This window comes from Uloborus diversus, chromosome 2 (assembly GCF_026930045.1).
Source record: "Uloborus diversus isolate 005 chromosome 2, Udiv.v.3.1, whole genome shotgun sequence".
Lineage (NCBI taxonomy): Eukaryota > Metazoa > Arthropoda > Arachnida > Araneae > Uloboridae > Uloborus > Uloborus diversus.
This window is the reverse complement of record NC_072732.1, coordinates 112,168,721-112,240,809: the sequence shown is the minus strand read 5'-3', so window position 1 is coordinate 112,240,809 and position 72,089 is coordinate 112,168,721. Positions and strand designations below refer to the sequence as shown.

Genomic DNA, 72,089 nt, shown 5'->3' with positions numbered 1-72,089 from the left:
TCAGAAATGGAAGGTACGGCGCGAATTCAACATCTGCATCTGACAAGACATTTCACTTCCATATTTGGTCACCACCAAAGCGCGTGAGAAATATCGCATTAATTCTTTACTTGGGGTGACTACCCTGGCGCGGGGTCTCGTGGCACAGACTGCGGCATTGAAATTTTTAGGGGCTTGTGCTCCGGGATATTAACGTTCAACTGTATAGGTTAAAACGCCACCGCCCGAAGTATTTGTTTTATTTTATTGTAAAAACAATGGAAATATAATGTATATTGACTTCAAATCATATTTTCTTTTGGCGAATCCCCTAGACCCCAAGGGGAGTTCCTTCAAACATTTGTTTCCAACTACAGAAATGTGAATGTGGGTGTGTCTTTTGTCGGTTTTCGAATAACTATAAAAGTTATTTTCTCGAATATTTAATTTGAACCTCCCCTCTGTAAAATGTTATGGAGAAAGTCAAGATAAAAATGTCTTTTAGCATTTTAGGTAGTAGTAGTAGATTTTACTTCACTACACTGTAACAAATTTCGGAAACGTTTCTGGGTATATCGGAAACGTTTCCGAAATAATAAGAATCCTTCATCCAATAGCGAACTCCTTATTATTCAGAAAGCTTTCTGTTATTTCAAAAAATCTAGAAGCGGAAGTGAGGCGCAATGCTTCGAAACGTATTTTATCCTTCCACACTGGCGTCAGTGAGTCGGAAATAACGAGAGCTTATTTTTTTCCTTATCTATGGTTGCTGCAGTCAGCAACTGTTTAGCATTGGATTACTTGTTATTTCATGTCTAGAGAGTAGCAAATTGTGTCGAAACTAATTTTACGCCTTTGCATTTTCGGCTGCCCTTGATTTTTTAGACGATGTACGCAGCTTTTAAGTTAGTTAATAACGATTTGCTTCTTTACAATTTCGGTGCGACCATGATTACATATATATTGTGTGTTCAAGCGTGAATAGTTTCAACACCCGTTTTTATACTTAATGAAACGAAACCCTTTGGATTACTTATCCAGTTGTAATGGAGGTACTTAGATTTTCTTCCGCTCATGTTCACTTGTAAGTATTAATGAATATTTTAAAACATGTTGTTATGTACATTTATATTTTCGTTGATATGCATTTGATGAGGCTCCAATTGTAACTGTTTTTGGGTTTATCGAATTAATTTAAAGTTATTCCACATACCTATGTGCGCAGTGTACTATTTGTTGTAACCAATTGAAACTGATTAATTACGCAAAAGAAATAAGATTTATATTTGAAAAGCAATCACAGAAAAGTCATTTCGAAATACTTGGATATACATACATTGGTTCAAAAAAAAAAAAAAATCAATTGTTTAATTCATTAAAAATATGGTAATGCAAATGTTTTCTAGTATTGTAATATGCTTCACAAAAAATGTGCCAGTATTATTTATCTTTTTTTATTATAATTTATTCATTTATTAAAAAATATTTGTACCATTAGAAAATGGCCCAGTTATCTATTAGTAAGCTACATAGTTATGCAATTAATTCATGTGCTTATTCATTTTGTTAAATGTGGTTGACAATAAAAAATTCCTTGACATTAGTTTGTTCGCTAAATAACATTTCCTTCGTGGATATACTAGTTTAATATAGGATAGTCAGGAGGAATGAGTCAGTGGCAAAAATGGAACAGCTGCATTTACAAGCCGAAAGAAAAAGAAATATTATTTCATGTCATTGTTTTAAAAGTGATCATTTTTTAAGTACTATGTTATTAATATACAAAGTACATATGGGGAGAAGACGAGGGGCGTTCACCACGCAGACTGCCATTGACATTTTCAGGGATTGCTTTTTTTTTAAAAGGGGGCCGCTTTATAGCATTTTATGGGTTCACCATCACTCTTATGGTGTGGGGGGGGGGGAATCTCGTATATATGAAATGGAGTAATCATGCAATAGAATTCAATGTTTTAATAAATAAAATATATAATGCATTTTGCGCACATTGTAAAAATAAAATCAGTAACCTATTTTGATTAAGTATTTATATTTGTGATGAACTGGAAAAGGGCAAGAACAGAAGAATCAACCCGAATGGTTCCAACAGGAGGACTTGGTGTCATATTTAAATTCACCAATTTCTCTGTTGCACTTTTCGGTTCACTTTGTTCTTCAGAGAAATAGACTTGACGCGAAGGGAAGGTAAGTTCTGTCAAATATTATCCGAAAATAAAAGCTATCAAGTTTGATATAAGATACGTTTTTAAGTTTTGCATTAAAAATACAATATGTTGATAATTTTGTCTTGAAAATATTGAGAGAAAAACTGAAGTTTAAGATTGTTTAGCAAACAATCCCACTTTTGAGAAAGAACCCCCCCCCCCTCCCCTCCCCTGACGATTTTTTGATTAGGAATGAAACTACTATATTATTTCATCAATTTTCAAAAAATTATAAATGTGCATATGTTATGCTGTTAACCATGCTATTTGTCATCAGAAATTCAGAAAAAAAAAATCCACGAATGATTCTAAAATTGCTTGTTTCATTGCTGTTAGATATGAAAGAACTGAAACTGATATGGTATGCAATACTATAGTAAAGAATTATATTTTAGAAAAAATCACGGAAAAAGGATTCTGAAATTCTCGGAAACGTTTTTGAAAATTGTTTAGAGAGTTCTGAAATACTGGGAAACGTTTTCGAAACTTTCATGAACCACAGCTGCACAGAATACTCCAAAACATTTCTGGAAATTACGGAAAGAGGATTCCGAAATACTCAGAAACGTTTCTGAAAATTACAGAAAGAGTATTCCAAAACACTCAGACACGTTTCTGGACTTTACAGAAAGAGGATTCCGAAATACTCAGACACGTTTCTGGACATTACAGAAAGATAATTCCGAAATACTCAGAAACGTTTTTGAAAATTTCATGAACCGCAGCTGCACGATATACTCAGAAACGTTTCCGGATATTTTTTACAGTGTAGTTTTCGTGGTTATTATTATTGGTGAAATATATTTTATTTCTAAACAAGGTTCTCATAAGTATTAATTATTTTTCTTTTAGGTTCTGTGCAAAGCTAATTTGTTTACTTTAGATGATATAAACTATTAAAAAACATTGAAATTCAGAAATTTTATTAAGCAAATTAATATCAAATACAGATCCGACACATACAAAATAAAAACGAAAGACGTTTATGGAAAGGAAAAAAAAAACATGCTACTGACAAATATGATACTGAACAAAAAAATGATTCAAACATATAAAATCGTGGCACCAGGAACATTTTATGAACTTAAATTTCGTGCAGGAAACGCAACGGTCAACTTCTTGTGGAAAACAAAATTGCAGAGGTGTTTCAAATGGAAGTGGTCGAGTTTGTAGTAGCCCAGACTTGTACCACGCATATTTTATCATGTCCGAGTATTGTGGTGCACTAAACTGGAAATGAATTAGCGACTGCAGTTTTAGGATGTTGTCACGTTGAAAAATATCTATTCCTCCCTCCATCATTGCTTTGTCGGATATTCTCCGCGCCAACTGCTTCCAGGATCTGAAGACTCCAGCATCTAAAGGTTGAACTTTTGTAGTAGCACCTGGTGGAATTTGTTTTAATTCAAAAGTCGCAGCGTCAGGAACCGCTTCACTCACGATGGAGTCGTCACAATACTGGGTTAGAGAATCTACCACAAGGTGAGACTCATCACCAAAATAGGGGAAATAAACGTCTTGAAGCCATCTCTTTAGCAGCACTTTCGTGACTTTCCCTAATGAAAAAAATTTAGTTAAAGTCAACTTTTTGCTTTTCAATACCAGAAGCTAATCTGCTTCACATACACGGAGGACCGCGAACAAAGCGCATTTGCCTCCGAACAAACACACGAATGATTTACAACACAATGAGAAGTAAAAAACATTCAGGGCACAGATGGGAATCGAGCCCATGACCTCCGGTATGCGAAGCTAGACTCCTTCTTGAGAGCCACCGGGGCCCCAAGGAAACATTTATTAAAGCTTTTGAACAACTAAATTAAGAATTTTCCACTCACCAGACTTCGTAGCTTGGATGCTCAAATTATTAGGCTTGAACATTGTGTGTCTTACACGCGGTCCCAATTCACCTTTGGCTTCTTGAAGAATGATTAGCATTGGTGACAGCAATCGCCCATCGGCACTAATAACTGGCTGAATAGTATAGCTATGAGTCATACTGTGCTTTGATTGAGCAGCAGCTTCTACTTCCTTCACTCCTCGTGTATCTAGACTTCTGCCACTGTGCATCTCCTTGTGGAATCCACTTTGGTCTGAGTTGTACCAGTTGGATGGACTACTTGTTGTACTTGGACATATTTCAGCGGTGAAATTGGAGATGGCTTGTTGCCGTTCAGCTGCATTCTGTGCAGTGATTCTCTCGACAAAACCCGTGATTTTTCGTGACACAATGTTGTACCAAGTTTTAAATTTATGCACCCAAGAGCGACATGCTTTGAAACCCGTAACTTGTTGCATAGAACTATGTTCCAATGCCCAAATACGTATATCTTCGTCATGGATGGGATATCGTTTCTCACGAGCTTCAAGGAACTTCTGATAATCGTGATGAGAAATCTGTTAGTACTTTAAACGCTTCGATATACCAGAAAGAGTGCTTTGTAGTTGTTTCTCCCAATCGTACAACTGGGAAAGGGATGTTACGAATCTGAAGGACTTTTTTACTGTAGCTAAACTCAATCTTTTAGATTTTCCTGACTTCCAGTACTCTACTGCCCGTTTCTTGTCTTCTGTCGTAATAACACGCAGTTTATTTCTGTCAGAACTTGAATGATAGCTAGATGCTGATGATTTTTGAGATGCTTCTTCTTCGCAGTCTTCTAAATCACCACTTTCATCGCTTAACACATCATTCTCACCAAATTCGTCAATAATAAGATCTTCCTGCACCTCAAAACTAATGCTTCCTGATGCAACCGTCGTATTAATTAATCCTAAATTGTGTGTTAAATATACTCGTTAAAATAATTTAAATATGTATAAGGGTATACATAAGATCATAAATACAGAGTTGCGTCAAAAATCAGAACGTTTTCCCAGAAAGTTTAAATAAACTTTTTGACAGTTGCTAAGTTATGCATACATTTCGTGAAATAAATTACACACAATGATTAAAGCAATGAATTTAAGTGATGATGTAATAGAGGTGGAGTACAGTGGCGGATTGGTTGAAAAAATCGGCCCTGGCATTAGGAGGTGTAGCGGCCTCATAGCTCTTATGGATATTAAATTTTACCTAACGATTGGGATATTACTTAAACATGAGGAAATTATTCTTAACAACTAAATATGTTTTATTTAAACAAAATTTAACAGATAACAGATAGGAACACTTCTGCGCTTTAATGGTGGACAAATGGATACAGTATTAGCTAAAAATTTTTTTTGGGGGGAAATTGTGATTGTAATTGTCCATTTAAGTAGTTTTATAATGCCAGGAACTTGATTGAATATTTCCTTAATGATAACACTGCTTGACTTATGTCCTTTTCTGCAGTCATAACAGAAGTAACTTGATTGCCCTGTTAATTACTGGGCCTGTCATAAACATTCCCTGTTTTATACTGCCATATCCTGACGACACCCAGACTCGATGCGAGGTCAAAAACCTGGTGGAAGGCGTCGGCCCTTAATATTTTTTCAAACGCATGTACCGACATAAAGAGAGAGAGAGAGAGTGGACTTAGTTTTGTGGCTTCTGGTAGTCATTAAAGTATTAGCAATATAAACTTAATGAAAAGATTAACAATGAGCCTGAAATAGGGGGGTCCGGGAGCCTCTCCCCCGGAAAATTTTCGAAATTGTAGTCTTAAAAAATCAATATTAGACAATATTTGGTGATGTTAGGGGAGTGTAGGTTCAGAGTTTCTCCTGCTGCAGTTTTTCAGAAGTGGAAATCCAAAAACAGAATTTTAAATTATTTTCGAGTATATGGTACGACGAGCGGTTCCGAGGGCTCTCTGAAATTTTTTAAAATATATTAGCGCTGAAAACGCAGTTTTAGACGATCCTTGGTGATTTTAAGTCGAGATAGATTCCAAGGCCATCCACCAGAAAATTTTCAAATTGAAGTCTTAAAAGCCTTTTTTGGTAAAGATTAGGACACCGGCAGTTACTCGAAAATTAAGTTCCAAAAACGAAATTTTTGCTGACCTTCAGTGATGTTAGGAAAAGGAGTTTTCAGGAGGCTCAACCCGGAAAATTTTCAAAATTGAAGCACTAAAAACGAGATTTAAAACGTTATTCATTGATGATTTCGAGAGAGAGGAGGAGACGGGGCACTTTCCCAGAAAATTTTTGATACTGTTAATTTAAAAACACAGTTTTAAACCATCTTTAAGAACATTAAAAAAACGAGAGAGACTCGAGTACTTTCTTCCAGCAAATTTTCGAAACTGGATGCTCCTCAATTTTATTTTAAAACTGCATATTTTTAAATAATTTTACGGAAAATATATTTTGTCACTTTTATTCCAATTGTTAAAAAGAGGGTCGCCGAGAGCAAAAGCGGCTCTGGGGAAAAAATGACAAAGGTCAATTTTTTCACAAGCCTCCTTCTACACCTTTCACTATTAGGATATTTTACCCTCTGCACGAGTTCAATTCCGAGCCGGGCCCATATTCTCCAACAAAGCTGACATGACCTCACGTCGGCCCATGTTGTAAGTTGCATTTTATAGCAATTGTGAATTGTCATTTATAAATAAAAGCGTCAAAGAAACCAAAGGTATTTTAACTTTTTACGACCGCTAAGGTTTCCCTGTTTTTAATTTATTCATTTATTTTTATTACACCGCTAAAAATATATTGGCATCCCCAGAGCTCGACCTTTGGAGACCTCTTTGTCTAATCACACAACTATGTATAAATCACTTATGTGCATTTATGAATCCCCTTTGGGCCCCCTCATAATCGTGATCAAGTAAATTCGTTACTGGCAGAATGATTAAAAATTTCCTTTTAAAGAAGTTTTTTCCAATTAATAAGTCATATTTTTTTATCTTTTTAAAAATATATGTGATTTTCATATCGTTGCAATGCTATGCATAATTCTTTAAAAAATTTGGAGCCCCTTAGGAACATGAGGCCCCAGGCCTAGGCCTAATCAGCCTGTGTGGTAATCAGGCCCTGGGCAGCCCCATTTCAGAAATTCCCCCTCCCTCCCCCTCTTATGGGGACGGCCCTACCTCCCTCCACCCGCCAGCTTTAGCCCATACGTAAAGAGGAGCAGAGACTGTTTTGCGAATTTGCGTTATTCTAAACACATGCGCGCAAAATTTACATTTTGCTGTTAGTAGACAGGCCCGAAATACTTTGCTGATAGTTGATAGGCCCCAAGCAATCCAAGCATGACCGGCCCACCGGGCAAATGCCCGGTTGCCCGCCGGCTGTATCCGCCACTGGTGGAGTATTATAGTTGCCCCGCAAAATGGCAAGGAAATCCATTGGAAATTTTAATAAACAAAGAATAAATAAAGTTTGGCATCAGTGCAAATTTTTCGAGTCACAAAAGAAAGTTCTTTCCAGATGGAAATGTTGGAAACTATCAGTCTCTCAATAAATAATGTATCGAGAAGTGTGTTTTGCAGAAACAAAGTGTCGTCGAGGCGCTAGCGATAAGCAACTAATAGATTTGTCAGCACATAGTGGCGGGCTATGTGCTGTATTGTACGTTATGTACACACATATTTAACTTTATTTGATCGATTGACATCCTGTTTTTTAAAAGGTATTTTTTTTTTTTGGTTATTTCCAAAAATTCAAACTACCAATGGTACCAATTAGTTCTGATTTTTGACACTTTACTGTAGTAATAAAGCAAATTAAAATATACTGCAGTGAGAGGTTCCCCGAGCTTAAACTTTTGGAAAAGCAAAAACTCTCAATTTACCGAAAGAAAATTTAAATTTTGCCGAGCGATAAAATACGAGTATGCGCAAATAATAATGTATGAAAAGTGACTTTCGGGAGTTAAAAAAACTGTAATTATGTCCTCTAATTTGCCAAACTGTCAGACGAACTTCGTCAAATAAGGAAAATTTTTGGGAGGTCACAGTGACCTCCCATCAGTGCGCTCCTAACTGCAGTCAGCAAGAACGACCTCCTATTACAGTGACCGATCTGTCATAGGGTTCGAGCACAAAATCTCGTTTAAAATTCCACAGATGTAATGATATATTAGCATCCAATAGAACGTATTAACTGAATACATTTGAATATACCGTTCAAAGTTTAAACTTTTTTGCTATTCTTAAGACTGTCTGTTAAAAAACTTATGTTTAAAACTTTTATGCTTCTGCGGGTGAAATATTTCCACTGAAAGAGTTTATTCGATGATGAAACTGTTTTGAAAAAAATATGATAACCGTAGAGAAACGGTAAACACACTTTAAAGTCTTTTTTTTTTTTTTTGAAAAGTCGTAAGTCTGAAGTCTTCAACAGTGTCTAAATACGAAGAAAACGACATTTTTAAAGATTTCAAACCATGTTCTCAAATTAAAAAAAACGTTTTCTGTCAGTTATTTCCAGTGTGTTTTGTGTATCGTTTTCAAGTTATGTGTAAACCCTCTAACAAGTCAAATAATAATAAAAAAAAACTGTATTAATTTTTATTTTGCTCGTATTTGAATTCCCTTTTAACGTGAAACATAATTCGTAAAAGTGACTTCAGAATTTTTAAAAATGACTATAAAACATGCAATATGATGTGCATTTACGTTATAGCGACTTTCAGTTGCAGTGACAGATTTTTTCGAACTACAGGGGTTGTTGTAATGAACGTCGACTATAAAATTTTTGATAAGAATCTGTTATGAAGTAATTTCCGACATCGTTAATTTTGCTGTGCAAATTTTTGACATTTATCATCCGTTGTTTTCTTTTTTTTTTAAATTATTATCTTTTTCGATTTTAAATTAAAAATTAAACATTTTCGCTAGCAGTGGTCAGACAATAAAACTTCATGAATGATAATAACTTTTGAAAAAAAAAAAAATAAGAGCTGGGATACTACAATCCATGATCATTTTCTTTCAACATCAAAAACTATCCATTTTATTTTTAATATATAAGCTTTAATAAGCATGTTTTTTTTACTTATTCATATTAATTCTCGTACATAATTATTAATTACTTACAACACATTTCATAACAAGAGTACAAACTTAAATTAGTTAAGTAAAACACACTTGAAATGCACTTAAATTCTGAAATGCATTATTATCACGATTACAAAGTTAAATCCTACGTTCAATTTCGTTATAAAGTTGTAACTCCTCTGGATAAAGCTCTCTAGTTTCCATTTCACAGGCTTCATAGTTACTTTTTAATTTTACACACACAATTAAAGGGTTAATTCGAAACATCGTTTACGCGCTTCGCAGATGACCAGAAATGGGAATGAGAGTCTTGCTAGACGCAGGCGATGAAATCACGTGGTATTTTCCATTTCTTGCCAAGTCTTTAAATTTGGCGAATTTTCGTAAGATTTCGACAGACTTTGACCCCCCATATCTCAAAAACAAAAGGACGAGGGCACACAATATTTGGGTCAAATTTTTTTCTAAAGATACTCTTTCGAATTCGACCATTTTCAACTTCTTTCATGATTACTGAAATCGTGATGTTTCCTGGTAAGCTCTAAATATTTTGTTAATATAGTGAGTTTTTCGTTTAAATAGTATTGTGCATTTTCTTTAGTCAATTTCAATAACTCTCTAAGCAATTAAAGATGCAAGCGCCCAAATAGAATCGGAAAACGGTAAGATTTTTACCTACAATTTCAATTTAAGATTCCGATTTTTGCGTTAACGCTAAACGTTTACTCCATTACATTCACGCCAACGCTGACGTAGCAGTTCCAAATGAGATAAAAGTTACTGAAAACTGTGATCAAAAACTAATTACTAATGTCAAAATAATTCATAACTAAAATAAAAACAGTTCAATCTCTGCACCTGGAAAAAAATTATAATGAAAACACATTACACATGATGTATCCATGAACCAATTTTTTCATTAGCAAGTCTGGGAAAGCTCGGTCTACTCTTATTATTAGTCTATGTGTTTTACTTCTTTGGTTAATTTCTTAAATCTCCGCACGGTGGCGTATTTCAGCTCTAGAATTGTGAAGATTAAAGTTTATAAGTTAAAGGGTAGCAGACGATTACTATTTTAAAAAAATTGAAACTGTTTTAATGGCTCTATGCTATTTACTTTTTTATTTGAAAAAATATTTTTAAAATGTCATTAAAAAAGTTGCAAGACTTTTAGTAGTTGGATTGAAATGGCCATGTTTAATCACAGGGAAACAATATTAATAGCTCAGTTATCATTTAGATATTATAATTTTAAGCAATTATAGCCTCGACTGAAACAGAAGTTTTTAATATTACTTTCTTAAAAACAAACTTTTAATACGAGTCAATTTTCAAACTTCTAGGTAAGTAGAGAGAGTACTATATTCTTTTCGACTGAACATTTTTTTTCTTATTCTCTTTTCATTATAATTACTTTCTTTTAACGGTATTAAAACTATTTTTCTAAAATTATTTTCTGAGCATTACTTTATCTTATTTAATTTAAAAGTTCGGATTCTGATTATATTTTGCTTCGTATTTTGTGTGTATGTTAATTACCTCTTGTTCTGTCTTTTTAACATTTTAAAAATTAATTATTAATTATTTTTATTTCCGTATCATGTAATTGTATGCCGTTCTTTTTTTGATTATGCGATCAATAATTGCTTTGAAAGTACAAGTTTGTTAAGAATTTAAGGGAGAGTTCTGCTGAGAATTCGGGTTTTTGCTTAAATTTTAAATTTCTTATTATTATTTTAAAGTTTATCCTAAGTATTATTTAACCTATTTTATGAGTTTCCGTTCCTGTGAAATTAAAAATTGTTTTGGAGAAAATATGTCTTCTCGTTAAAAACGGACAAAGCAGATTCAAAATGTTATTTACTGAAATCTACCGGTAATTATTTTTCAAAAATTACGAGAAATTTGAAGTGAGAGGAACAGGAGTGAAATAACATGAAAGTATATTTAAAAAAAAAAAACTAATTTGAATTCTTAAAATTTTGAATTCAAATTATGTTTTTCGCAATCACGAGTTTCGGCAGGACCCTACTCATTGGAGTTATTGTTTCTAGAAACGGCTTCTGTCCCCTCAAGCCTGTCCCTCCTCCTGGGTGGTTACGTGTGCACAGTTGTGTGTGTGTGTATGTGCAGGCGTGTGTGTGTGTGTAGGCCTGCGAGCGTGCGTGTGTGCGGATATGTGTAGGCTAGGCTTGTTTGTGTGCGTAGACCTGCGTGTATACACGTAGGCGTGAGTGTATCTGTGTATAGGCGTGTGTGTGTGTGTGTGTGTGTGTGTGTGTAAAGACGCGCGGGTGTGTGTAGAACCACCGGATTCCGGGGGATAGTGGTCAGGACCAGAGGAGACGCGCCTGCGGAGGCCGATGGGCGGTGGTGTGCAGAGGCCCCTGGTCCAAGTTGAAATAGGAACCACAACATCAAGGATGGTCAAATGAAAACAATTACCAACATGTGATTGCTCAAAAATATAGGACAGAATGATTTGCTAACAATACCTATTCACACGCAAACAATACTGTTTTTTATTGAAAGTGTACATTTTGTACTCATTTGATTTTAATGCAATTTTGTTTTAAGTATCACTAGAATAAAAGCATTACATTACCAAATAGTGTTCAATTCATCATGTATTGAGGAAACGTGTTACCTGTATGGCCTATTGAAAGTTATTGGTTATATATATATATATATATATATATATATATATATATATATATATATATATATATATATATATATATATATATATATATATATATATATATATATATATATATATATATATATATATATATATATATATATATATATATATATATATATATAATAGTTTTCTCAAAAGTTATCTTTGTTAACAACAACGTTGTCTGTTGTCTAGTTGCGCTTTAGATTTCTGTATTTTTTCATTCCATTTTGATAAGCTTTTTTTTACGCTCTTCAAGTGATTAATGAATTTTCTATCAAACAAAGCTGTTTTATTTTGAACTCTGTAGTTACTGTTTTATATGTATAAAATATTAATAGAGAGAATTTATGGGTAAAGAGTACCTTATTTTATAAGCATTACCAAATTTCCTATTTCGCTGATCTTCTATAGTACTTGTAGACGTCGTAATGGCGTTAGATTTATTTGACAGAAGGCGATATTTCTGATGGCCCACTCGTGTGGATAAGAAATGTTCTCAAACACAGATGAGTACGACATTTGATGGTCTTCTTTTCTGTGAATACGACCACCTGTCGAGACGCCCAAGGAATAAATTGCCAGAATCATTCAGAAAAGATGTTGGATGTGTATCTTTCTATTGAAATGGTAGCTGTTAAAGACATGTTTCATAAAACAAGAAATTTCGTTTTTGAAACATAGAATTTGTTTTTTAAATACTTTTGAAGTTAGTGAATCTCTGACTAAATGAAATATCAGCGAAAACGAACACATTTTTTTTTTTTTAAGGAAATTCACGATCAGATTTTTTTTGTTTGACTTAGATACTTGGATAGAACTGAACATCACCAAAAAAATATTTATTCTCATTAATTTTAAAGAGAGAAAGTTTAAGCTATATGTGAGTTCGAAAGGTCTACACACTCAACACTCAACAACTAACTTTGTTGTTGCGTGCTCAGCTTTTCTTGCACTGATGAATAGGCTCAATTGTAGCCTTGATATAGCTATTTGTTGTATTTTCCGGATAATTTGGGCTCTAGTTACGTTGGTTTTTCACTTCACAAATAATTCAGCACAATGCATGGCCCCACTAGATGGCGCTGACGCTTTCGGGCCTTGACAATTTATGACTTTTATGTGTTAAACCGATGCAACTATGATCCGCTCTGGGCATCCACCAATCAATGACAAGTTTCAAAGTTGGTTTATTTTTAATATGACATCACCCATTTTAACCGCAAGAGGCGCTGAATGAAACCTTTGCATTCACCAATCAATAGCAACGTAATAGAAATCAGGGGTTTATTGTAGCGCCCTTTTGTTGCCATGAGTTTCAGAGATTGTCTTGGCCTGTAAGCGTGAGCGAAATTTGGTGGGGCCATGCATAAAACTTATTTGATCATTTTTTATTTATATATGAGTTTATATCATAGACATGGGAACAGGTTCGCTAGCGCTCACTTAATTAGATGGATCATCCTGTGGTAGAAAAGTGATTCCTTTTCAACCAACGATCGTCCGCCATTTTGTGGGCAAGAACTTTCCACCGCACATCCTATAAGCTTACTATCGGTTCGTTTTCCGCAATTTTTGCGAGGATTTTTCAGTTTTGACGTACTACCTTCAATCTTATTTTTTGGAAAAAAATTGCCTCAAAATCATTTTTTCTTGGAGATTAACTATTGTAGGTAATTCCAAAACAGAAAATAGATTTCGCATCTTCCTAATTTGTAACTCATTTGTAATACGGCATTATGTGAAACATTAAAGTATATACCTTTGTCGTCGAAAAAACTAATTTATGGTTTTATTGAGTCCGGATAAGTCTTTGAATCACTACGAGGAATTTTCAAGCTGCATCTCGCATTTTATATGAGTTCTAGAATCTTTTTAAATCTCATCAAAAACAACCCTGTTGTAAAAATTTCCCCGTCAAGAAAACCTTTAACTTTTCCGCACAAAAAAGAAAACCTGCATCCTAAACCCAAAAACCCTCAGCCGTAAAAAGTTATGATATCTAGTTTGCCCGCCAAGTATCTGCCAAACTATCATCCTCCCTCTTCTCCTTTTTCATCACAGCTACTTCCATTAGAACCTCCTCTCACCTTCAGCTCCTCAGAAATATGGATAGATCTTTTAAATTGCTTATCTTGTTTGGAGGGAAGCTTTTTGCTCACCAAGCAACCACTTCACTTTCAAAAGCTTCCCACCAAACAAGATAAACAATTTAAAAGATCTATCCATATTTCTGAGGAGTTGAAGGTGGGAGGAGGTTCTAATGGAAGTCAAATGGCACAAAAGGCACATCAGTAGGGCACAAGGAATGTGTGTGCGAAATTTCAGCTTGATTCCTTTTTTCGTCTGGGCCTGTCAAAGAAAGCGAAAACTTTTTTGAACAGCGATTTTATAACTTTAATACCTCCTCCCCCTGATGGTCCAGGGGATTGTATTTTGGCTTACGGCGTCAGGGGCCACTAGAGATTGAGTGTACCAAAAATCAACTCCGGGGGTCTTCATGGGGCTGAGATACCGAGGGGTGAAAAACCCAAAAAACCCCAACTTGTTCTGTCGTGTAATCTTGGTCTTGGTCGCTTTTATTTCCTTTCGTCTTTGGCGGTGGATTTGCTTCTGTTGGCCGCTGACGTTTGGTTTCCTTGGCGGGGCGGGACGCTCCCGCGTCCCGTTATAAAGGGACTTTATAAATTAGTAAAGTAATTTAGTAAAAAAAAATATAAATAAGTACAAAAGGTGACGAAAATGAAGAAAGAAAAATAAAGAAAGAAAGAAATGCATATACTGTGCTCAATTGTCCCACGAAGTAAGTGTAAATCGTGATTTTTACTTTGATTTTCTGTGACACTTATTGTCGAAAATTACGATTTTCACAAGTATGGAATCAGAAAATTTGTTTATTTTCCAATATGTCTCTCTTAATTATTTTTCAGAAATTCTTATTTCATATATCAAACTCGGGATTTAAGGGGCGGTGGGGCACGTTGGTCCGCTTTTTTATTTAGTATTAGTGGTACCCGCACGGCTTTGCCTGTAATAGAAAAATTAAAAGATCTTTTGGTTCGCTTGTATATTTACAAATAATGTGTGGTGAATTTTCTCGCCAATTGGCTTGTACCCATGTTACGGTTCCACGTTATGATAATTTCGTATCTCGCCAATTCGCTTGTGCCCATGTTACGGTTCCACGTTATGATAATTTCGTAATTTACCCGTCCATCTTATGATAATTTTGTTCTTAAAATTGGAATAGAAAAAGAACCACATTGAATTTTTGAAAAATCGCTTCGAGGTGCACACCCCCATGCTACAAACTAACTTTTTGCCAAACTTCATGAAAATCGGCCGAATGATCTAGACGCTATGCGCGGCACAGAGATCCTGCAGACATCCAGACATCTTCTGGACATCCAGACAGAGAGACTTTCAGCTTTGTTATTAGTAAATTTTTTTATCTCATCAAAAAATTTAATGAGCGGTTCGATTTTCTACAATAAGTTTCACTAAACACTTTTCACCACCACAGATTTTTTTTGGAAGTGTTGAATTGACAACTTTTTTTATGTTATTTTTTTAACGGAACCTTGTAAAAGGGACCAACGTGCCCCACCGGTGGGGTACGTTGGTCTACCTGGTGTGGTACGTTGGACCGCATAACTCAAACAACATTTGTTATAATTTTAGTGATAAATACTATCAAATTTTGTAACTACCTTATTCTCTTTCGCGTGTAGAGTGAAAAACATACAGTTTAAAGATCAATATAACGTATTAAATGGATTTTAATTGATAAATCATCTTTATTTAAAAACGGCAATAGATATTCACCATTAGTACACAATTATTTTTTAAAAATCAAAAGAAAAATCAATTACTGAAAATTCATGAGAGAATTAATGCAGATTAAAGTTAACTAAAGATGCGTTAAATGATATCTGGGAATGCAAAAGTGCTACTTGTTGAGCTTTGCAAGTAGCACTTTTATTGAACTGTGTTTCGGAAGAATGATAGTCATATGTTACTTTTATGCAAAGTGACATCGATATTTGCTTGGGGGAAAAAGCTCTTTTTTCTTCATTGCACTGCATGAAACAACTCCAAAAAGAAAAGAAACCTGTTATACTAATACCATATATTTCAAAGAAAAAGTAGAATAAAATTGACAGCTTTAAGTTAGCAAATCTTTGTGTTCTAAAATCAAAATTAGATAATCTGAAGTAAAAGTATATTTTTGTATTCCTTTAATCAATTATTTTTTTTATTTTTTTTTCTATGTAAAATGCTTGCTTAGCCAAAAAAAAAAAAAAAAGTTTAATACAGGAATTTTATTGCAGCATGTTTTGCATATTTTACTCTAAGAAAACAATTGAAACAATTGTCTGCAAAAATGTAAAAGTATTTAGGTAATATAAACTAAAAAAGTGCAGATATGAAATAAATATTTTGGTAAAATTAATTTAGGGTAATTTTTGTTAAATAATTATAAAATATATATTTGCTTTTTTTACCCAAAGTTTTTATTATTATTATTTCGAAACATGTGCAACATGAATGAAATCAATGTATAATATACTAACACTTAGAATATTGTTATAATTATTGAGATTTAAGAGAATTTTTTTAAAAAAATTATGTGGGGTAGATTGGTCCGGTCCAACGTGCCCCACAAATAGTGACCAACTTACCCCACCTTCTTGTCTGAAAAAGTGCCGTCATAATTTTTTTCTTTTTGAAAAAAAATGGAAAAATTGCAAAGTATTATGAACTAAAGGATCTCATTTTAAGAAAGGAGTTCAATTTTTTCCCCGCAATCTTGATGAAAACCATTTAAAAAAAAAGTTACAGTTTTCTGAAAATTACTCAGGACTGCTGAAATAACACTTTCTGGAATAAAATTTGTTCAATAAAACTGTATCATGTGATTTCATTATAGAATTTGTAGATCCATAGGTGCTATTTGCTGGTCATAAAAAAAAATCAATAGTATTAAAATAATTGAAACCGGTCCAACGTACCCCACCTCCCCCTACTCTGGAAACTTGCAAATTCTAATTTTCTATTATGCTTTTCAGTCATGCTGTAAAAATAGAAACCAGATTTTATCCGCAAGTGACAATGATTTTAATAACGTGCACGCTGTAGCGTAAATTTCTAAATTTTCTTGCGAAAAAAAAAAAAAAAAAAAAAAAAAAAACTAATTTTGTTGAATGCCGTGGAGTTGTTGTTGCTAAGATATTTCAATTGTTCGGTTAAGTGAAGACATTTGGGTGTTCTTCTTATAAGCTTTCATTCGAGCGTAAAAAGGACTTAAGTAAAGCTCAAATTTGCGGAAAGGCTATCAAATGCTGTTCAAAAAAGGTCTATAAATAGGAATACACAATTTATGCATTAACAAAATAGATACGAACAAATTCAAATATTTCCTACATATATGAAGGTAGGATATATGCACAATATATATATATATATACTTAAGTACCTTTTCTTAAAATTTCGGTAACTCATTTTTTAGCCATCATAGTAATACGTTGTAGACAGCGTCACAGAATAATTCTCATAGCTTATCTGTGTATAGATCCTTATATACCACCAAAATATAACGGAAGAAAAGTAATGACAAAGAATGGCATATGTACTAACTTTAGAGAGTAACAAAAATCAACTGCAAAAAAAAAAAGTTAGGCTTATGTCCGCTTCTTCTCATCAGATCTCCGAATTTCCTTCCAGTAGGGTAACGGCAACATTAATAGACAAGAGCCCAGTAACAGACACTCATAAGTTTGGATTTAAATTATAAGAATTTTTGACTGGTAAAACTGATGGTTGCTGCGACCCATAAAAACGTTGCAACCATCTAGTGTTATCAGAGTGAATTTTATGAACCAGTTGATATTTACGAGGGCTGTTCAATCTTTACTAATAATACTAATAATAAAGCTAAAAGTCAGGATGTCTGGATGTTTGGATCTCTGTGACGCGCATAGCGCATAGACCGTTCGGCCGATTTTCAGGAAATTTGGCACAAAGTTAGTTTGTAGCATGGGGGTGTGCACCTCGAAGCGATTTTTCAAAAATTCGATTTTGCTCTTTTTCTATTTCAATTTTAAGAACATTTTCCGGAGCAAAATTATCATAAGATGGACGAGTAAATTACGAAATTATCATGACGTGGAATGGGAGAGTGAATGAACATAGCCAATTGGCGGGAAATTCATCGTCCATTATTTGTAAATATACAAGCGAACCAAATGACCTTTTAATTTTCTATTACGGGCAAAGCCGTGTGGGTACCACTAGTAAGCAATAAGACTAAACTTATAAAAAAAAAACACAGAGCAACTTTAATCGTCATAATTTACATGGTTTTTTTTAAAGAATAACTTCTGCGGGACTAAATGCATTTATTCCAACGTTCTATTAAACTTCTTAAAAACTTGTGAACGTTACGTTTGTGAGAACTATTTCAAAGCCGCCTCCGCAGAGTTTAGACATGCTTTGTTGCTTTAAATGTGTTTGCATCGTAATTGTTTCTTAAGTTGAGGAAACAGCCAGAACTCACTGATGTAAAATAATTCTGAGATTCCATTTGATAATAATAGTAGCAGTGTTAATCATTGTCTTTGTGATGGACGTTGTAGGTTGTCCCTCACGTTGAATATCTTCCATATTTTGCTTGCCTTCCTTAAAAGCTTTATGTCAGTAAAAAACATATGTCAGTAGGCACCCGCCAACAGGCTTCAATTCAATCATGTGATACTCAGGAGAAAGAGTCTGTACCTGCCAACTATCGGTAGCTTTTGTTAATACAGACCACAGACATTTATCATGCCACAGGAATTAACATTCCGATGAGTGGTTTCAAGGCAGTAAAATTAGTCTTATTACTTATTGAACAGCCCACGTAGAAGGCGGAGGTGAAAGGTTATGAACAGCCACCACGAGGTCTGCCGGTGTTTCATGCTCATTTCATTCGAATAAGATTTTAGGTCTAAAAATAAAGAACTTCTATACATTTTGCAGGTAAAAAGAGTATTCTGTTAATTACTCATCCTTTCCTTATCTTATCTGTTACTGGATATCATCAGAGGTTTCGGTGTTTGTTACTGGGGGGTCGGACCTTTTCCGAAATTGAGCAAATAAAAATAGAAAGAAGTAATGCAGAGGATCCAGAAGCAGCCAAACGTCAGATCAGCTGTAGTTGTATGAGATAAAAATAGTTTGAAAAGTCTAAATACATTAAAAGGCCCAGAAAATAGAGTTAACCTGAGAGCGATGTCTGTTACTGGTGCAGTCACCCTACCTGCTTGCAACACAGTTTCGAGACGATACGGGACACAGCAGTAGGGACTGTGCAACAGTTTAGTACAAACAATGCTATGCCTGTAATTTTAAAACTCTTGAATTGGCCAGCTGACCCAAATGCATCGATCCTTATTTTTTCCTCCATCCAACGCATGTGAACAAATTTCGTTCCTCAGAAGTCCTGAATTCACGTTTAGATGTTTTTAATCCTTTCTCCCTCTTCAAAAAATGTCAAGAAGATCGTGTTTTGAAATGAAACAGTAATTAAAACTTTAAAAACAAGCTATAAAAGAGTTTTTACAGTGAATAGCTTTTCAGTTTTCTCAGATTTTACGTTTGTGACATTAATTTTGGACATGAGTGTAGTGCGAGTAACAGCCCGGTTGTCACATCCAGCCTAGATGTGTCCAGTGGTATATCGCATGTAGCGCTGGCTTAAGGGCGATAACCTTACTGCTTAGTTATAATTTAGTCAATTTTGAGGTTACGCGCAAATGCTTTTGATATTATCACCATTTTATCTACTTGCGCTTGTGAATCTGCATTTACTGCATTAGCAGGAAAATAGTTAAAATATCGAAAAAGGAGGTTAACTAGAAGTGACTTGAGGTGCGCTATTGCACAAGTTACTGCACCTAATATTCAAAAACATGCCAAGAACAAACAGCGATAATCCTTCTGTTGATTTTGTGAAAGCGACTGCTATAACATACCAACCTCACCTTCATCCTGGATTATTTCAAAATTATGTGTATCTAGTTCTTTGATTTCATGTGCTCTGATAAGAATGTCTTCAAAATAAAGTTAATATTAAATTATGTTTACTAAGTTATCCTTATTTTTGTTTAATAGCCAGTTTTAGCTATCCCAATTAGCTTCGTTTCAATTTTTGATTGATATATACTATTATACGCTTTGTTTTAATCACGTATATCTCGAAAAAGGGAAAGTGGCAAATAATTATATCCCACCATCGGATCCCTCAAATATTTTAAGAATCATATTTCAAATTTATTTCTCGAAAAGCAAATTCATTCCTTACCCTTTTTAGTATTAAAAAAACGTCTATAACTATATCATAAAACACGAGCGTATTCTCCTGGTAAAAGACCAACTTATTCTATTTTCTGATTTAGATAAATGATACGAAAAACCTACGTACTTCTTTTCCCCATGGCACTGAACTTTATGGACGTTCTTCAAATGGAAACATTATTTTTTCATAATTAAGAAACATGGGATTTAGAACCATCTTACTGCACTTATAGCTGGCATTAGGTTCAGAGGTGTAAAAGACCGAAATACGTACCCATTTATCTTCAAATATCAGTATCACTACGATGTTACTAATGTAACTAGTGGGTGGTGGTGCATGAAATTTTGTCTGACGTTCAGCAAACTGAATGTAACATTAGACAATATAAATCATTTATTTGTGTGTATCACATAGAGATGGGCAATGTCGTTCATCAGAGGGATCTTTCTTTTTTTTTTTTAACTCGTACATTGAACTCGTTTATTTCAACGACTTTGTTCATAAAAAAAGAGCAGGTGACATTTTTGCGAGAGTTACTCATGTGCATCAAACATTTCATTAGATCAGTAGTATTCTTTTTTAGAAAAGAAAGTAAAATAACCTAATAGTAAGAAAATGTGTACCAAAAAAAAAGTAAGAAAAATATATTGCATTCCTAAAGCCATAAAAGTTTATTTTATAAGATACGTATGACTAAGTGGTGGCAAGGTAAGATATGACTCATGTTTTCCATTCCAAAGTAGCTGGTTTGATTACAACGTGACGCAAAGCTGGATAATTAAGTTTTATTTAGTTAAAAAATCAAGTTGACGTGACGTAAGAAAATTTCCTTAAAAAATACTGTCCCATAAAGTATTTTCAGTATTAAAGAAAAAAAAAGAAAAGAAGGGGAAAAAACAAGATACGAACTTGCGTGAAACATTGGAATATTTCTCAGTAGAAATTTCTTATCTCCAAGTATACTATGGTCAAAATGAGACGTACACAAAGATACCTTTGAAAGTGTTTAAAATGAAAGTTTCACCAAAAGACATTTTAAGAATTAAATTAGTAAATTTAAACAACAGAGAGAACTATTAAATAAAAATATCATCGTTCAAAAGAATAACTGTTCATTTCTTAGGGGTCGTTCTGCACCGTTCATTTCAAGGAGTCAGTCTTTCCCACCCGTTCATTCATGAACGGCAGATCCCTAGTATGATACTTCGATGATTCTTATGATTTTAAGCTGCATTTTTTAAAAATCAGCTAACATTGTATGAATTACTGATATTTGTGGTTCATTTTTGAAATATTTTAACCGTTTTAACTGTTCTTTAAAGAAAGTACAGTATTATAGAGAATCAAACACTCAAAGAAGAGATTTATTGATTGAGATTAAGTAGTAATTTAGAACTGTGTCAGAAATTCCATGATCAACGTATACCGTAAAACGTATACTTTGTACTTGCATCATATAATTTAACGTTCACCGTCATTTAATTTTCGTATAAATTCGCGTACGTTTATAGCGAACCCATAAATGGTGAATTTAGGGTTACTACGTAATACCTTTTGCTTTTATCCACTTTCAGGTCTCACAGTGTATTATCTAATTTTTTAGAATGAAATTAGGCTGTATCGAAATTTTTATTTTTCAACTTCGCTATTAACATGCGCGACTATATGAAGCAATAATTTTTCCAAATCGTCTTAAATCTCCAAGAAGTAAAACTTTCGTAAGACGACACATAAAGATGGCTTACAATACCTTAAGTTCCGCGAGCGTACTCCCACTCAACAAAAAAAGAATGAGAAGGAAGAAATGCGTTTTCAACAATAGAGCTATTCAACAAGTCCCTGGAGTTTTCCATGATCTTAATTTCACGTGCATAATTGGGGGCGCTACAACAGGGAGAATAATTAACTGTTCTCCTAAAAAAAGGCATTAGAAGGTGCTATTAGACCGGATCCTAGCGTACTCCACCCCTGCTTTCGTGACTTCCGTTGGTAAATGTTCCGTCTTGGGGGAAATCATTCACAGAGCAGTTTTTCGCTTTTTTTTTCACTCGATCTTGTCGCGTGCTTTGGAGAGTTAATAAGCCTAGAGGTATGAAACAAACGAGAGGTTCACTTTACGCTTTTTCCCCCTCCCCCTCTTTAAAAATGATATTGATAATTATGTTGTTATTTTGAAAGTGATAATGCAGTGCAATGTACTACAGTTAGTTGTCCTAATTACATAAGCCGAGGAACGTTCTTCGCTTGTTTTAACACAATGTCAAGAGGTTCTTACGTAAAGGTAGCAGTAAAGAGATAGAACTGATCGATAAATATAAAAGTAGCAGTAGCGCTCTAAGGTGAATATTTGGTGAGTCAAAATGTGTATTTGGATTGAATCAAGAGAGTGAAAGTAGTCGAGGAAGTATTAAGCGTCAGTGATTGCGAGCAAACAATGACATTTAGAAAACAATGTACTATTGACTATATGCTAATAATTTGAATTGTGCTGAACCACAGATTTGCTCCTGCTTTCGAGATGAATATAGTCAATTCTTGAAGAATTCAATGAGCTGAACATAAATATTCCAGGGAAACAGTTGAATTGGCTTTCTCTCTTTCTTTTTTCTTTTTCTTTTTACGTGCAAGCAATATTTCGAGAGTCCACAAAGTTGACTTTTAAGAACGTTTAACAGCAAAAAGCATGAAATGAGACCAACATTCCTCAATTAGATGTTTGTGTAGTCTGACACTGGTAAAGAGATTTTTGGTCTTTTGCGAACTCATTTTTGTGTGTGTTGGAAAAGGGGAAATTCTTAGATTGGTACAACGCCAACGATTATTGTTGGCAACTCATCATTTCTATAACAATATAATCGTTTAAGCCTTAACCGACCAGAGGTCTACTTTTAATAGGGCCAAACTATAGTTTTATCCTTGGCCTTCCCCAGGAAATTTGTTGACACTTACAGTTCAAACCTGGTTTTTTTTTTTTTTTTTTTTTTTTTTTTTTTTTTTTTTTTTTTTTTGTAGTTCTTCAGTCTTAAGAGTTTTTGGAAAGGTGTTTAAGCTGACTACCAAACGGAACGAAATGGAGGGTCAAGGATTTGGATGAAATTCTGGATTTAGCTCAATTTGCACTAAACACGATCTCAGGTAAAGCAGTCTACCTAAGTTCGGTTGCAACCAGGGTTCAAAGTTGCTAGTTTAGCTTCAGAACTGCGATTGTTTTCTTCTTTGAAGTCAAACATGTTTTACAATGTTTCTGTTTTTGCACTGTAGTATGAGCCAAACAAATGCATTTACAACATAAAATCGTGACACAAATACGTAATAGACGCCAAATTCCCTAGAAAATGCTAATGCTGCTCTGGAGTCAAGTTAGAGGATTCTTTTTAATAAAATGATAGGATTTATGCACAAAGTGACAGGAAATGTCACGCATTTTCATTCTTACTTGACATTGCGCAATCTATTTCCTGTCCTTGCCGTAGATATGGAACGGAAATAAATTTTTAGAGGTGGTGCAATGTGACAAAAGCCATTCTTAAGCATGTATTCATGTTTTCGATACAGCACTTTTAGTACAGTAAAATTAGGCCAAAAATTGGCCAAACCTAAACGTCAAAAAAAAGGGTTGAAACCTGTTGCAAATTACTTCTTACCAACCAGAAAGAAGGGGTAAAAAATCTCAGTATTTTGCGCTTCTGGTTTAAGGGAGAAATGGGGGGGGGGGGCTGTAAAATAATCCTCATTAAAAAAATTCTACTACTTAAAAAAAATGCTCAAAAATCGCAGAATTTACTCTTTGTAATAGTAAAATAATAAACTCTAACAGACAAAAATTCTAATTTTCCGGGGTGCCAGGAGGGGGGGGGGATTCCACGGCGCAGATTACGTCATTGGAATTTTTAAGGCAGCTTTTTCAGGAGGTATTTATTTCTTTTCAGAGGGCTTTTCAACATTTCTTTTTTTTCTGGATGGGTACTTCGTACCATTTGAGGGGTGCACCATCGCTGGGGTGGGGTGGGGGGAGGGCTGAAGTTTGCATTCTAAAATCAACGATTGCAGATAAGTTCGGGAACAAATGTCACTGATTTTAAACTTTTCCGAAGTACAAACTGCCGCACAATGATATAGTAATATCAGACGGCTCATTCTAAAATGATCTAAGCGAGCTCAGTAACCAATTTAGTTGTGACTAGAGTTATTTAACTCCCCCCCCCCCCCCTAAAAAAAAGGCCTAATTGACTGAAGTTTCACTCCTCCTTCTTAATTAATTTACTTCAGCTTTTCTACAATCTTTTACCATCACCGTAAAGGGGCTATAAACCGAAATCACCAATGGTGAGCCGGGAAATGCTGCTATTCTGCACATTCTAAGTCGGTAGGGGTTCTCGTTAAAACACACCAAGCTGCTTCTTTTTTACGCAGCCGGATAAAGGAATTATGCTAAATATGCGCACATATAGTTGCAACACTGTCTGAAACTTTTGAGTACATTATGCGATAAAAATTTTTTATGAAGGTGTTACACTAGGCTACCCAACGATCCAACGCAGTGACAAATTTTGGTGGCCCAGAACCTGTAGTGATATAATGTTAAAAAAATGGAAAGGTAAAAACAGTAGCTAAAAAGGAAGATGCACGAGTTTTAGTTAATTTAGTCAATTAAAAAAAAATCTTTTAATCTTGTTATCTTGGTTGTGATTTACGTAAATAATTGAATACTTTACCGTCTTATTAAAACTGTTGCCACACATTTTTTAATACGATGATTTTATGAACTTACAAAGTAAGCAGGGTCATATGAGGCAATGGAGTCGTTTCCGAAATTTTAAAAGTATTTTTTTCTGAAGGAACATGCTTGAAAACATAGGATTTGACCATTTTTTAAATAGTTTGACAAAGTTTACTATTTTTAAAAAATATTTAAATCAGTGCGCAGACTCAATTTTATTTCTTTACTCTTCTGCGCATGATATCAGAAATAATAAACTGCTATTCACTGTTGCCATTCAAACAGAGCGCAATATTTATTTCGTTTCTTTACTCACATATAGTGGCAACGATGTTGTTGACAGCAAGCGTAGAGCGCAATATTTATTTTGCTTCTGAATTATCATAACCTGAAAACGCCGTAGACAGCAAGCGTCAACATTCAGCGCGCCAGTGGAATGCGCCAAAATACATCATTTGTGACGTCATACAGATCACGCCTTCCTTGAAAAATTGGACATTAAAATAATTAATTAAAAAATAACTGTTCGGAAAATGAAAGTATTTTCTGGGTCAATGTTATTATTATTATTATTTTTTTTTGCTCATTCTATCGGCTTCAGTGACTAATAGTAGTACTTTTGACAGAAGTAAACAAACCTATTGGAAATAAAGAGCAAATGGGAACGAACACACTTAGGATGATTTTTAAAATTTAAGTATTGAAGAGCAATTATCAGCCAAGGTATGGAAGACGCCCAGAGAGTTTCATATGTTTCCAAATGACTGTGTAGGCGTCCCTAATGTTTGAAAATGGCGCTGTGAAAAAAGGTCGTTAAGAAAAGTTTAGCGATCTTACATTTTCATCTCTTGCAAGAAGTCCAAATGCAAAATAAGTGGGTTTATCTTTTCTTCTCTTCTGGAAGGTTTAATTTAGTTATGAATTTCACCTTATTTTTCTTACTTGTAAGTTAGACATTTTCGATTAATTTTTTTTTTCAAAATTTTTCTCATTTCAGATTGTATCTGGAGGACTTTTGGCTTTTCACACCTATTTTTTTCTGCTTTATTCAAAGTAGCTACTCCCTAAGTTCTCTGCTCTGACACTAGGTGTACACTAGGCTCGAAATATCTTAACACTGAGCATTACGCAAAAATGGTAATTCTATATAAATGCTGTCCTAACTGGTGGATTTGTTTCACACAAATTTGATGTGAAATATATTTTTAAGAAGAACGTTGATAAAAATGATGTTTTTATTTGAGTATTTTAAGTGTATTTGTAGTAATCTCAAAAGTGCAAGAAAATAAAAAACGGCATTTTTTTCTCACTTGCTTAAGAAAAAAAGTTCCTTAAACACGGCATAAGCGCATTTATTATTATTAATTTTCTATTTAAAAAGTTGTTCTGCATTTTTTATCATGAAATTAAAAATATATATAAGCCAGAAACTTAATTGATTCCACAGATTATCTACATTCTTAAAAACTTGTTTTTGATTTACGTTGCATTTAAACTCATTCGTAATCTTTTTTAAATCGTTAAAAAGCATTAATTTTTTGGTGTTCAAAATTATAAACATGAAAAAAAAAACTCATTTTATCAAATGAAAAACAAAACTCAGTTGAATTTGCCGGGAAAAAATTAAAGCATTTAAAGATAATTGTTGCATTTACTAAGAAAATGACTCTTTTTTTTTTCTTTTTAGTTAAGATTCTTGATTTTTTTTTCTCTTGTCTTCGTAAAAAATATCCATTTTTAAAAACATCATTATCATATTCGTAACTTTTTTCATTCTGAATCCTTTCGCACGTGTCAAATCTCGTTAAGCGAGAGAAATCCTCTTACATCACTGATCACGAAATTCTAGTAATGGGCGTGGGCTTTTACTCCCTTCAGACCAAGCAGTAAAAGTAATAATTATTATTCAAGATCTAAGTACTGTTGCGGTTGAAATGACCGTGATTTAATCCGTATGGTAAGGAGCATCTGAAGAATACGGATGTGGGATTTAACAAGTGGAGGGGGGGGGGGTGAAAGAGGGTGTGTAAAAAGTTATTATAGTGGACGCACTTTCTATTTGTTGAATACGTTCTTATTACGCCAAAATTAAAAAAAAAAGTTTCAAAAAAAATTAAATTAAATTAAAAGTAGGGAGAAAAAAAAATAAAAATGACTGTCGCCGGGACTCGGCGTCAGAATCTTATGCTTTTACTATGGGGTTATAGAATAACATACGGTTTTAATGTTTAAGGTACATTGAAACAACAAATCGAAGTAAGTTTCAGGTAATGCAGTTAATTTATTACAATTATTTATGTTATACATGTATCCTACAGAATCATACAACATATGTAAACAAAACAAGGATACATTATAATTTAAAAAGTGAAGCACTGTTTATACGTTTCTTTTTTATACGTTTTTATCAATTATAGGGTAGACCGGAGCACGTTTACGCATGGGGTACGTTTACGCAGTGCCGTTTTTTAAAACAAGTTATAAATGGAGAGCCAAGAGCCAACAGTCATACCAGATTGAGGATGTTCTCTAGCAAATATTTTCACAAGTTTTTGAGCATCAGTTGAGCTTCGGTTTAGCATGCGGATAGAGAGATCTGTTTTCTACGAAGCTGAGTAAATTTTGTGTTGAACGTTTTGAAGTTTTTTGTGAATAAATAATAGTTTGTTAAAAACAAATAAATATATAAAAAATATCAGAATCTCATCCTTTTTTGAGAATTGTATTTGTATGGACAGAAAAGTTATTAAATTTTGTTGCACGTTAAAAATAAATCAAAACTTGCCGACGGTGCCCTTTACGCATTTTCATCGGGGCACATTCGCACACGTTCTTACTGTGTGTCGTACTACTCTGTCTTTTACTTCTAAACGGGTCCCGGACGCTTTTTTCGCCCTGTACTGTCGCAAAGCTTTAGTATTTTCAGGTTATTTAGTTTTGAAATTCACCATTCATTTTTAATTAAGTAATAGATTAGTATCTTATAGCTTAGAATCATATAGTGTTGTCTTCATGCTTTTTCAGTCTTAACTTTATACACTATTCAGCCAGTAATACTATTTCTTTATTTTAAAGATGGTAAGACATTATGTTCAAAACACTAACAGAACCACATTAGATGTCAAAATATTGAAAAGACTTATCCATAATCCAAGCGTTTCTTTCCCCAACTACTGCCACAACTGAGACCATTTGAAAAAGTAGGACCAAAGCTTAAGAACCAGGAAAGAAAAAAAAAGAGGATGTTCACAAATCTAACCGATATTCCGATTAAAGAAGCCGTCAGACAAGATCATTTAGAAGCTGCAAAGAAAAAAAAACCAAAATGGGTAGACAAAAAACAAAAAAGAGACGTTACTTTAAAATTTAACAAGTTTCTATTGAAGCAGAACTAGGAGGCATCAGAGAAAAAAATATGAAACCAAAACCTGCGATAGGGAAAAAGTACACGCTGTAAAAAAGAAATTAATGAACGATTCGGTTTACGAAGTAGTAAATTGTGCTTACACCATATTGTTTGAAAGCACACAAGCAATCGAAAAAAGAACAAGACAGGGTTCCATGTCTTGGATGTCAAAACGCAGTGCCATGACAAGTATGCGAAAAGAAATACTTTATTTTTGTTAGAAAAATCTAACAGTGATGAAGAAGATGACTAAATAGTTTCTGTTTTTAATTAGCAATGAACCCTATGATTTTAGTTTAGCCTATGAAATGTTCTTTAATTAATTATTTATGATTTTCCTATTTACAAAGTGTTTTAAGAGTTATAAATATTTAAATTTGGTAAAATGTCTATTTCACTCACTTATTACGCGGAAACGTGCCCTACTCGATGCGTAAACTTGTCCCGTGTTCGGGACAAGTTCACGCACCAGACTTGGGCTAAAAAAACATTTTTTTTTTACGGTTAAAAACATAAGTTGAGCAACAATTGAATACACAAATTTTGACTTCATTAACTGCTTTATACGAGTACTAGTGGCACCCGCACGGCTTCGCCCGTAATAGAAAAATTAAAGGTCTTTTGGTTCGCCTGTGTATTTACAAATAATGTATGGTGAATTTTCTCGCCAACTGGCTTGTACCGACGTTACAGTTCCACGTTATGATAATTTCGTATCTCGCCAATTGGCTTGTGCCCCTGTTACGGTTCCACGTCATGATAATTTCGTAATTTATGATAGTTTTTTTTCTTAAAATTGGAATAAAAAAAGAACCACATCGAATTTTCGAAAAATCGCTTCGAGGTGCACACCCCCATGCTACATACTAACTTCGTGCCAAATTTCATGAAAATCGGCCGAACGGTTTAGGCGCTATGCGCGTCACAGACATCCTACAGACATCCTACAGATATCCTACAGACATCCAGAAATCCAGACATCCTCCGGACAGAGAGACATTCAGCTTTATTATTAGTAAAGAAAACCACAATGTCTGAAATTTCCTAGGCGCAAACATACCAATTAGAAAATTCATTGAAACAAAATCCGCGCAAACGTGCTCCGGTCTACCCTACGTTTTTTTAATTGGTCCCAGCAGAGTCTTATTACACATTAACTTATACCTATTATACGTTTTTTCATTTGTACTCTTTTTTCATACAGTCCCTTCAAAATGGTATAAACGGTGCTTCACTATTTTAAATCTCCCACTAGCCTCTCAGGGGTTCAAATCCGAGGGCTCCAAGGTCGAAGGCATCCAAGAGTGACCTGCATCCGTTCCCTGAAATTATATATTATTCATTTATTCATGTTATTATTATTTTTTTTTGGCAAGTATTAAAATAGAGCTTTTCAAACTTTTTTTATGCAATGACCTCTCGAAAAAATGGGGTTGTTTTCGAAACTTTAAAAGTATTTTTTTTTCCGACAGAGCATGCTTAAAAACATAGGATTAAACCATTTTTAAAATAATTTGACAAACTTTAATATTTTTAACAACTGTTTTAAACGGTGCAATTTTATTTTTTACATGCACATGAGATCACAAGTGATGAAATGCCATTCACGTATGCCATTAGTGCAGAGCGCAATATTTAATTTGCTACATGTACTGGCAAAGATATGGTTGATAACAAGCGTAGAACCCGCAATGTTTAATTCGCTACAGAATTATCATAAGCTGAAAATGCGGTAGACAGCAAGCATAAGCATTCTACTCGCCAGTTGAGTAGCGCGCCAAAGTACATCACTTGTGACGTCACTAAAACCACGCCTTATTTTCAAAATCGGACACCATAAAAAATTAATTAAAAATCAAGCTTTGGGAAAATGAAAGTTTTTCCTCGCTCCACGTTATTTCTATTATAATTATCATTATTATTATTATTATTATTATTATTATTATTATTATTATTATTATTATTATGACTTATTCTATTAGTTTCAGTGACTAAAAAGTAGTACTTCTGACTGAAGGAAACAACCCCATTTCGCCTAGACCATGGACCCCCTATCTATACCTTACTAAATTCTACAAGTTTTTTTCTCTTTGTTAGTTGAGATGTGACAAAAATTTTACTGGAAGCTTTCATTCCGTTAAGAAACGTCGAGTACAACTTCAGTATTTTCATTCAAAAGGGTAAAGCAAAAACAGTTTTACAATCCAAAACTTTGGGTTTATAAAAAAAATAAAACAACTCCAATTTCATAAGAAGTTCAAGGGATCAAGAGATATCTTCGCTTTGCCCATCATTTTGAACTGGAGACGTTAAAATTATATAACTGAAACGCATGGTGCTGAATTTCTAGTACTGTGTTTCCATAGGGTTGTTCGATTTTAAATTAAGACTCTACAAGTGATCAAAGTGTCATTTTTTCCTTGTTTTTTTTTTTTCATAAATATTCATTGACACCCCATCAGTCCCTAAAAAGCTTCATCGAATCATCGACCCGTTTGAAAATTTCCTAGACCCACTAGGGGTCCGTATCGGTCACTTTGGGAAACCCATATAAAATAAAACAATTAAAGCTAGAACAAGTGATGCAAAATACAATTAATTTTAAAACTTTAAAGAACTTTTAAATTGTAGAAGCAGCTGTACATACAACCCCAAAAGGTTATAAGCATATAGGAAGAATCCAAGAAAGTGCATAAATACACTGGTTAAGCACAAGTGTCCTTGTTCCAATCAATAGACACTCGGTATTAAATGCTTCAATCGTTCGTTGAATTACCAAGACACCATCGTTATTATGCTTTAAACAATCTTAGCACCCGAAATCGGTGACATTTAAAATTTTCATGTCACAACAGAAATATGTCTAGTCAATGATTATTTAGTGAATGAGAAACCTTTGAAGAAGCCTTTATCAATTAAAATTTATTCGTAGAAATTCGATATTCATTTGGGTGTTGAGTAAGGATTGAAATGTCAGCTTATTCAACATGTGCAAGTTTCTCAGGATGAATTCTAATTTCGCAAAATGGGTTGCCTTGTGTCGGTCAGATGTTAAAACTGTAGAGTGCGGTTGAAGATAATTAATACATGAATAAATGATCAACTTAAATTTGGGACATTAGTAAAATATTTGTCCGTGTTTTGTAAAATGCTTTTCACATTTCCTTGTGTTTCATCGAATAAACACTTGTTTGAAAACTTTGGGTCTTGTACAGAGAGGTTGCATTTGCTGTATAAATAAATGTATTACGCTGCATTTAGGATGGAAAGAACATATTAGCTTCAGACGAAGAATTGCTTTCATTACTTGCGTCATCCTCATGTATATACTAACCGATGATCGAGTATAAGGCAGGTGTTTCAACATAAAACTCGCGTCACGGCATGATAATTTGATAATGTGTTTTGGTAGTGTTTAACATGCCAGGGAAAGGCTTTATTGTGACAAGGCTGAACTCGATCCGGTCACTTAACTGTTTTACTGTGTCCTTTCAGGGGAATGAAGAAACGAAAAAGCGGTCAACTATGAAGGCTATCTACTGGAGTTTAGGGTTAATCCTCTGGAGTTAGGATTAAAATTTCAACTATCAAAATATCAGCAAACAGGCAATTACTTCGTTAAAATGTGATAGAAGAGAAGCAAATTTCACCCGTCATACCTTGACAGGCGACTTTCTAGTTATATTATAAGTACTGAAAATCACTAATCGAGAATACGGGCTACTTTTGCCAACATTTTTGAGCTTTTTTCATCTTTTCCCAATAATTTTGTTACTATTCGTATTTCTAAGTTCTCTCTCTCTTTCTCTATGCTAACATTTTTCATCATTTTTCACTCTTAATTTAATATTTGAAATGTTATTTTGCTTGAATGTGTTATTACCTTTTATAGTCGTTTTTTATTTGAGTCAATGTTACCCATTGCTTTTGGGTTAATTAAGCCAAAGTGGTTTTCCCTATTTAAAACCATTGTATAACTAGCTAGAGTCAAAGAAAGACTTGTGTTCATACGAAAATCGATTTATTTGAAAGAAAAATATTTTATATGAAGTTTGAGTGATGCATATTTGTTTTAAGAAAATTTTAATTAAAAAAAAAAGTGTGTAGGCCTAGTTGTTGTCTCACAATTGCCGACGGAGAACAGTCATCTTTTCATTAGGTTTGGAGGTTGAATAATTTCATTAAAGAACACCATTTGTAAAACAAAAGATCCTTAATTGTAGGACACTTCTAAAACTTGCTGGTGCGTTCAATGCACTCAACAACCGCTTCGTCTTCCCCCACATCAACAGCTCTCCTTTGAAATCTGAGCTCATCACATTTTACAACAAAAAAATTCGATGAACTTTCCACAAGTTTGCAAGAAGTAGTTGCAGCTGTATCGACTTCTTCTGAATCTCGTACAACTTCCAGTTCCTCTTTTTTTTCCCGTAGCAAAAACCATGTCATAGTTGTCTGATGAATTGAGGCTGTTACCACTCTTTATTCGTTGATAAAAGTTCCCATTTTCTTCTTTTCTCCTGTTCAAAGTTTTACTCTTAGCTTTACTTTTCTTTTCCAAGTCCTTCTGACAGATTTTTTTTAGGTTTCATGCTGGGCTAAAGTGGTCGTAATGTTTAGGCTAGGAAATGTTTTGTCCACTGGGATATTTTAAAATCCAAATCTTAACTTAAATGAGAAGTAGAACCACAGAGGTTCGTTTACACATTTTCAGAACAATTTCAACGAAAGATTTATGAAAAGAAAATGTTTGGATGGGGGGGGGGGGAGGGAGGGGTTGTTGGCAACAGATATAATTGGAAATAATAACTATCGTCTGCAACATTTTATTTTTTTAAATCTCAAAATGTCGCATGTAATCAGGCTTTGGATAAAAGGATATGTTCTTGCGCTTCACGAGGGCAAGTATTCTTATTTCGTAAGTAAAAAACGACGTGAAGAGCATGGTATCAAAATTTTTAAGTGCAAAATAAGTATTATAATTTATCGGAATGAAAAATTCAGTCAATCAGTACTTCTTTATGGAAAAAAGATTCCAAAAGAATACCCGAAGAAGGTACTTACTGTTTCAAATCACTGGTAACAAGGAAAAATAATTGGACTCATAAATCATATGCAAACTCTTTAAACAGTTCTGTAGCAATGGTAAATTAATATTTACAACTTTAAAAAACCAACAAACTTAACGGTCGCCGTCTTTTGCCACTCAACGCAAATGTTGTAGAATCCTGCACAAAAATTACTCACCTGGAGATAAACGGAAATATGCCGTTACTCATGATGAAGAATGGCTTTGCCCAAAGGATTGTAGTCAAAAAACGTACATTTACTGTAACAAGCGAGGGGCAAAAAATGCCCAATCTTGATAAAGTGAAGCAAGTTTCAGTAAAGGGTTAATGATTGCCGCAAGTTTCTCTTACAGTAGAAAACTAAAACTAAAACAAGTTTTAGAAAATGTTAAAATCAATTTATTACACTATGAGAATGTTTTACTTCCAGTATTTAAAGAAAGATATCAATTTATTTATTCAACAGAAACCTATAAGAAATTTCGAGCAAAAGTAAATAAATACAGAAGAACTACATTAATTGTTTTAAAACTTTTTTTAGAGAATATTTTAAACAAGGGAATCGAAAAAAAAAATGTAATTTTTTTAAAAAATAATTTTAACACACGAAAATATACCAGCTCAAGCACTCGGCACATTGTCGCATGTGTTTAAAATAATTCTAACAGTAACGTCTAAATAATAACTGAAGTCAAGCATTTGCCTTTAAGTACTGTCTGGCTTTCGCGAGAAAAGCTCCCGCCGTCAAGTCTGAGCCCGTCTACTGCCGTAGAAACGGACTTCGTTCATTTTTTGCAAGGGTTAGCAGGAAGGCTTTTTGGCGCCATTTCGCCACTCGTCTGCTCGCCTTTGTGCAGTCGTACGGGTTTTCCAACATTAAACTTCCCTTGGAAAAATGAGACGTGCCTCGTTGCTGCAGCAGTAGATAGGCCAGACATTTCGGCGGTGGCTTTCCTCGTAATGGTCGGACAGTATTTCTCATGATTTCATTTATTTTCGAATCTTTACTTTATGAGCTTTCATCCTTTCTCAAAAAAAATACTTTTTCTGCCATTGAGAAGAGATAAAATGGAAAGAGTGAAGACTTTCATTCGTGAAGGAAAGATCCCAAGTTTCGTGATAGATTTTTAAAAAAAAAGCATTGGAAGAAATCAGGTTTCTTTCGCTAGTTTCGTTCAAAACCATTCGTCGTTGTTGCGTCACGTGACTTGAGCTCTTTGCACAAGCTTTTGCTTAGCCAATGATTGGACTTGCTCCCTCCATTTTAATTCCTGCTCTAAGCTTTCAACCCTTCAATTTCCACTAAGCCTCAACTGGTGATTAAACTTCTTTCATTTACCTTAGGCTTCTCCAAACTGTGGAACAACGACTACTACTATCTAAAACTTAGCCCATGGCAGCAGGCCAGAATTTAGGTCCACAAATCAAGCAAATCAAAATTTCTTGGTAAACTCCACTGTGAGAATTTCTTTTGTATTTATATTTTATGAGGTTTCATTTACAGATTTTGGAATAGATGCAAATCAGTCGTTGAAACATTCAATACCATCTCATATAATTACACTTCTGTATTCTATCTTCATGTAAGAGTAAAAAAATCCTTATAATTTGTTTGTGGTTGGTTTCATTAGAAATTTAGGTTATGTAAGACCCTCAAAAAGTTTTTAATAAAAATTCAAAAAATAGTTAGATAGTTACTATGTAAAGTTATTGGAGAATATGCTGCCGTGTGCAGGTAAACGGCAGTATCTGCAGAAAAGAGTTTTCGAGATATTTGAAGAAACGCGTTTTGAATTCAATACTAACAACAGGGAAATGTCGGAATTAGACGTCTGTTTCGCTTTTTCTTTCAGCGGATACCAAATGAGCAAGCTTGTACAGTAAAGATAACGTACAATAAATGACAAGAATAAAAAATAAAAATGAAAAATGGAAAGTTTGCGGTTATTGCCCTTTATATATATATATATATATATATATATATATATATATATATATATATATATATATATATATATATATATATATATATATATATATATATATATATATATATATATATATATATATATATATATATATATATACACACAGTAGTACCTCCTTTAAGGGACACCTCTATTTAAGGGACACTTTTTCTGATCCCAGTCCCTTTGAATAAGAACCTCCATGTGTTTGCCTCTCATTAAGGGACACTCTATTTAAAGGACAGTCACAGAGAAAAATTACGTATAAATGGATTAGAAATATCGAATTTATACTGGAATTCAAGGTTCACTTTTTGTTCAAAAATTGACTGGTAAAAGTTTGTCTGGACATTAGAATACATATTTCTTAATTTTTAAGTTAAAGTTCTTGCTGAGTCCTACATTCATGCTTTTTCCTCTCAATAATTTCTTCATATGGACCTGACAGATCTCATGACAAGCTTTGTATAGAAACATTTAAATGTGGTCACAATGTTTAAAACAAAAGGACTTGTAACTAAACAAAGGACTAACAGCGTACGAACCCTGGTTCTGCATTGGAAATTACATAACATCCAACAAATCCATGTAACCCATTAATTCAAAATTGTAATTTTTGAAAATCAGTTACAAAACTTTGATGCTACAGAATGTGATAAAACTTTATTTATTCATTTTTTTCCAGTTTGAATAATTCTGAATTTTATTTAATGGATATGAAACATTTTCAATACTCCATCTTATATGTTAGTAGTTTACATTTATTATTGAATAATATTCAGTTAAGAACACAAAATACATCAATTCATCTACCTCCGAAGAAGGGACACCTCTGTTTAAGGGACAGTTTGTTCAGTCCCCTTAGTGTCCCTTATTGAGAGGTTCTACTGTATTAGGGTGTCCCAAGATATAATGGTGAAAAAAAAAATTGTGAAATCGAATACGCATACCCTCCAAATTTTTTCCATTTTACCTCAGAAATATGAAAAAAAAGTTTCATTGCAATAAAATAACGGGAACCCGTGTCGACTTGAGGTCAAAGTTGGACCTAAAATCGTGTACGGCGACTACAGTGGAAAGATTGCTAACTGCATAATTCCTTACTACACGCGACATCAATTTATTTGAAGCAGATATTTAGAACAATATTAGACTAAAAGAAACATTACTGCACATATTTTTAATTCAATGTTTGCTTTTTGTAGTCAGGATAGAGCTTCCGCTGCTCTTGAACGCAACGTAACACAGATTGTTTTTGTTCCTCATCAGCTGTTAGCAAACAATGAAAGTCCTGCATCATTTTTACAGCTCTTTCAGCTGCATCGTTTACTGCATTAAGCATTGAGACAGTCTTTTTCACATCAAGGAATGAAATATTATTGACCATACCATAAAAGCGGGATGAATTTTTGTACAGCAGCTTTTGAGATAATTGGGTCCACATTTTTGTACACTTTTATCAAAAAGCACAAATCTTTGTGGGGTGCTTTGACTGTCAAAATACATTGAAGCCATGTTTCACGTATATCGTCACTCAAACAATGCTTCATTTTCCTTCGTATCTAATTTTAGTTGTGAACTAAATAAAATAGTAATAGTTTTAGGGAGTAAATCACTCGAGCCATCCATCGAGCTTTGTGCATGGCTCCCGGTGGTCTTATTTTAAATTCATTTTTTGTATCTCCACCCAAAAATATGATAGGCAATTTTATAAACTCTTGATAGTCATCTTTCTAAGTTTAGCACAGTCAAGTAAATTTTCCAATTTAGGGTACAGTTCGGAACAGCTCCGCAGCTCCTCCATAGCACTGTATTTTAGTGGGATAGATCAGTTCATATATATGACGGCGGCAAGCAAAAGAAAGCATTTCTCTATCAAATTTTTGCTCAAGAATAGCGCAAGAACCACTTAAGGGACCTGTTCTGGAAGCTGTAGTATCACAACAGAGAGTTTTAACTTTGTCTTCGAGATTCCAATCTAAAACTGCCTTTCATCCAGCCTTTGTTTGTTCTTTTCCTGTGGAATTATCCAGTTTAGACTCAGCAATGAGTTGTTCCGTTACATCCATATAAAATAACTTTAGATAAGCGATCTTCTTTTGATTTTTGACCACTGAAAGCAGGCAACAGTTTCATATCCCAAGGTAAATTCACAACAGATGGTACCTCGTACTGAAAACCAATTTTTCTTCTTTCCTCGTGCTCCTTCCGCTTTTCAGTTCGAATTCTTTGAATTGAATATTTACCTATGGGATATTCATCAATGTTACACCCAAGTGCGTCAATAGTAGCTTCGAGAATAAACACATAATCTCGTATACTTGGACACCTGTCCAATGCAGCAACTGACTTTGGAGTAATAAAATCGCTGCTCATTACATATTTACTTGTTCCAGGTTCTGATAATACTTGTTCCAGGTTCTGATAATACTTATTCCAGGTTCTGGAATACTTGTTCCAGGTTCTGATATATTTGTTCCAGGTTCTAATATACTTGTTCCAGGTACTGATTTATATGTTTCAGGGAAATTTTCTGAATTAATATTTTCACTAGAGCTCGAAGAGGAATCTTCTTGTACATGCTCATACAATTCCAAGGATGTTGAAGTGGAATCGTATTTAATGCGCCTGTTTTCTTCTTTGACAGCTCAAAGTCGAGCCCTTTACTCTTTGTCGCAAGTTTTTTTATCCACTCCACCTAAACTGACCACGTCGGCTGGGCTCTCTTTGGAGTTGCAAGAAAATCCCATCTTCCTCTATTTTGATTAACTGAAGTGCATCAGCATGTGCAATATTGAATAAATTGTTTAAATTACTCTAAAATTCTTGTTGGCGCTGTCTGAATACTACTTGCAGTTTCTTTGCATTTTTTTTAAGTCTCTCCAAATTTAATTTAGGTTTTTAAGTTTGTTCACACAATTTGGCAACGATTTGGTAGGAATGCGTGCCTTTTCCCAAAAGATGATGCATTCCCGAATAGCGAGATTTGCACTTTCACTGATGGTTTAATTTTACTTCTCGAATGTTATAAAACAAAACAGTCGGAACTTGTCCGTTAGAGGGAAGTTTGAAAGCCCGTAGTTTGGTGTTTTACGACTCCTATTAAAAATATCTCTTTTTTCAAACCTTGCAATTCCACTGCCATGTTTCGTTCCCTATGGAAGGACTAGACTGCGCTCGCTGACCGGAATGTATTCGTACTGACATGTTTGACGGTTTGCAAATTGCTACGGATAAGTCCCCCGCCCCCCCCCCAACATATGTTTTTCTGTTTTCATTTGTTTTCTGTGCACTATTTACAGTTGTTTTGAGCTTCGCAAAGTATCGCGTCGCCAGCGTTCGCTTGCTTATGAATACACGTGCTATTTACACGTTTAAGCCTTTAGGCGGAAGTCGGCACGGGTTACCCTGCTTCAAATTGCATGAAACTTTTTTACAACGGTTTTGATATAAAAGGAAAAAAATAAGATGGTATGCGTTTAAAAAAAAACGACTTTCATTTTTTGGGACACCCTAATATATGTATATATATATATATATATATATATATATATATATATATATATATATATATATATATATATATATATATATATATATATATATATATATATATATATATATATATATATATATATATGTGTGTGTGTGTGTGTGTGTGTATACATAGGTATGTGCATATGTACGGTATGTATATGTATTTCAAGAGTTTTCCCTTCAGTTTCTTTCCCTCCCCCTCAACCACCATACGGTATCCTTCACCGGTTAAGCCAGCAATGGTAGGCACGAAGGTATCATTGGTTAAAAAGAAAAAAAAAAAAAAAAAACCTGCACACAGCAGCATATACCATCATATAGTTCAACTCTTGTATTCTTCTGTCTTCATGAAAGAGTAAAAAAATCCTAATAATTTTTTTTGTAGTTTGTTTCATTAAGAATTTAGGTTAAGTTAGACCCTCAGAAATGTTTTTCATCAAAATTAAAAAAAAAAATAGCTAGATAGATACTCTGTAAAGGCATTGGAGAGTGTTCCTAAGTCAATAAGGGTTGTAATAAGGTCATACTTACAAAGTGCATCTAACAGATAATGAATAGAATGTTTTCACAAATAATAACTAATGATGATTAATTAAGGAAATTTATGTCAAGGAGTTAGTAGCGACTAAAATGAACCAATTTTGAATCAATTTTTAAGTAATTTTGAGCATTTAATATTTTAACCTAGTAAATAATAAATGTTAGTTCTGATGCTGCGATTTCTTTGTTTAACTTCCCGTGGGTTAAATCGACATCTGTCTTATGAGAACGAAGACTTGATGTAAAATGTGAAACGAGTTTTTAAATTTCAGGAATAGCATAAAAGCACTTAATTAAGAGTATTGTTTTTACATCTGTTAATTAGTACTAGCATAAAAATTTTCCTGTGATTCTGAACTACATTTTGTATGATGAACTCTCTCTAACTGGGTGGGGGGGGGGGAGAGAACCCGTCTCCCGAGTCTGGAGAAATTTCCAAAAATGGCCTACGGGCTGAAAAGTTTGGAGACCCTTAATTTAGCTAAATGAATATTCTGCTTATAGATTTTCGAATGTATAAAATGCATAAATACTTGAAAGGTAGTGTGAAATTTTAGTTTTTAGTTACTATTAAAGTAAGAGTTTTAGTGAAGGTAATAACTCCATTTGTAGACAGTAGGTGGCAGCATGGATTAGAAGTTTCATTTCAAGCGGAATAAAGATACGAAGAATTGTTGGAAGTATGGATTGTTGTTCTCACGTCATGCGATTAGGATGGTTTCTAAGTTCCATAAATTATTATCTCTCTCAAACTAAAAATTCTGGACGGTAAAAATCATAAAATCAACTTTAATACGAAAATTTAAAGTATGAAGTATTGTAGAAGCAGAGACAATGTTAAATATCAAATGCGCATTTTTATAGAACAGTTCAGAATTTTTTAAAAAAAAAAGACAATTGGTTATAAGATTTACACGAGGTATTTTTTTTCACATTATGATCAATATTTTCCCTGTTCATTTGCACCCTTGCAAAGAATTCGTTTTTTTTCCTTTTTACTGAGCCGAAATAAGCTCCGTGCCGCCAAGGGTGGTTTAAAGTTTTTTGTCTTCTCCCCTCTTAAAATAAGAAACAGAAGTACAGGCGTATAAAGCGGTACTTGTACAACACGGTTTCGATGTTACACGGAACCAAATTTGCGAATATTATAACACGGTTTTGATATTACACGGTACGAAACTTACTTCATGGTAGTATTTATACTTCATTAGATATAACACGAATCTTATCTTTAAAAAAGATGGAATATCATTTTTGTTTAATACATTCTATTAACAATTGATAACTCTAATAAGTTTTTACTTTTGTTTTTATGAAACTTGGTTTCGATATAACACGGTACACATCCCTTGATTTACATTATTTCTAAGTCTCGTATAACACGGTTTCGATATAACACGATACACGGTACATATTGACATGAGTTTTACTATCTTCTTGATTAATTAGTGTAAAAATAACACAAAAAGTTGTTTTTAAAAAAGCCTCTTATAACACGGTTTCGATACTACACGGAACGAATTAACCGTGTTATACGAGGGACGCCTGTACTACCTTCATTTTGGAAACCAAACTGGAGTATCCAAAGGAAGATAAGTATTCAAAGGAGAAAGGAGTACCCAAAGAAACTGATACAAAAAGTTGCATTTTTACTTCCTTTTACATAAAAGGAAGTATTGTATTCGCGAAAAAATTTCACTCAAAAATCGGCCTTAATTTCCATTTTGCTCACCCCTGAATGAATGTTGAGTTTTTTTTTTCAACCCGAACACACGTGGATAGTGCCTAAGAAAGTAAAGACCCCCGAAATATCAATTTTGACAATCCCCGAGTTAATTACAACGAGTTTTCTTGTGACGTCCGTATATACGTATGTATGTGCGTATGTATGTCGCATAACTCAAGAACGGTATATCCTAGGAAGTTGAAATTTGGTACGTGAACTCCTAGTGGGGTCTAGTTGTGCACCTCCCCTTTTGGTTGCATTCGGGTGCTTCTAAAGAGGTCTTTTGTACCTTTTTGGGGGAAATCATTGTTAATTTCGATGCAAACTCAAGAGGTGTCTTAATTTGGTGGACACTTGGCGATATATCGCCAGTCTTTCGGTCGCCAAATTTTGCCGCCAACTTGGCAACAAATTTTACCGATTTTTTTTTTTTTTAATCTGGTTACAATTTGGCCACTGTTGGTGATATTTAGAGATTTAACTATTCAATCACATTAAAATTGCCAATAATGGGGAAATAACATTAAATTGGTGTAAAAGGAAGTCATGGGATGCACACATCAGCTCGTTTGTATTAACTGAAATATACATTTTACTGCGATAACAGTAACAAATACTTCCCTGTTTAAAAAGGATCACCTAGACCTAGACCATTTTAAACCTGATTTGTCATCACAGCAATAAAGGTACTCGGCACTAAGGTTGTAACTCATAAAATGTAGAGAATGAAGACTTTCATTTCTGAAGGAAAGACCCTAAGTCAAGTAATAAATTTTAATGCAAGTATTAGAAGAAATCCGGTTTCTTTCGCTAGTCTCACGCAAAACGTGTCAACCATTCGTCGTTGTTGAGTAACGTGACATGGGGTTCTTTAGCCTCAGCTTTTGCTAAGCCTATGATTTGACTTGCTCCATACATTTGCTAATTCCTGCTCTAAGCTAACAGTGGCGGCCAAAAAAATTGGGTCACTTTCGAAAAGGTGGAAAAGAAAGCAAATAATGTTTTTAATATAATTGCTTTATGCAATGACGGTATTGTTTCGATAATATGCAGTTGTAGGATTAAACTCAAGCACGTTTTGTTAGGATTAATGAATTGTTTTTTCTAATTACTTCAAGAAACGGGAAACGGTTTATAAAAAAAGGTAGACAAAAATAATAGACAAACCCTGCAGCTAAATTTAAATTCTATATAGCTGCAAACATATTGCGTATTGGTAGATCCACCATGAGCTGTGAGGGCAGCATTTTGATAGTCCCGCATGGAAGATACTGAATTCTGAATGTGCTTATGCCTATTTACTTAAACAAGAATCTAATTATGTTTCCTTTAGTTTTATCTCAGTATCATACTTCTTAGCAATAATTTTACACCCATTTATATGCCAACAATTTTCAGTTTCATATTTAATCCCAGTCCAACCCAAACCCTTAATGCCTGAGTTTTTCATGCAGAAATGCTTATGAAGGAAGGAAATTGTGTGAAAATAATTTTTTCAATATCTGTGTTGCTGTGGAGATGAAAACTTGTAAATTAGGCAACAAAATTATTCATGTATAAGTTGGACTGCACTTGCTGATGCCTGGGTAAGTTCAAGAGGATATTTTCCACTGGGGGTGCAGTTGGAAAATGCAACTTTTCACACCTTTCAAATGATTCTGAATTAATGGTTTTAAAGATTTTTATAAGATATTGGTTTACACGGAATCATTCTCTGTTTTAGTAGTAAATTTCAAGCATTAAGCTCTCTGCTGGATCATTTTGAAAAGTGCACAAAATGGCATTTTTTCAATGGATGACTCCGTCATACAAAAAATCGGTACAGTGAGACCTGTGTAAGTTGATCACTTGCGGTGCACTACTTTAGTGGTCAACTTACAGAGGTGGTCAACTTACAGAGGTTGATTTATATGATAAGGGCTAATTCCGTGCCTGAAAAAAGCAATCAACTTAGACAGGTGGTCAACTTATAAGGGTAGTCAACTTCACAGGTTTTACTGTACCTACAATTTAACTTATTCATGAATAGGTTTTTTACCTATAATTCACAAGTTTTCATTGGCAAAGCATCGAGGAAGGGGCTCACAGAACTTAAATTTTAGAAGGGCGAAAATTCTCAATTTCCGAATGGAACTCCAAATGACGATGATTTTGCTGAATGTAACCCAAAATTTGCCGAATGTTGCTAATTTTACCAAATCATCCGACATAATTTGTCGAACAAGGAAATGTTTGGAAAGTTATATTGACCTCCTGTGGCCTCCAATTGGGGCGCACCTGCATCAATGACATTGGAAAAGTAAATTTCCCCCAATTTCCTCCTTTTAGGGGTGGTCCTACATGAAAGCATCAGGAATTTCTGGATAAGAAAGTTAATACCCCTTTATTGAAATTTGTTGGCAAATAATGAGTACAAAAGTGCAGCTAGGAAACCCTGATCTTATGATAAAACTTCAGGAATGCATTATTAGACTCTAGTTCCATAAAACTAGTTTGGAGTACGTTCAAAAGTTTATATTATCTAAGTGGGACCTGTGCAAAACTCTCATCGCAGCTCCTGGAAGATCTACTGCACACAGAAGTCCTCCTCGTGGGTGTATTCACTTCTAAGGGAAGACACCCATGTGTAAGCTAAGTATTAAAATATGGTTTAAGTTTCGTAGCATTTACAGCGATTAAAAAGTTTGGGCATTTATTGATTTGTGCCACATTTTCTTAAATATTGTATTTCTCTCCTTCTTTATTGAAATATTTAAGAATAAATAATTTATCAAATTGTGATTGAGATTAATCCTACATATGTATGTTATTGAAATCACTCCATCATCGCATAACACATACATGAAAAACAATATTTGCACACTTTTCAACTTTTTCGCCAGCGATTTAGTTTTTTTCTTTGTCAATATATTCCGGTTTTAGCCGAGTACGAAGTTTCTCATAGACGAAGAACCTACATCTTGAAGGGGTATCCGAACCACTAAAATATAGATGAAGTAAGTGCTAGACTGAAAATAACATCCGTAACCTTGCTAGAATTGGAGCCCCGACGTGTTCTGTCGTCTACTGGACGGCTATATGAAACCTAATCGGAAGGTGCCGATTCCCAAATTGTACAAAGCGTTTTCTACATATCAATAGTCGGGACAAATCTTACCTGGCAGTGTAGAAATGCTGCGAGCAGGCTCTTCGTAGCCTTCACAATGGTCCTAGGTTAGGTTTGCCTTACCTATTTTCTTACACCAAGTTTGAAACATATGAAGTCATTGTTGCTCACAATGTCACAATAAAAACTTGATTAACTTGTCTGAGTTTAGTTGCTTGTGTGCAAAATTAGGTCTAATTTACATCACTCCTATTTCACAATGCAGTTTTTAATTTTTATTAAATTTATTTTTATATAACGATTTTTAAAAACAAGATTTCCAGATAGAAGACAGTGTCATCATAAAAAATGAGGCTCAATCGTCTCATTTTTATTATTTTAAATAACTATGAAGTGTTATAAGCTTTTACAATAGTATCAAAATGAAGCTATAATCTACAGATAGGTGCGACATCGATGGCAAATCATCGATGTTTCAAAACCTCGATGTAAGTAGTTAAAACATCGATGGTATTGATATATTGAATAAAAAAACATCGATGTTTTCAAACATCGATCTTTTTATCAATATATAACATACATTTTTTAATATACTACACTACAGACTTACATATATGATAATCTCTAGCAAATGTTTCTCAGTGGATCAGTGAATTCTTTTGGCATTGCGTCAATTCATTGAATTATAGCTATTATTTCAGAAATTTCTAAGTATACCCACTCATAAATTGATATTTGTTAGTTTAAGCAATACAAAAGACTACGTACCTGAAGAATATATTGAAAATACTGAACCTCAAATCATGAATACAATTTAATAGGAATAATTTCGCACCACGCGTGTGAAAATGAGATCTGCATTTGAGAACTATAGGGATTCAGTACTTCTTTTGTCAGACATGAATTCTTTTGTATACAGTATAAGGTGTATGACATTGATGTCGATGTTCCAGAGAGTTCAATGTTTTGGGTCAATTTATAGATACCATCGTTTTTTTTTTTTTTTTCATTTTGAAAATTGATGTTTTTTTTGAAACAATGATGTTTTTTTTATGGATGTCGCTTTCTGTAAGAAATTTTATTATTATTTTCAATTAAAATACAAAACACATCAACATCGAAAAATCATTCATCCCAAAACATCGATCTTCCAAAAACATTGAGAGTAAAACATCGATGTTTTCAAAACATCGACATCAATGTCGCACTCCTACTACAGACCTTTTTTTGACCCAACGAATTTTTATAGGTCATAAAAGATCAGATTAGAACGATTATACTTGCTTTAATTCAAAAAGGAACCAAGTATTTTTTCACAACTGGTGGTTTGAAACCAATTAAAATGAAATGTGCATTTAATTTACAAAAATAAACCAAATATTTCAGGTAACAGCGTTCCTCTAAAACTGCAGGACTGTGTGTGTGTGTGTATGTGCGTACAAATTTACTAAAATCAATCCATTTCAAAAACATTGATTTTTTTTATTTTTCTAGTAAAAATACACAGCGTAAAAATATTTCTCATAAAATTGTACCATTAGAAATTTAATATAATATCAAATGGTATAAAAACATATGTGAAAAAATTTACATATTAAAAATTTCTTTTGCTAAATTGCTTAAATTAATTTGTGCTAGGCAGTGTTATATAAATAGTCACTTTGTGCAAGACATTTATTTTTAATGCTTAATTTTTTACTTGGAATAAATGTTTAATGACCATTGTGTGCAAAGATTAATATCCATTAGGTTTAAAATGACATCAACAAATTAAACGCTGTGTCTGAAAATCTTTAATGTGCAGATACTTCAACTATGATTTTTTTTCATCCAATGAGTTTTGATAAATAACTTTCGTTTTTCTTAGGACACATATTTGTGCGATCGCATCCACAGTAGTTTAATACTTAAAAAATGCTTTTTGTAGTGTTTTGTTTGATCAGTAATTCTTGATACTTTTAACTTTTGAAAAATATAAGGGTTTAGATTCATCATTGATTAACTTTGTGTCCTGCTTTTAATGTTTCACTATATTTTTAAAAATTTAGAGTAGTATAAACTTACAAATGTTTAATGTTTATAATTATACAGTTAAAATTTGTTTAATGAAAAAATGGATATGAAACGAAATTAACAATAAACATATTTCTTGCTCTTATAAAGATTTCTCTGGCAAAACAGCATTAGGCAAAAGGAAAGATGAAAATATTGGAAAATAACTGAAAAACTGATTTAAGATTTCTTTTTAACGCACCATTGCTTTGATGGTGCAAATGTTAAAGGAACATCAGAAGGAAATGTCTTCGTTTAAAGGAAAATAAAATTTATATAAAAATATAGCTAGGATCAGTCGGGGCAAATGGTATTAAACTCTATAACCACACAGGTATCGATTTTTGAAGCTAAAATATTGGTGGGTGAAGATTAGACATCATGAAAAAGAAATTTCGAGAGAGTTGCCGAACAATTGTATAAATGTCATCATTGCTTGAAAAAATAGTGTTTTCAGTTTAGTGATCTTAAATTTCTCGCCCAGCAGGTCTATAAGCGCGAAGTAACTGATTTAAACTAGTTTTATTTGTCATACGAATGTTACTAAATGCATGTATTTATAAGTTTTACTTTCCCTGTTTTTTTGATATGCAGTTAAATGTTTCCATTGACTCATACATGGAGTAAGTGGTAACAACTAATTTTTTCATTCTTCCTGTTGTTTTAGAAGGTATAATTTTAATGTAAATTATACTTTTATGTGTTTTTTGCATAAGTTTTGCACGTAATTCAATTTTCTGTTTGATTTTTTTCTTTTAAGACGTTGACTGTCATCTACAAGTTAACTTGTAAATTGCGCTCTTTTCTAGGACCCCAACCACGAGTTATCTCGTACTTGTTTACTGGCCATTTTTGTGCATTTACAATTAAACTCGGAATACATCAGTGCTAACATCATTAGAAGGTTTCAGGAAAATCAATGTTGGTTGGCACAAAAAGAAAATTTATTAAAAAACGAATGAAAAATATAATTATAAAAACTAATTCATATTATAGAAATAAAAGTTTTAATTAAGTAATATTTTATTGTTTGTGGCACTTCCTAAAATAACCTTCCACACAAAGGAGTGGCTTCTCTTTACAGGCTGGACAGAAATAACGCGTTTCTCATTCGCTTGGGGACATATACGACATGACATTGTCTGACGCTGTTTTTTTTCTGGTAGGTGGTTTCATTTTTTATACTTTTTGATGATAATTATGCACTAGAATTAGAGTTTTAAATAATATAATGTGATTAAATCAAATCATTATTTTAGGTAAGATTTCTGAAAATTGCCGTGGCAGTCAACGTGTTAAATGATATCCGAATGCATTTGGATGATTCAGCAGGTCGCATGTGACCCATGTGCCGTAGATTGAGTATAGTTAGTGTAGAGCTTCCTAAACTTCTAGACTGGTAGCGTATATAGCGATTTTCAACCTACATCAACCTCACTAGTGGAGGGGGGGATTGCTGTATCCATTTACCTCCTAGTCTATGGGGTAAATACAAACACTTTGGGATAAATGTAAACATAATTTCATTTGCTAACAAGCAGTTCTAAAAGTCAAACTTATCGAACCCAGTTACTCTCATAGAGTGTAGTTCTGGACACAACGCACGAAATGCTATCTCTCAATTCATCCAAAAGAAAGTAAAGGATCGAAAATTGATTTTTTGTTTCCATTTATCGCAACTGACCCTAACCTAAAAGAAAATAATAAATAAGAGAAATAATAATAATAATTGTTCCTTTCGAGATTAATTTATGAGATTAAGGTTTTCTGAGTTGGAATAATGCAGCGTATCAGATGGAAACAGTCATCATTCGACATCATCATAATTGGTCTTTCATCCATCCCATGAGTCATCTTGGAGGAATGAGCAAATGGAATTGTCACAGAAGTCACAACGATTTTAGTTACCTGAAAATAATGTTAACGAACTTTACCTTTTATCATTATTTTAACATGTATAAAATCATGATTTCAATAAATAAATAAATGAATAAATACACAAATAAATAAATAAAACTAAAGTAAATAAATCTCAGATATTCGATAACGTGAGGCCAATAGTATTATCAGTCATAGAAGGGAGAAAACATCGAGTTCCTGTAAGCTTTTCTTCTGCATTATGACGGTATCTGCGCAGAGAAACCCGTTTTACGGTGATTGCGATCCATATTTCAAACAATGATGTCTAACCGTCGCACAGTGGGGCAAGTGTACGGAGAGCTTGGACATTTCAGTAAAACCAATTTCTACTTAAAAATGTGATAATATTTTGTTATTTAAAATGTAAAGATAATCAAATACTAAGTCATTAGTGCAAAATAAAATATTTAATTAACATTTAAAAACAATTTTTAAAGAAATATGTAACAGTATTTTAGCCAATTTCCATTCCATCATCTTCAAGCAAATTCTTCACTTGTTGTGACATTTCGTGATGCAAACTGCAAATCTTTGGACGCAAATTTGAGATAAGAGGATCAGAATTGATTAATAAATTATTAAAAACGTCTCTATTGTTATCTATTCTGGACGTTTTCCTTGAATGCAATTCCCTATACGATCGAAAATACTTATGGTTTGCCTCTGGAGCGTCTTCGGAGAGTTGACCGATTGGTACTATAGCATACTTAGCTATTTCGGGTCCGTGTATAAGTAATTTATGCACTGTAACAGGCATAAAATACCAACCATATAAATTCACATACATCTGAGCTGTCTCTTTCGTATATATTTCAAATTTTTTAAATTTAATCGTGAATCCAGATGAAATAACTTGCAAAATCGTTGAAAATCGTTTTATCATGTCAAGATTTATTCCGGTTATGGAAGCTGATAATTCTGCATTCGCAAAGAACTTTCGTGACGTATTTCCGTCGTTGGATGTTCCATGGCCTTGTTTTACATAATCTACCATCAACCCCAGCTTAGATATAAAGTCGTTTTGTATTCTTGCCTTTCATTGTTGTAACAATTCTTTGTGGACAGGTGACTTCGCACTCCACTCCTTGAAGTCAAGCCTATAAGCAATGTGTATGAGGCATTCAAAACAACGTATCCAACAATGCAGAGGCGATAAACCAAAACGAAAATGGTCTTCTTTAATTTCTTTTTTGTTCACCACACTTAAATTATTCATTTCTTTAGGTAACGCGTCGCAAATATAACAACGCATCGAGGAAGTAGTTTCCGTTAAGTAGTTGCAAATTTTGCCATCCACCATAGTTAAATGCAATTCATAATTTATGGTAATAACATGATCTTGATCTACGAGTATGTATGGCTGAAGGGTATCTATTTGCGATTGCACTTTTTCTACGAAATTTGTCGCTGTTTCTTTCGTTTCCTTTGCAAATTCGAAACTTATTGGTCGACAAAATCTTGTAGAAGAAGGCTTTTCATTGATCCAAATCACCATATCTTCATCTTTCTTGATAATTTTAAGGGGGACTACACTAATAATAAATACCGTTGAGTCATCTATTTCAGTGCTGGAAGATTGTTTGTACTGCGACTGGTTGGAAGCACCGTCACATCCCCATTTTAATATCATAGTGAGGTTCTGAGGGGAGCTTTTTTCAATTTTATCAGATAACAATTTTATGAATCGGGAAGAAGTATGATCTAATAAATTTTGTAAACCTACGTTAACTCCAGAATCTGTAACTTTTACATTATCAGGATAGCATTCTTTTTTAGCAATTTGAATTTTTTTATAACTCGGATAAATGTTCCTGCCCAAATCTTTTGCATTTTTTCTGAGAGCATCATATTGAAACCTCGTAAGTTTAGCAGTTGCATACATGGCTAACATTTTTTCATTGTAACCAGGAATATTATTAGGTTTAGAGAGATTTTCACAAAATTCTTTTATTGTTTTAATATGCTCGGGATGGTTTTGGATAAAATTAAAAATATATACTGCCTCGTCGTCAGACTTGAGCTTTTTGTTTAAGACAAAATTAAACATTTCGTCCGAACAGTTTCTTAAATGTTCAGTTTTTCTGCGTTTTTGTCGATCGGACAAATGTTCAAACGATTTCGAGCGTAATGGAGGAGAAATACCTGTTGATGAACAAGGCACAAGTTCATAAATGAATTCTTCCAAAAAAGACAAATCCATATTCAGCCACTGCTCATTTTTCCTGAGAAACGGTTCCAAAGTTCTATTTGACGAAGACCACTTCGTTGATAAATAATTGCACCATTTTCTCAATTTATCTCTTAATTTCGTCTTTGTCGTATTTGTAATCTCAGAACCAAGAGTGTCAATCCATTTTTCCAGAGCCAGGTCGTAATCGGTAAAAGGAATAGAATTTGTCTTTAAAAAAATAAAAAGGTCACGGTTGGTTTTGAAACTCATCTTTCACCAGCAAGTCTATGGGGTCAAGCACCGATATCATTCAAGTTTGCTTACTAAAGCGATCGCACACTAGAATTCGTATACACTAGAGCCATCGTAGAATTACATTGTTAAGTACAAAACTTTAGACTGCACAAAAAACGTATTTATAGATCACCGAATAGCAATAATTGATAAGCGAAATCTTTAGAACATAAACAACAACTCTAACTAATGCCAAGACCTATTTAGAAAATATCATTAAATGAAGCATGAGCAGACGATAGATTAAAAATTAAAGTTAAATTCATTTTTTATCACAATGTTCTATTTTTTTCGTTTATGGCTGTTTAATAACAGACGATATTTTAAATTATTTTTTTAATGACTTTTTACAACTTGGCATACACGAAAAAAAATCCGAAGCGTCACTGATTACTTTCGGATACTGGATAGCTGAACTCGGGGACTCTGACGATGATACTTCAGAATAAAAGATGAAATTTTTAGGCATGATAATGCCTTCAGAATTTATTTTGGATAAATCTGGTGAAGTATTAAATGGATATTTAAATTTAAAAGTGTTTATTTTTGTTTGTTAGACAACTTGCTGGACTGAAATCAAAAATAAATAGCTTTTAATGCTCTAAAAAGTAAATAGTTTGCTGTAAGTTCGCCTAATATAGAATGTAATAAAAGAAATTAGATGTTTATTAAGGACAAACGTTTGCTTTTTGAAGAAAAACACTTTTCTTGATGTACATGTATAATATTTTGATCTTTTTAAAATATGCCTGCTCCTTGTTTTCATTTTTACTCATTTTGTGATGTGTTTGTTATTGTGTACATACAATTTATTAGAAGTATTTTTGGGAGATTATTGTGTCTTTTTCGTTCGCTGTCACTTATAACTCAAAATAGTACCAATATTTGTAGTCCCCGAAATAAGCAAATGAAACCATGCTTCTAAGCATCTCATATGATTTTGTCCCACAGTCGACAAATGACACAATGAAACTGATTCCTCAAAGTATTTAATTGAAATAATTTGCAATAAAAAGTATACAAACTGAAAACTGTAAACATGCTTACTTGTAAAATATTTCCTTACCTTTAATTTTCAATATCTTTTGAATAGGCAGGTTTAGGCAAAAACTGAAACCGGATTAGGAAAGCTGAAACTCTATACAATGCTTGGGATATAATAGTTTTGTTAGCGTTTGTTAGCGATTTTCGTAATTCAAAAATACATTCAAAATACTTTGAAAATTATCTCCAAAATTTTCGTATTTTCTAAGAAACGTTTTTGGGTGTTTTTCTTATTTATTAGGAGTGCATAAAGCCCAGCACATCACACTATTAAATTTGAACAGTTCTTAAACAAAATATCTACTGTTTACTAAATTGTCTTCTAACGAAGTAGCTAGTTAATTCTTCGAATTCAAGGTATTATCTTCGGGTAATAATGTTAAAAACTAGTAAGATTAGTGGGAATATGTTCTTAGTTTATCAATACAACAGTAAAAATGCAAAACTAAATGGTTTAATTTTCCGCCCAATGTCCAAAATTAACATTAGGCTGCCCCACTGTGCGTCGGATGTCTTTTGATTCGTAAAATCACTATCAATCTTTTGGATTGAAAAATTATTATCTTGCTGCCGTGTTAACAATTTAATTTGCATGTTTGGGTATTATAATCTTTTCATTCTATGTTTATTTACCACTCAAAATTTAAAAATTTTATTCCTTTACACATGACGTGTTTGTTAACAATCTTTTCATCAATGACTAAAACTGAAGGAGCGTACAAAAGAAAGTCTATTTTTTAAAAATTATTTTGAACAGAATATTTGAAACATAATACAAAAAAAAAAAAAAAAAACTGAAAGGGCTACTTTTTTAAGTACGCGGACACTTTTTTCTACTTGGTTGCACTTTGTCTGCTTTATTAACACAGAGTGAATCGTTTTCTTTCTTGCATTCTTTTCTTGCACCTCTTTAAATCGGCAGCTCTCAAACTGAAGGTAATTACCCCCAAAGTGGTAGGATGGGATTTTCCAAGGGGTAACATTAAATACCAGGTAAAATAAAATTATAAAAAATCCTATATATCAAATCTACCTAATCGATAATCAGTGATTCATAAAAAAAAAAAAAAAAATTAAGCCCCAAATAAACTTGTTGCTCGGTTTACGATGTTCACTGGCCGATACAGCAACTAATAAAAAAAGTGTTATAACCAAAGAATATCATAATATTAACCGTTTCATTTACTGCTACTTGATTTCATAACTAAGAGACAGGTTTTCTTTATCTAAATGGTTAAAATGTTAAAATTATGCTAAAACTGTTATTTATTTTTGTAATTTAGAGAAACAAATTTAAAACCTTTTTTTTTATTCTTAATTTTTTTTTCGGGGGGGAGGGGGTATTTGCTAAAATATTACCAGCTTCATGGGTAAAAGCTACTAAAAGGTTGAGAACCACTGCTTTAAATATTTGTTTCTTTCTCCCACTAAAACATAGCTCATAGAAGCAGTAATTACAATTTTGAGTGATTAGAGAAATATATTAGTTAAGGGTGATATCACTGAAGAAGAAAGTTCTTCAATTGAAGAATGAATTATTTTTAAGACCAATTTCACGCAACGCTGCACTGGGTCAGTTTTTCTTCTAATGTTTTCGTCAAATTAGACTTTTTTTATTTTTCTAACTTTTCCTCTTATGTAAAGTTAATGATAAAAAAACTCAATCAATTGTAGGAGTTAAACGAAAGCAGACTAAATCGGATTTCTTTATTTTTTTTTTCATATTGTCCTAACCCTTTCGTTTCATTAATAATTTTACGTGATTTGTAGCTTTTTGTAAAAACCTAATTTGAAACTTTCGTTGTGATCGCAACTGAAACTTCATAGAAATTTTTGAAAGAGTTAATGAAATAAGATCGCATCTGCATTAGATTATATTTTAGACAGCTGAACAAAAATTTATCTCATGAACGAAGTGCTGCCTTCTAGAATTCTAAAGTAGTCGGAGATGGCTAAATTTAATTTTTTGACAACCTGTTCTACAAGATATTTATTTAGCAGAAACATGCGAACTTGCTTCCACGTTTAGCTTCCACAAAATTGAACTCTACATGAAAGAAGTAGGAAGCCATCAAAGTTAGTAAGAAAATTCAATGTTCTTGATATTGAAAATGTTCCGTACCTGGGAAAACCGGTACGGATTCTGTTAGAAGTCTTGATCAGATCCATCGTAGGGGAGGGACGGGATATACCCTCACATCAGCACTGTGAACGAAAAATTGTTGGGAATAAGCTAAAGCTAATTGATGAATGATTCCTCCAGAGGCTACATTACTATCATTATTGAATAACAAGGAACTATCACTCCTCCGTTTCAAATCAGTCGCTATATTTAGATTGAACATTGTGCTTCAATTGGTTGTTACAATTAAATACTTATGTACTAAATATTAAAATTGATGTTTTTATGATTTTACTTAAACTTTTTCAGAGATTGAAGGGGGTATGCTATCATTCAACGTAATTTATTTACCAACCGCTTCTCCTTAAATCAGTACCGAATTAGTTTCAAAAACTCAGGGTTTGTGTGCTCTTAAGCCAGGCCCCATTCTGTGAGAACTCTTCCACCAGTAATTGCTTAAAACTACATTCTAGTTCAGTGGTTCCCAACCTGAGGGTAATAACCCCCAAAGTGATAAAGTAAAGTTTTCTGATGGGAAAAATAAGTACCAAGATAAGGTCATTGTTCGATCGCCAAACAAAAGGATCAAAAGTCATGTACATCAAATCTACTTAATCAATATTCAATAGTGATTGATAAAAAAAAAAGACAACTTGAAGCTGGACTTACTATGAGCACTTGCCGAAACAGCAACTATTAAGTAGATTTTGATAACTAAGCAATCAACCGTATCATTTACTGAAAATTGAGTTTATAACAATTTGCTAAGAAACAGGTTTTTTCCTTATCTAGATGATTAAAATGAAAGTTAATGTCATTATTCGTTTTCGCAATTTAGTAAAAGCAAAAATTCATTTCATTTTTAGAATAACGTTTTTGGAGATAATTTCTAATAAACTACCCTCTTTATGAGTAATTGTTGGGAACCACTGTTCTAGTTTATGAATCGTATATTCATTAGAAAACAAGTTGATCTTTCTAGTATAATAGTAGCAGAATCGTTACAGAATGGGGCGTTACCTTAAAGTATGTGAACTCCCGATTCTTAAAACTGATTTGGTGCGCACTTAAGGAGATAATGATAGGTAAATAAATTTTGTTAAATGTTAGCACAGTGCTCTGAAATCTCAAAAATGTTCAAACAAAATAATAAGGTCATCAGTATCAATAATAAGTACAAAAATATTCAAACATAGCTACTAATTTGAGACCGAAGGAGTATAATGAGTTTACTTTAACAATGGGTTTCATCTGTAAATGAATGGGGAATTACGAGTCCCTACAAAAAGGAACATGGCTTAAAAGTGAGCAAACTCTGGATTTTTGAAACTGATTTGGTACGCACTTGAGGAGGAAAGGAGGGGATATTAGGTAATAAATGCTCTTAACCAATAACATAGGGCCCTGAAATCTCTAAAAAATGTTCAAACATAATCATAAAATCATCAGTATCAATAATCAGTACAAAAACTTTCAAACTAATTTTAGACGGAGGGAGTACAATGAACTTACTTTGCGAATTGGTTTCATGTGTGCATGAATGGGTTTAAATTGCAAATTATTTCTTAAACTACTTACTGTCAAATAAAATATAGTTTAAAAAACTAAAAAAACACGCTTTTGTAGCAAAATGAACTAAGAAGTGAAAAATAATCTTTGGATGATAGTAATTGACCAATCACTTAATTTTAATGTAATACAAAAAAGCGTGAGGGGCTTCTTATCAGTTGTCTTTAATTTCTTCCATTTGTTGTCCAAGCAAAAATGTAAATAGACAGCACCCTCACGCTTTTTTGTATTACATTAAAATTAAGTGATTGGTCAACTACTATCATCCAAAGATTATTTTTCACTTCTTAGTTCATTTTGCTACAAAAGCGTGTTTTTTTAGTTTTTTAAACTATTATTTTATTTTTCTGTTTTTTAGTCTTATGTTGGAGAATTATCAGGCGACGAAGTTATTTATAAAACGAGTGCGAGGTAATATCTTAAAGTTAAGACAAGGACACCCCGATGGGAAGCTACTGTGAGTCACCGATGTATGTTTGTGGAAATCATATTTATATTACTTTGAAAATTTGAGATGCATTTGAATAAAAGTTTGTTCAACAATGGTCTGATCAGCAATGAATTTCCAATTGAAGGCTCACCTAAATTTTGGCATGAAATTAGTTAAAAACAATTATATTTCATGTTCTAATTACCTTGGAACATTGGAACAAATTTTGTCTGATGCAGAAAAATTAAAGGTTTTTGTAGATATTTTGAAATAATTTTTGCGAGCATTTTTTAATGTATTTTCTAAAAATTTTCCTTTTTCACATTGTTGTATTTATGCCAAAATATTGATTAAAATTGGAGGAAACTAACAATTAAAAGAGTTAATTAATTAATTTGATTATAGAATATTGTATTATCATCGGGTTTGAGGTCGCGTGCCAAATTTCAAAAGAATCTGATCGCAGGAAGTGGACGAAATTTGAGCTGTAAGATTCCGTTACAAGATACATACATACATACATACATGCAGTTGAAGCTAATAAAAGCGTGTTAAAAAAGAAAAAAATGCTTTCATTGTAAAAGTTAAAATTTCTATGAAAGACATTTGCATTCTTAATGTTCTGTTGCTTGGCCATATTTAAGATCCCTGAAGTATTTGGAGAAAAGGTTAATTTTTTCATGCTTAATATTATTATAAATTGGATCAACTGCTTGATACTGCTTTAAGGCAGGAAGTTCAGGTAATTGCAGTACAGGAAACGAAATTAAAGGAAAGCACAGCATTAAAAGTAAATGGTCTTAAGATCTTTAGAGTTGATCGTAAAACTAAGAGTGGAGGAGGCTTGGCCTTCTTCATAAGAGATATTAATTATCATAGTATTGACTTTCCTACCAATCACCTATCTGCCTTGGAAACCCATGGTATCAGAACTCATTGGAGAGGCAAGGCACTTGACATCATTAGCGTTTATTATCCACCTAATCAAAAGCCGCTTCCTTCAATTTTTTCTTATCTTCTTAATAAGAGTTCTATTATCGTGGGTGACCTCAATGTAAAACACCCCTTTTGCGGCTGTTCTTGTACTAATGTAAAAGGGGAGGAATTACTACAGTTGTTGGATTGCACAGAATCCATGATTCTTAAGGATGGCACGCATACGCATTTAGGATCAGTGTTAGGGCCTGTTTTGTTCATTGTTTTTATGAACGATATTCACAAAAATAATTCAGGGAACATGAATTGTTTTGCTGATGATGCCAAAATTATGGGGACTAGAAAATGAAGAACAAGCAAAACAGCTGCAGGAGGATCTATATCATATTACGGAGTGGGCTGATAAATGGGGTATGGCTGTTAATGTTGGGAAATGTCAAGTGCTACATTTAGGGCATGGAAATAAGTGTACAAGTTATTATTTGCAAGGTTCAGTCATTAGTCAGGCAGACAAAGTTACTGATCTGGGGGTCTTAATAAGTCAGGATTTAAAGTTTAGCCAACAGTGCAGCATTGCTAGTTACAAGGCCAATAAGATGCTTGGGTTTATCAATAGATATATTTCAAACAAATCTAAAGAAGTTCTTCTGCCCTTATATAGAAGTTTGGTAAGACCTCATTTGGAGTATGCTGTTCAGTTTTGGTCTCCTTATCTTCAGAAAGACATTAATGTATTGGAAAGGGTTCAAAGGTGGGCTACAAGGCTAATAAATGGACTTTCTCACTTAGGCTATGATTCCAGGCTTAGAAGGCTAAAAATGTACAGTCTTGAGCAAAGAAGAGACCGAGGGGACATGATTCAATTGTTTAAATTTATTAAAATGAAAGATGTTACGGGGCTGAAGTTTAGCACTGAAAACAGGACAAGGGGTCATTGTTTTAAATCTCAGGATAACATGGATGTTAGGAAAAATTATTATTTTAGCAGGGTAGTGGAACCTTGGAACAGTTTACCAGAAGAGGTGGTAATGAGCAAGGGAGTAGATAGTTTTAAGAGGGCCATTGATCTTCACTGGGGATTGTAAATTGACCATGTCCAGTCTAACTGGGCCCAGACCCTGTTGCTGGTCGTCACTTTTGTATTTGTATTTGTATACCTTTACCTCCTACAGCTACAACACTTCCGCTGCCCTGGACATTGCAATTACTAGCTCGGAATTATTTTCTCAATGTTCTTGGAGGGTCTTGGACAGCATTGGCAGTGATTATTTCCCTGTCCTTACCAATTTCAATAAAAGACAGAAAGTACAGCCCAAACGGAATAATTTCTGGAGTTTTAAAACGGCATGCTTGGACTCTTACAGGGATTCCGTTGACCTAAGATTGTCTTCAACCCCCGTTACTAATGACCTTGAAGAGAACTGGACAAATTTTAAGAACATCATTCTTGACAATGCAAAGCTCTATATCCCAAGAGGAAATGTCAAACAGTATGTACCTTTCTTTACCCATCATTCTCCAAGTCTAAAGCCACTCTTAGATAGGAGAGAACAGACTGTTTGAGTCTTTAACAACAGTGATGGTTCAAATGACAGTCACGTTAGTCTTAGGACAGAAATCAATTAGATTAATGCAGAAATTAAGAAATCTAGCGCACAACTAAAGAGATCAAGATGGAGAGAAGTGTGAAAAAATCTGGATTCAAGAACAACAAACACGAAACTTTGGCGAATTGTTAAGAACATAAATAAAGAGAAAGAACAGTGTCGACAGAACTCAGTTGTCGACACTAATGGAAAGGTTTTCCCGGGGGCCAAAGCAGCAGCAAATAGCCTAGCGCAGGCAACTAGCAAGTTGGTCTTCACTGGAGAAGAAAATTCTATAAAGAAAAGCAAAAAACATCATACATGGCTGTCGAACCTCTGATGTGGGTGATCAGGGTCTGTCTGGAGCGCAAGAACTTCTCACAGTGAGAACTTTTTTAGCTATGGCCTTTTTGGGTTTGACTAAATCTCCTGGCTCCGATGGTGTATTTGGTCGAATGCTTGAAAATCTGGGTCCCAGGGGAAAACAGAGACTTCTAGATATTATTAACCTATCCCGGAAAATCGACCGCCTTCCAGCAGAATGGAAAAGAGCTACCATTATTCCTATCAAAAAAGCAGGCAAAAAGAATTGGGCTCCAAAAAGGCTTTAGACCCATCGCCCTAAGAAGTACGGCTTGCAACATAATTTAGAAAATAATACTAATCAGAATTCAGTACTATTTAGACAGCAAAAACATATTACCAAGTGAACAATACGGATTCAGGAGAGGCCATAGTACTGTAGATCAAATTCTTTTTTCCGTCAGAGCATTAGGGACGCCTAAAATCTTATGCCCACCCACCATACTGTGGCTGCTCTTCTGGATCTTACGAAAGCGTTCGATAGAGTCTGGAAGCACAAGCTGCTAATTAAACTTCATGACACTTTCAATATTCGTGGATTTCGGATTTCTTGCATCATAGATCTATGAGAGTGAACTTTAAATAACACTCTTTCGGACCCCGTTGTGCTTGGTCAGGGAGTCCCTCAGGGCTCTGTCTTCAGCCCTATGCTCTTTTCCTTATTTTTAGCAGGCATTGAGAGGAGAATGTTGGATTGTTCGTAGACGACATTGTTATCTGGTGCACAGGGAATGATTTGGATGAGATGGAAAGGAATCTCAACAACATCTTATCCTCTATTTTAGAATACGCTTTGGAGTATAAACTTTGTTTTAATCCTAAAAAGTCAATCGCCACTTTCTTTATCACCAACAAAAGATTATACAACTATCAACCAAAGCTGAAGATGGACAACAAGAATCTTACTTATGAAAAGCACCCAAAATTTCTCGGATATGTCCTAGATCCTGAATGGTCAAGTCATAAGCACATTGAATATATTTCCTCTAAATGTAGAAAACGCTTAAATATTCTCAAATTTATTGCGGGAAAAGACTGGGAAACCGATGCTGTTACATTGAGAGAACTTTTTGGCTCTCATTAGACCTAGCCTGGAGTACAGCTTACCTGTGCACTGCTGCTCATCTAACACCAACCTTGACAAATTGGCAAAGATTCAACTCAGCGCTGCGAGAATAATCACTGGACTGAGATGTAGTTGTCCAAAAGAAATAGTCCTCTGCAAGGCTGATCTCCAACATCTCCATACTAGAAGCAAGGCTATCCTCACCAAATATTTCAACAAAATCTCTAGCTACGAACATCATAATAAAACGTCTTCATGCCTTAATAACTAGCAGAATAATCAAAGACTGAAGAGAAACAGATCATTCAGATTCAGCCATGTTGAACAACTGCATCTACCTTCTTCTGATGTCGAGCCCTACTCCTTAAAATCTTGTCCGAGTCCTTCTGAGTTACTCTCCAGAGTCTATTACCACTTAAGCTTGTCTGCTCCGGTCACAAAGCAAGATCTCATTCCGGCCCATCTTAGGCTCCTAACATTGGAAGTTATAAATGAGATCCCCTGCGCTGCCATTAAAATTGACACAGATGGTAGCAGACTGGACGATCGTGCAGGTAGTGGGCTCTACATTGAAAAATCTGGGCATAACTTTTCCATTAGCTTCCGTAACCCAGATTTCTCCTCTCTTTAAAAGTGAACTTACCGCAATTAATCTGGACCTCGAAGCAATCCTTAACGAAAATGACTTTGGGGAACTCTGGATCCTATCGGACAGTCGCAGCTCCCTTCAACATCTATACAGTTGGATTCTAGTTGGAGACAAAACAAGCATCTCCATCCTTCATAACCTCCAACTTATATCAAAGCTTCACGAGGTTCATTTTCAGTGGATACCATCCCACGGAGATATGTTTGGAAATGAGCAAGCGAATCGCTTAGCCAAGGAGGGCTGTAGTCTCTCGACACCTTTTTCCTCTGCCCTTACCTACTCAGAGCACCAGTCCAAAATTAATCATCTTATATCAAAAGAGTGGAAGATCCCTCCATCCCACTGTATGCTCCTTTATGATTCTTGTTTGTTACGATGTGCCTGACCTCCATGCACATTTCTGACACATTGTTCCAATCACCCTGCATTTAGGTTTACGAAGCAGTTATACTTCGACATTTATTTAAAAAACATAAAATTAACTGTCGCTTTACATACATATAAAATTTAATGTTTATTTATGTTACCTAGGTATCGCAGGAGCAGCTGTTGCTGATGCTTTACACTCCTTCAAAGGTTTGCTGCCCTGAATAAATTGAATTGCCATAGCACAGCACACGTGACCCAGCAAACAACAAGGTGGACTTAGGATAGGAAAAAGAGAACATATTTCTTTGCTACATCCAAAGGCTTCTATCTGTTGGGGCGCTAGCAGGTTGATTACCAACAATAGAACCAGGCAATGGCACCAAGAACGCATCACTCCTGTGAACCTGCTGAAAATAAGAAACACACATGTTCCGGTTAAAGAATTTTAAGATATATTGCGTTTATTAGACTTACTAAGGTTACTTTATCAAGAAATTGTTTTGCTTCTCTGCTAGTAATGGTGGAAAACAGACCTTACGGTTAAATTAAGGAGTTTGAAAGTTCACTCCAGTACAATTTCGTTTATTGGAGATTCACTTACTCAACATGATGTATTATATGAGGTAATGGAGGAATAGAAGTTGATAAGTCTTTAACAAGAACAACCAACGAGTTACATTACAGTTGGTTGGGGTAAGTGGAACCTTTTTTAGAACAGTTCGTTTTTGAAGCCTTATACAAACGTTTTGAACCAAAAAACAAACAAACACTTGTTTACTAATTTTATCTTTAATCAACAAAACTTCATCAATATTTCCTTACTTCAAATATTCTTAACGATTTTTATTTTATTAATCATATGAGTGTCCTTACTTTATAAGAAGGCCATCTACCTTTTATATTTAAATTTAAATCAAGCATACTTAAAAATTAGGTAAGTCAGCCTCACTTAACCAAGTATGTAATTTTTTAGTGCGAAATATTTTTTTTGTAATTGCATCCATTTATGAGATATCTAATGACATTGAAATCTGTGTGACAGAAAGTTATAAAACAAAAAGTCAAACAATTACATCTATGAAATTTAATAAAAACCCTGTAGGTATATATTTTACTTTATAAAGCAGTGCTAAATTAATAAAGTACAATTGATTTAGATGAATTTAAATAAACTAGCAAAAAATATAAGTTGAAAAAGAAATTGGAAACACTAAATGGCAGCGTCTATTTAAAGTTGGTGGAGAACGAATCATTATCCCTTCATCCTTAGTAATAAATATAACATCGTCTGGATCAAGCAAAAAAAAAAAAAAAAGTTCCACCAATTCTAGTTTCCTTGCAAATTTAATGGTATTTTTTTCATTTGCATCATCAGTTTCCAACATTAGAGCTACATAAATACTTTATGGTTTGCTTTGATGCAAGTTTCACAAACACATAGTCGCCAGTTTTCCCAGTTCTTGTAGCTGAATCATCAATTCCATCTAGATCTTCTTAATCATCTTGTATTTCATCCATATAAATTTCTTCATCAGAGTTGCTTTACATTTTAAATTAATCTATATTATGATTGAACACAATTACTTCTAGTATGGAACATTAACCGATAATTGTTTACGTAGATTGGAACTGTTTTCGGGCCAAGGCAAACTGCTGACCCCATGCTCATTTTTCCATTTCGGAACCTGCGTGTGAGTTTAGAGAAAAAAAAATTACTTAACCCCATGTCAATTTAAGTCTAATGGCAAGATAAAGGCTGTTAAATTGCTACTTACCAGTTTTGCCCTATGCCACGACGCAAAATAATCCTGGAAAATGACGTTTGGAACTGAAGAAAAGTGATCACGGGTAGTAGGAAGCAATTTCTCCTCCAAAATGCCAATATACACCTGAGTATTTACTGTTCCTTGCACAAAGTGAAGCCCACCAACTCCTTGAACAGAAATACATCCCTAAATCATCTGGGATACGGGATGCTTGACTGTGTGTTGAATGCAGTCGGGATGATATTCCTCTCCTTTGCGGCATCTGTGTGCTGTCCGTTGGACACATGCAGATTGAATTTGGACTCGTCCGAAATCACAACTGATTTCCATTGATCGGCAGTCCACCCTTGGTGAGCTTTTGCCCAGTCTAGGCGCTAATTCTTCATTTTTTTGGTCAACAATGGCTTCTTTCGTCGTCGACGCACCACCAAACCCGCACCACACAGTCGTTTTTGTACAGTAGACGTGGATGCGTGAACACCCGATTCGTTTTCCTATTCTGTTCTAAGGTCTGTGGAAGATGATCGTCTGTTCCAAAGACAGAGTCGTATCAAATACCTGTCCTGCGTTGCATTGGATATTCGTGCACGACCACTGCCACTCTTTCTTATTGTGCTTCCGGTGCTCTTCAGCTTACTCAGTAGTCGAACAACAGTCGATTGCGAGCAGTTTATTCTTTTTTCTATAGAACGTGATGACAATCCTTCTTTGTCCAATGCAACGGCAACACTCTTCCTTTGTGGTGTCAGTTGAACGTATTTCGACAAACTGCAACTCATAAGTCCTGATCGTAAATGAATGCGTCGAACGTTCAACTAGTTTTTTTTTATACAGTTAGAAGGATGATGCAATCTTACGCAATAGAGCTTGCATCATGTACCGATAACAATTCGTGTTATATGATGCAAGAACCGTTAAATATTTTATAATTACTTATAAATGCTAAAAATATTAGGATATCGCGGGTGATGCAATATTTTTTACCACCACTGTTTTGTTGTTTCACTCGTAACAATTCCCAATTATTGCAATGCTAGCCCCTTAAAAATGGTTAATACCACTCCTTTTGTTCATTTCACGCAGTATTTTTTGCTAACCTTTTAGGGTTCCAAGAAATTTTAATCAAGGGTCAAATTAGGTTTTAATCAAAGTTGCCATCGACCGGCAACTTTGCATCAACGATTTGTGTCTTTGGTCCATATAAAAGATCAATTTTTTGAAAGTATTTTGAATTAAAAATCTCATTTTCGGTATTTTTTGGATTGTGTCACTATTCTTTTCAAGGGATGAGTTATAGAATTTTCCGTTCATTGAACAATTACTCATGACCGAAAAGGTCATCAACCTTACAGTTCGACAGAGATTAGACAGCAAGTCAATCTTGAACATGACACGTTCACCATCTTACAAGAACCCACCTCAACATCTATGCTTCTTCACAACACAAAATAGTTATCGATCTCCATGGACCCAGCTCCAAAAAAGACCCAACTACTGCCATCAAGAATAAAGGAATCAGAAAAATCGTGTTCTATGCACAGAACGGGTTTGTCTGCGTTTTCACGGACAGATCCTCCGACGAGACATTAATATACGGTGGATTTGGAACCAAATTCATCTTTTAGGACGGCACCACTGAACATTGCAAAACTGTTTCTGGAAAAATTGCCCCCAACTACACTTGTGAGCTTTTTGCGATTCATTGCGAGAGACATTGAACATCTACATCATAGCCCAGTAAAATTAGCATTTTACTTGGAAAAAATTAAAACCCAAGGTTTTTCTTCACAAAAAGCTTTGTTACGTCTTCTTCAACGACATCTCAAAAGTCCCCGATTTTTTTCTGTAAGCTGTGTATTTCATGTATTTCTACCTTAGCCCTGGCTATAGAGCGGTACTTACCCACTCACATCAATGGCCGAATGACCCACTTACCCCAACCTACAAACACTACACATTTCTATAAATTGTTACAAGAATTTAAATTTTAAGTCTGTTTGACTTTTTTCGAATCTAAAGTGTGTTTGAAGTTTTGCGAGTCTAATTCAAATTTCTGCTGTATAACGAAGTGTTAAAACACTTGTAACGTGAGAAAGTACAATAAATTGACTTTTCGTTTATTTTTTTCTTTACACCACTTTTTTTTCTTCTTACATTTAGCTTATCCTTTGTTCTTACAGCTTTTTTGTGTAAAATAAGAACTATTGCACAAATAAGTTTTAAAATTCATCAAAGTTACTGATGGTCACACATCCAAACGCTCACGCACGCATATAGATAGGAGAAACAAATATTTTTCTGCACATGAATGAAAGAAGGAGGAGTTATTATTATATTAAGAGCTTAAAATTTGCGCAAAATGCAGATTTTCTGTGATTAACAGCATTAAAAAATCCTAAAGTGAAACTTCTGCTAAGCCAAAACTGGCATCTGGTCCCCCAGATCTTGTTATGTACAGCGACTGATTTTAAATTAACATATTTCGTGAGAATACTGCTTTTCTAACTTCCGTTTATAAATTATTATGTTTTTCATTGTACCTTTTATTATCTCTTTGATACTATTCATTTTGTTCCTGAATATTTTGAAAAACACTGAATATCGACAGCTTCGATGTCAATCTGGGAAATTCGTATTTTGTAGAATTATGTTACACGTTCTAAATCGTAATTTCATATAAAAGTATCATTGTATCTTTTTAAAATAAGGATTCATATTGGACATTTTTCAAACGATTTTTTGCTAACTTTTATTTTCAATAATAGTATTTGTTATTATTTTTATTAGTAGTATTAGTATTATTTCAAAGTGTTAAAATAGTAATAGTCCATATTTGTTTTATTATTTTTATTCATTCAAATAGCCTCGAAATCCCCCACGGGGGAGGGAGTATAAAACTTAAAATATGTAGGAAGGAAAAAAAATTTTAAACTTATTTTTAAAAACTTTATTTAAAATTTACTTTGAAGAGCCCTCGGCTAACGATTATGGTACTCCCGTTGGAGAAAACCACATCCTCGTACATCCACGCAATCATCTTCTGCGTCAAAATAAAGCCATGTAACTATCAACATAGCACACTAGAGGATGAGGGGCAGTGCTCCAGGAGTCTCAAGCAACGAACTTATATTTCCGTTGCACATTCAAAAATATTTTATTGGTAAGAAAAAAAAAAGATAAATTTTTATATTAAAAATATCGCAGATAGTAGACAAAATTTATCTTAATTTATTTATGATTTGCGTCGGGAAAACAAATCGTCAATCCTATTTACAACGTTATGAAAACATATTGTCAGGCTAATACATCAGTAGAATAAGATTCCATTTTTACACCTGACTGCACCTGAAACAACAAAGTTTGCTGGAGTGGATCCTAGAAGTCTCATCTTCTAAGGTCAAGTCTGCAAACTCATTTACATAATCAAAACGATTCGTATACTTTTCGTAAAGAAAACAAAATTTCAAACTTATTAAAGCAGGAAATTTCGTGAACTTTTACACTTTAAAATATTAGCTTGTTCCTTTGGGATAAATAAATATACTTACCGAGCTAGTCGATCCTCAAAAGTCTTTGAGTAAGGAACTTTCCCTCTTGGAGTTCTATGTCTTCGGGATTAATGAATGGTAATAGGGGCAAAGAATGTATATCAAATGCGAATGTTTATAATAGGTCTCGAGCGCATGACGCGGGAATGGATCGCTTGGTTAGCCAAGAGGTGGACTGGGCCCATTGTCAAAGCTCAAGGAGCCGAGGAAGGATGGATGGAGCCAGCATTCAATGGATCGTATATCTTCGAAGGGATGGAATGGATCTCTTGGCATTGGATTGGGGGTTCGCCTCGACTAAGGATGGGGTATTCCCCCGATGAAGTGTGAACAAGCGAAAGGATTTAGGAGTTCTGAACCAACGGCTACCAACCGACAAGGAGCAATTCGCTTTGAAAGCTAGACTGACATCTGCAACCGCGATGTCTTCGGCAGAAAGGAAATGCCGTCTGAAATAATTGCAATACGTGAAAATTCTTATCTTTCAAGGTTTATCAACACATGTTTTTTTTTTTTTTTTTGGCATAATTTACTGCTTGGTTGAATGTATTGTTTGTGGAGAAATATTTGTCTGGTAAACGTTTTTCATGTTATGCAGGTATATCTCATTTTCTAGTACAGTTAGTTTATTGGTAATTTAAATTTTAAAACGATTCAACATTCGATATTGAATCTCATTTACATTGAAAGTATCTACCTTTCGAAGAGTTTACACATTATAAGTGCATGCGTTCAGCTATATTTTTGGAAAATATGAAACTGTCACTGGATGCTTTGAATCTCTGCTAATTTTTAGGCATGCACTGACAAAGCAGGCACAAGAAAACATTTTGCATTCTTTAAAACTTAAATTTTAAAGAGCGACTCACTGTAGAGGCAAGACATAAAAGAGTTGTTTTGTGCCTGAGAAATTCTTTAAACAAAAAATGTTGATTTCTACAAAACATGAACATGTGCGTTCACCGCATAAATAGCACAGCCTTAACGAAGAGAGTAAATTACTAGTTAGATCTAAAGGTCAGAAAGTAAATTCCGAAATAAAAAGGAGAAAACGTACTGCGATCTGAAAAATATTGATTATGTCAACGCGTGCTATAGTCACTATAGTACATCACATTGGCCGAAACTCTCAACAAGCAATGACTTTCGTTTAATGTACGGTATGTACAAAGTACACACTACTGACGTACAACAGATGTAAGTAGGCTTAGCAAGAAAAGTATTACCTTTCCATTTCATTAATTAAAACCTCTCTCTCTCTCGCACGTTCCTGAAGTAGTTTTTTTTTCCTCTCATTTTTAACATGCATTCAGCAATTTATTAAAATAGACGGATCATTAAAGTTCTAGTGCAATACAAACACTATAACATAATAAATTGATGGGGTTACATGCACCCCATCTCATTATACTTACGTTACAAAAGAAATCGCCTCACGAGTTAAAGATCAAGGTCTAACACACAAAAAACCTATTTCTCTTCTTTACTTTCGTTATTTGAAGTTTTTTAGAACAGTTTGTAATGCTCGCAAAGTTTTTCTTAACCTGTAGTTCTTACCATATATATTTATTGTTAGTGCGACAGCAATTGCACTAAACACAGTCTCTTTACAAATCATCTCATGACTCGCAACAACTGTGCGAATAAAGCACAGAAGCAGTCAAGTAGCAATTTTTAGTTACATTCACACATACCAGTTTTGAATGCAGAGTTAACATAAAAGAATATCCCGGTTTTGGAAATTTATATTTCATAAACTATTACACTTACCTCTAAAAATGATGCATAAAAGTAAAGATAAACTGTCCAATTTTTTTTTTTTTAACCTAGGTAACTACTTAATCATGCGCGTGTCGCAGTCAGAAATTCCTTCTGGAGGAGTTTTTTAATCGCATTAGTCCTTACACGCGTATTGACTTCTTTATTAGGATTGGCAACAACGTTAAAACAAAGAGCTTTGGGGGTGTTTTTACCCCCGCTGCGCCACTGACGTTACGCAATGCTGGACTGGTTGTGCAGGTGAGGATGATTTATCCTTTATGTCAGTGGTTCCCAAACCATGGGCCACGACCCACTAGTGGGCCGCGAACAGCGTGTTACTGGGCCGTGGACACTAGTCGAGAATCTGAAACATCATGATAAAACTTGGGTTCTTAATTTCCGTTTTTTGCGAAAATTCACTTATTAGATATACCGACACTCACTCATGAGCTCTCCCTGACTCATAGCCATTAAGGAACTTCAAGATTAAGATTTTTCATACTTCTTAGGAACTTTCCCCTATAATTGAATATGAAATCTAATGAATCAGAAACTCCTTTAAAGAAAATTGCCAAGCATTAGCTTCAAGCATCAAGTTATAAATGCTCCTTCTTTGTTGAACTGGCATGACTGACCAGTATTTTGGTACACTTCAGGGGATTTTCGACAACCTACCTATTAGAATGAGACTTTTCATTGCAGTTTTTAAATAAAAGTAATGTAGAAATGGATCGAATGTTGCAAATTATTTTAGACTACGACTATCCATTTTCAATCCAGATATCAACCCCTCTCCAGATTGTTTACCCGTCTGTGCAAATAATATATATTAGTTAGTGCGCCTCAATGGTGTTTTGTACAGAACTGGTGGGCCGTTTGGGAACCGCTACTTTATGCGTTGGCCAGCCAGATCCCTAAACCTAACCAGATGCAAAGTAAGAAAAAACAACGTCAGAACAGCACAAATTCGCAGATTACTGAAGACACGTGTTTCGGCGTTACAGGGAACGCTTTTTTCAATACAAAAGTAATGAGTACTTTTTGCATTGAAAAAGGCGTTCCCTGTAGCGCCGAAACACGTGTCTGCAGTAATCTGCGAATTTGTGCTTTTCTGACGTTGTTTTTTCTTACTTTACTGTTCAGCACAAAGGTATTTATTTATCTAACCCAGATGTGATTCTTTTATGGTGTTTCGCAAAAAACAGTATTTATTCACCACCATTGCCTGCTACATTTCAAAAACTGAAAGATCGCATTTGTGTGTAGCATTACAAAAAGTTGACAGGGAAACACTCCAAAATGAATGCTACAGATGTGTCTCGCGTTTCGAAAGACGCAAACGAAGAACATTTATGGGTGGAAAAAAACTTTCACGGTTTATCTTTTATCAGTTTATTATGTATCATTTACAATCTTAAGTGTAATAGCTTATGAAATATAAATTTTTAAAATCAGGATATTCTTTTAAACTAACCCTGTACTACAGTCCCATTTTCCAATCAAGCAATTTGTTGACTCTATAGAAACTAAGGCACTGAGATTGACGCAAATAGTTGCTATTTTGATCAGAATTGAAAATAAAAATCTCAGTTCTTATTCGTGGGTATTATAATAGATTTTAAACTTATGCATTACTCACCTAAGAAGTTCATCCGAATGTGATGATTATTAGTATATGGATGTTTTCAAAAATTCTTATTTTTTAAACCATCTGAATTTTGAAAAGAAATATTTTTAAAAGAGCCAAAATAACTATGCATTAGCAATTATTTAACGTATATATAATCCATTTTGGAACTGAAATGAAAATTTTATTTTCGTATAATTGTTTCCATTAATACGTAGTTAAAGACTTCTTCCTAAAACTGACTTAGTTTCTTTTTTACTAATGCTGCATTTGTATTCTTTCTTTCTACATTCATGTTTTATTAGCGTGTTTCTTAGCATTAAGCTGCGTACAATGCACCTAAAACTATTATTTTCGCATATTCGGATCATTGTTGTGAAAATCATAGTTTCATTTATGATTAAAACGTGTGGAAAAACCGCGAAAAAACTAAAATTTACTGCTGATGCCAAACCTGGCTCGTAAAACTCGAAATAAATTCTCATTTTTTTGAACTAGAAAACGCGACTGTGATGCACTTTAAGACTGTTTTGCCTCTCAGTTCCAAGCGGAACTAATATTTACGTTTAGGCGAATTGGGTAAATAATGAGATGCACATCAGTGCAGCATTCTAGTCGTAAAAACTCGCATTATTTGCTGTGTGACAATTTCGAAACCTCAAATAGCTTTTTTATAACATATCAAAATCTTTTACATTTCATTGCATTTGGAATTTCCCAAGGAGAACAAAGAAAGTGCTTCGTGTTAATAGGCTCATTGATTATGAAAAATTTGAAAAGTACTAAGCAAAAAGTGACATTTTTATGGAACGTACGAACAAGGATACCAGATGTCAAAATGACTTAACCCATCCACTTTGACTTAACACATCCAACTGTGCCTCTTACTTTACGGGCGTAAATAAAATTTTAAATTAAATGGTATCTTTGATTACATCTTCTAAATAAATTCATTCAAACGAATTTGGCCTTTTTTAAAATTTAATTGATGAACTAGGAAGTTCCCTGTCAAGGTATGACGAGCGAAAACTGATTATGCCTGTTTGGTGATATTTTGATGATTGGAATTTCAACCGTAACTCCAGTGGATTAACCCTAAACTACAGTTGTTTGCGTTAATAGTTGACTACTTTTTTGTTTCTTCACTCTCCGAAAATGACAGTTTTACCAGTAAAACAGTTGAGAGACCGGTTTCAGTTCAGCCTTGTCAAAACAAGGCCATTTCCCTGCATGTCAAATGTTAACAAAAAAAAAAAATAAATAAATAATTCTAATTATCATGCCATGGCGTGAGTTTCATTGTTAAAGACGTCAGGAGCGTTACTCGATCATTCGCTATTATATACAGGGTGTTCCGTTTTAACCTGAAAGCCCTTTATTTTTGAAACCGTTAATCCTAGATATATACTTCCAATTGCGGAAATGTTCAAAATTAGATGCAGAGTTAAGATATTGAAAGTTTGAAGCAAAAATAAAATGAATCAAAAAATACAAAATTTAACTTTTTATACGGGGCCCAGGTCCCCTAATTTATTGTTAGGTAAATAATCTCCATTGAAAAATAATTCCAACGCAAAAAGTTTGAAATCAGTACGACCAATATTCACCGAGATATGAAATGCAGCGTTTTTTAACTTGCACTACTTTTCACTCGCTGTCAATAACACCTTTTGGGGGAATATATAATCGGTTAACAAGTGTTAAAAAATTATATGCGTACATAGAGTGTGGTTTTTCAAATTGTTCGAGGTTCTGTAGTGTGTTTTTGCGTATCACGGATAACATTTGCATTTAGTTTTGAATAGCAATGAAAAATATCAACACCTTGTTTTTCTTACTTTGACGATACCTGTAGTTCTTCTGAAAGGGCGATAAGTTCCAATCTCATCTTCAGTATGGTCCCTTAAATCCTTGAACTGGAATATATCCTTGAGTTTTGGTTGCACAAATGTCAAGTTTTTTGTATCAGTAATAGTTTTTAATGGAAATTATTTCTCTAAATATTAGTAAGAGGACCTAGGGCCCGTATAAAAAGTTAAATTTTGCATTTTTTGACTCGTTTTTATTTTTGCTTCAAACTTACAATATCTTAACTCTGCATCTGATTTTGAACATTTTTGCAATTGGAAGTATACATCTAGGATAAACGGTTGCAAAAATAAAGGTCTTACAAGTTAAAACGGAACACCCTGTATATGAGGATAATAACATGAAAATAGGCTTAATGTACCGTAAAAATACCATTTATAACGAAAATAGCCATTAATTGTTTTTTCAATAAGCTGTAAAAAGTAAAACATTTTAAAAGTAAACTTTTTCAGATAGAGAAATGTGCACTTGTTGATCGATTTTTGTCAGTTTTTCCACCTCTCTTCAGAAATTTTTAAGGAAAATATCGAAAACAGAGAGAAAAAAATAAGACAAAAACTTTTGCCGAGTGTCTTTACAACCATAATATATTCTCACATCTTTTTGCCTTGTTTCAGGGCCGCCGAGAGCCAAAAGTTTTGCCAGTTTGGTCACCGGGCGCTCCCTTCTCCCCCCTCTCCCAAACCATATAAAACTTTTACTACTCCAATGGGGTTG

The 72,089-nt window shown here is 34.0% G+C and overlaps 1 long non-coding RNA gene across 1 annotated transcript; it reads right to left on the bottom strand.

Annotated features, from left to right (window-relative positions):
* Positions 1-45,726: 45,726 nt before the first annotated feature.
* LOC129217249 (uncharacterized) lies at positions 45,727-66,348 on the bottom strand. Its single transcript, XR_008580204.1, has 4 exons — positions 66,116-66,348; positions 60,960-61,208; positions 53,834-53,916; positions 45,727-48,191 (listed from the first exon to the last, which is right to left on the bottom strand). It is a non-coding gene; the product is annotated as an uncharacterized LOC129217249 (long non-coding RNA).
* Between the last annotated feature and the right edge of the window lie 5,741 nt (positions 66,349-72,089).